The sequence below is a fragment of the Orbicella faveolata genome, unplaced genomic scaffold, assembly GCF_042242905.1.
Source record: "Orbicella faveolata isolate gen_17 unplaced genomic scaffold, um_ofav_v1 contig_46, whole genome shotgun sequence".
NCBI classification, from domain to species: domain Eukaryota; kingdom Metazoa; phylum Cnidaria; class Anthozoa; order Scleractinia; family Merulinidae; genus Orbicella; species Orbicella faveolata.
The window spans coordinates 31,265,074-31,336,575 of NW_028301576.1; the positions used below are offsets into that span (position 1 = coordinate 31,265,074).

Below are 71,502 nucleotides of genomic sequence, written 5' to 3' on the forward strand. Positions count from 1 at the left end.
GATTGACTGATTTGACTTCCTAGCCCTCTAAATTAACTTGGGGGTGAAATATAAACTAACCATGTAGCGCTTTCTCTTGGTATACATTGGAATATCCCACTTGTATTCACTTGGTATATATACCAAGAAAATACAAGCGACAATAGAGAAAGCGCTGCATAAGTGTTGCGTGGGAAAGGATACCCCTTATTCCCTCCCCATTTACACCTGGTATGCAGGATATGAATGAACGAATGAATGAATGCTTTATTTAACGTGGATATACGCTTAGCTTGAGAGCTAGTTTACAGGTGTTCAATCTAATAACTAATGAGAACCTAACAACTAAACAACGATAATATCACAATTCATCAGGTGAAAATCAAATTAAATACTGATTAAAACTATTCAAAACTATTATTACAATATTACCGCCGCAGTCAGCGTTGATCCTAGCAGTATGCAGGACACCTATCATATATGAACGTAGTTAAATGACTTTGCTCTCCATGAGTTCTCATAGTTCAGTGGATAGAGCGCCCGCCCAGTGTTCAGGAGGTCATGGGTTCGATTCCTGTCCAGGACTCAGAATTTTTCTTTGTCCCACGCTCGTGTCATGTTGATTAATTCACCTTCACAATATCAACTTGTTATTACGCTTAACAAATGAACTTAGAATGATTTTCTTTCTAGAACTCTTTCTTGTAATTAAAATAATCAAAGAAAGAACGACAGCTTGAAAAGACATAGCAGTAACACCCGGGGGGAGGGGGGTACTTTAGGAACTTCTGAACTCCAGGTAAATTGCTTCTAATTGGCATTTTCAAATAACGAAATTTCTAAAGTGATGCCTTTCAAAATATTAAAGTTAAAAGTGGTCCATTGTGTTTTTCTTTTTTCAGCCAAATGCTCTAAGATAGCCATCTATGGTTTGTTGGAAACTAATTATGTATACCAGGAAGACCTGAGCTGAATATAAAACCATTGAAAGATTCTCAAGTAGCTGTTTTGCGATGGGCAAAGCAATCAAATTTTCAGAAAATTCAGCACAACCAGAAGTACATTTTGAGCTCAATCGGGGCGAAATTGTTTTTTGCAAATCTCTTCCAAAAAGGCTGCATGGTCAGTTTGTTTTCTAGCTAGGGCCAATCTATGGACAAAAAATGAGCAAAATCGATTTTTCGACTTATGCTGTCGTTTAGTCCATATTTAAGGACAGTGGCTCTTAAGTCCCTGGAAGATGAAATTGAAAATAAGCTACAAGAAGTTAAAAAGTCACTGAAAAGCAACTGGTGATGTTCTGCACTATCTCTATACCCAAAACATAGGTTTTGACACAAACATTTTGCTTGGTTTGAGGTAAATTGTCATCAAACAGTCCTCAAAATTTCTAAGAAGGGTCTTTGAAAGACCTTGAAAAATCCTTGAATTTTTTGCCTGAAAATCTGTATGAACCCTGTGTTATGCTCTATGCAAATGTTATTCTTGCTGAATGTTCATCTTGCAAAATGACTCAACTGCTTTGTTCCCACCCACCGCAAGGCACTTGAAGCTTGGAGATAAAGCAGAAAAAAGTGGAAGCTGTCCTTCTATATAAACATTTTAAACCTGTTTCTAAACATCTTGGAAGTTTTCTGACTTTCTTGACTTGGCAAAGGAAAGTCTACAAATCCACGAAGTAAGGGAGAAAATAGTACTGAACAGACATTCGATATCTGTCCTTGCAAAAAAACCTGTATTAGTTCAGTTATTTACATGATCTATAGCATCATAATACGCTTGCTCTTTTCCCAAACTGTTTGAGTTGAACATGTTATCGTTAATATAAGTGAGAAATGCAAACTTCTGCAAATGACACTGATATCCACCTTGTTTTTTATAGTAAAGGGGGAAAATCTCAACAGAGATTCAGTAAGGGTCATTTGCATAAACCTGTCTTAGTAGTGTATGATTTACTTCATGTTTCCTCTTTGAGCTTGGTTCGTTCATTAGTGTACGTGAAATTTACAATTTAGTCTACAAACACTATCTTAAGATGCTCGTTCTCCCCCCTCCCCAGTTCATTGATTTCAATTTGTTAGTGTTGGTATAAATAATTGCAAATAAATGGACTTGACTGAGCTTAAAGTGCTGCGGTAAATGCTGCTATTTGCACCAGTTCACCAGTCCCTTACTAAGTGAGTATAAATAAGAGCTCCACATCTCATTTCAGCTCAGTTTGCATAAGAATCCTTTGCTTTGTAACCTCATGTGTCATACCCTATACCGGATGGTCAACTTCTCATCTATGCTGCTTGCATGGTTCGACTCCTTCAATTGAACTAACTGCATGCAGCAGTTTATGGAGATCCAAATCCGGCACCCTTACTGGTGCAACTAAACTTTTCGTTGTGATTTATTGGTATCTCATTTTTAAGCCAGCTTGTAGTGGACAAGGACAAGGGAGGCACGGTGGCCTCGTGGTTAATGTACTTGTTTCCTGATCGAGTGGTCTGGGTTAGAGCCCTGCCAGGGACATTGTGTTGTGTTCTTACCCAAAACACTTTACTCTTACAGTACTTCTCTCCACCCAATTGCATAAATGGGTACCAGCAAACTTAATGGTGGGGGTAACCCTGCAATGGACTAGCATCCCATCCAGGGGGGAGTAGAAATACTCCTAGTTGCTTCATGCTACAGAAACCGGAGTAAGCTCTGGCCTGCTGGGCCACTTGGCTCGTATGCAAAATTTTCCTTGTGGTGGAAAAGCAAGATGCAACATAATTCTAGATGAATTTCAAACATATTACAGTGAGTTTGAGAAAACAAAAGCCCTCTGAGAGGACATATGGTTACTGGATAGTGAATAACCACAATGGTACACGTTTTAGTTTTATTGCAAAATATTTATTTTTAAAGGCAAAATACTTGACACATGTTCAATGTGAGGATGGGAAGGCCAGGATGGGAATGGCACTGGACATGGGAAACTTTCGCTAGTCCTGTTGTGTCGCCAAAGCCAAAATGTTTTTTCGTATAGGACAGCCATGTCAATTACTCAAGCTACATGAAAGCTTTTCACAAAACCAATGACATCCTGTGGAGCTGGTAGAACTCTTATCCTATTAAGCTTAAATGATGGTAAACAGGCGACACTGAAATTATCTTTACATAAGCCTATATGAAGCAAAAATTTCTGATCTGTCAGTGTTTTAATAATAAGGAATCCAGAATTTCCATACGAAGAGATTTTGTTGACTTGGTTCAGACGGTTTTTTCCAAGCAGAGCATTTCATAATCCTGTTGAGGAATCCTGACTTGGGTGAATAGTTCAATTTCCATTTGTAATTGAAACAAGTATTTATAATGAAACAAACATTACATCTAATTCAAAGTTGTATGAAAAAATTAAAGAAACGTCAAATTGAGAATGTGCATTTATTTGCTTATACAGCAAGCTTCTTCTGACCATTGACAAATTCCCAACATCCGGCCAGCAACTATGCATTGACATATTTTACTTGCTTTCATCTGTACTCTTAGTACATTATGAACCAATAAAAAGAAATGCTCAAGGCTGAAGAAACTGAAACACCATGCCTTTTGATGTGCATATTCAGAGAGATATGGGAGAGCAAGATGATTCCTGAAGCATGGAAGACTGGACTCATTGTCAAATTACCCCAAAAGGGTGATTCAGGTGACTGCAACAACTGGAGAGGCATCACTCTCCTCCCCATTACCAGCAAGATCTTCAGCAAGATCATCCATACAAGACTAGCTGAAACACTGGATGAGTACATCAGGCAGGAACAGGCAGGTTTCTGTCCTGGACACTTGTGCTCTGACCACATTTTCACCCTGAGGCAAATTCTAGAGCAGAGCAAGGAATGGAATGCTCCCCTGTATGCCAACTTTATTGACTTTGAGAAGGTGTTTGACAGCATTTACCAAGAGTCCCTGTGGAAGATATAAAGTCACTATGGAATTCCATCAAAGCTGGTAAATGTAATCAAGATGCTTCACAGTGGCTCCAAGTCCCAGGTTATTTGCAACACAGCGCTTACAGATGCCTTCAGCGTGACCACGGGTTTGAAAGAAGGATGTATTCTCTCCCCTTTCTGTTTATCTTTGGGATTGACTGGGTTTTGAAACAAGTGACTTGTGGTGGAAGAAGAGGGATTAGACGGACATTGACCAGTGTCTTGGAAGACCTTGATTATGCAGATGATATTGCGCTGTTCGCCCATGTACACCAGGGCATGCAGGCAAACACCAGTGCCTTGGCAACTACAGCAGGGAACTTAGGCCTGAAAATCAATGTTAAGAAGACAAGGCATTTGAGAATGAGTGGCAGAACCAATGAATCCATCATGGTGAGTGGGGAAGTGGTAGATGAGGTTTATCACTTTACCTACCTGGGATCTAAGGTGTCCACCAGCAGAGATGGAGGAGAAGAGATCCTAGTCCCGATTTCACAGGCAAGTCAGGCCTTTCCCTCGCTTCAAGGCATTTGGAGATCCAAGAACATCAGCCAGAAGACAAAGATCCAATTCTTCAAAAGCAATGTCTTAAGCACTCTACTGTATGGTGCAGAATCCTGGAAGATGACCAAAACCATCAGCCACAAGCTAGAAGTCTTCCAGAACAAGTGCCTACGCAGGAACAGGACCAATCACACAGCAAGTCTGGTGAAAGAAATGGAAATGGATTGGTCATGTGCTGCGCATGCCACCAGCAGCACTACCACAAATTGCCCTCAGGTGGACCCCTGATGGCCGTAGAAAGAGAGATTTCTGGTGGGTGGTTTATCTTTGGTAGCAATTTTAAAGCCAAATGTGTCTGAAGTCAGGTGCCACTGTACCCCAAGAGCTCTCTCTGTAAGGGTGTGGTTGAAGTCCAAATCTCCGATGGACGCTGTCCTATCTGACTAAGGGACAGCTTCAACGAACTTGCACTCTTTTGACAGCCACTTGCTTAGCTGGAAACCTCCTCGTTTCCAGAGTTGTGATAGCTCACTTGACAGATGGATAGCATCTCCTTCTGAATCAATGGATTTTAAGCAATTGTCCACATAGAAGTTTTGCTCCACCATTCTTACAGCCTCACTGCTGAAATCTGCTTGATTATCTGCTGTGGTCTTCTTCAATGCAAAGTTGGCACAGATAGGGCAAGATACAGCCCCAAATAGATGGACAGTCATCATGAACTCTTCTGGCTCTAGATCCAAATTTTCATGAGGCCACCAGAGGAAACATAACACCCTGTGGTCTTCGGGGTTCACATGAACCTGGTGGAACATCGCTTCCACGTCTGACATAAATGCTACCGGATCCTGGAGGAATCTTGTCAATACTCAGACAGGGGAATTTGTAAGATCCGGCCCCTGTAAGAGTTCGTTATTGAGAGACTTGCCATGGTACTTGGTGGACCAGTCAAACACAACATGTACCTTTCCTGGTTTGGCTGGATGTTGGACGGCATGGTGGGGGAGATACCATGTCTCTCCTTGTGCTTTGGCTGGCTGGCCTTTAGTTGCATATCCCTTTTTCAAGAGGTCTTCCATGCAATCTTTGTACATGGACCTCAGCTCTGGGTCTCTTGATGGGCACTGTTTTAGCAGCTTAAGGTGATGGTCAACAACTGACCTATTGTTCTCCAAACAACGAGGGTCGTTCTTCTAGGGTAAAGCAAGCTGATAGTGGCCATTCTCCAGATTGATAGAGTCCCCCATTAACTCCATGGTGTGCTCATTGATAGCTGACAGTGATCTAGAATCACTATGCTGAGTCGTTAAATTCCATGTCGCAGTAACTGTGAAACTGTTCTTTTAGCTGCAGGTCGGCCTTTATGAAGTTAGCAGTGCGAGTCTTAGTGTTTGCAACCTTGCCTAGTAGACCATTAACCACCCAACCGAGGGTGGTTCTTGTAGCGTATGGTCCTCTATTCTAACTTGGAATAACATGCTTACGCTCAAAGATTTCTGGAGTGTTGCTGCCAATGAGCAATCTGACATTTGCATCAATATTGGGGATTTTCACTTCTGAGAGATATCGCCACTTTTCAAAAACTTGTTGGTTCGAGACACTTTCAGTAGTAACAGGCAGACTTGGTCTTGTGAATACGACTGGGAATTTGAAGAGATTCTCCTCATCCAAGTCCAGTACTTCTAAACTAACAACACAACAATTAGTTTTGCTGTTCTCCTTTCCCATAGTCTTAATGACAATGTGGTTTTCTTTCCCGACAAGTTCAGTTCCTTTGCTAGCTTCTCTGCACAGAAAGATGCATTAAAGCCATTGTCCAGAAATACGTAGGTTTGAATCATTCAGTCGGAGCCTTTGCTTTCACTTTAACTGGCAAGCTAGTGAGACCGGTTGCAGATGCTTGAATTTGTTCCTTCTGCGGATCTAGAGCTTCATTTCTTCTATCGACAAAGCCGTTGTGAACCTTCTGATTGTCCACTTGCTGTGTAGCCCCTGTACCACTGGCTCTGCTGGCTCCGGAATCGATATTAGCAGTTGGTCCATTATGCTTTGGATGCAAGAAGGAGGAGTGGTTGGTGTGGACATTGCAACCAGTTACGCATCAGAGGCTTTCTTTTGGACAAGAGTTGGAGAAGTGGCCAGGCACAAGGTAGTTATTGTAAATGTTCTTGGAGCCGACGAAATTAAATCTGCCTTTCAAAGATTTCTTCTTAAACTCATCTCAATGGGACAGCCAATGTCAGCCATTACAAAGAGGACATTTCTGGTTGTTAAGATTAACTGGTGTATGGGTTTCCTGCTGTGAGACTGTGTCGATGGCAAAGTTGGAGGCCTTAGGGGGTAGCTTGCCTCTGAACTTTGATCCTCCAGAAGGTACTGGGTTGTCCTTTGTAACATTTCCAAAGATGGTGTGGCAGCACGAGCCTTTGGGGTAACAAAATTATCAGTTTGGTTGATCCTGTCAGCAACACCACGTCACTTCAGTTTCAATCTGTATGGCAGCCTGTTAATGATCATTTTTAGGGTATCTGGATTCTCCACTTTGTTGAGATAGCCCATTTCCTTTAGAGTAATGTTGCAGCCAGTGAGCAGAATCGAGAATCACCGTAGTGCAGAGCTATCCTCTGCTTTTATGGGTGGTCCCTTTGTTAACTTGTTAACATAGGCAGTAGCAATTCGGCAGCTTTGACTGTATTGTTTCTTAAGTAAACTTCTAGCTTTCTGATATCCTTCCTCAGGTTTCATAGACAAGCAGCTGGACACTAACTCTTGTACTTCTCCGGATGCATATTGTATCAGGTAGTACAATCTTGCGCTATCACTGGTGGTTTTGATTTTGATTACGTTTTGGAAGGCTCATATGAATCCCCAGTACTCAATAGGGTCTCCGCTAAAAGTAGGCACCTCTCTAGCTGAGGCAGTGTCCAGGCAAGTGTGCTCTCTTGTTGTCACTGAAGTAACTGTTGCATCATGGAATTCTGCTGGCTTTGAGCAACTAGCAACCTTTCAAGAAACGTGTCAGGCGGGCCATAATCCTCTTTTGCAGGTTCCTCTTTAACAGTAAGCAACAAAGACAGCTTGACTACTGGCTTCAGGTCATCACATGGTCAAGTGTTGGCATTCGGATTGAGAGGTTTGCTAACTTTAGGAACTTCAGTAAAATTCTGGGGCCTATTTTCGGTCGAATCCAATGTCAGCTCGTTTTTTGGCAGTCAGGATTCTGATGAGCAACCGTTTACTACACCTTTGGAGTATATAGGCTGGTTGGCAGCTGGTTCTAAAGGTCTAGGGGCTGCCATATGATCTGCCTCTGCTTCTGTGTAGACCAACTTCTCAGCTTGCGCCTTTCCAAGTTCTGTTTGGAGTTCCAAAGGTCTTCATTGTTGGATGCTTAGGTCTTCCTTTTGGAGGGCGTGGAACCTTTCAAGGCTCACAGCTTCGGCTTGTAAAACTGCTTGTTTAGCGGCGGCCTTCATCTTAGCAGCTGAAATATAACTCGCAAAAGAACTTGCGTGGGAACCAATAGACAAACTTTTTCTCAATTAGTGAGATGACTTTGAATTGGCACAAGAACCGGCGTTGCTAATTGAATCCTCAGAATGTAACTCTTGTTGAGACTGTAGTAACCTTGTTTCAATACATGTTGACAAAATCCAATTACCGACATCGTGTGCCAAATCCGTTCCTAAGAGAACTGAGGCATCATAATAATCATTTGACTCTTTCATTTTCGTTTTGTCACGAAGTTGAGAATGATAAGCGGCATGGGCTTACTTAAACTCTTGTAAGAGTTGTTTGAATTCTTCGATTTTGTCCATTACTAGATCGTAGTTGTTAGAATTCAGCATCAACCCTTTTATTTTGTTTTGGGCCTTAGTAAGAATTCCCTTCTTAGAACTTCTGCTCCTTTTAAGTGGTAGGAGTTTTTCAGGTCAAACTCCGTCCCAGTCGAGAGTAACATTTTTTAGCCTGACTCTAGAAATAGTTGGAGGTGATTCATGTTCACTATCTGTGTTTTGTTCACTTTCTCTGTCGGCCAGAAGTGGTGTAGAATTTCAACGTGCTTGTGGAACGCGATAGCTTATTGCATAAATTGAAGTGAACAACACATGTTTCCACTGTTACATTAGCTAATGCAGCCAAAGTCTTTTTAAAGGTAGAAATCCTACGATAAATGATGAACAACGCTAAACTTTGTGTCAAATTCGAACTGATGTGACTTTCCAGGAGCGAAGCCATATGTAGACTAAGACTTAAGCCCAGGAGCTTGAAACACTCAAACGCACATTGTAATGTAATTCCAAAGAAACCAGGTCACAGTAGAATCAATCGTTATAGTGTTTATTGGAAGGAAGCAATGAATCAACAATATAGGAATCAGGATAACAAAATAGAGATGTACTTGTGATGTGAAGTCGTAGTTATGGTTGTGGTTGTGATTGTGTGGTTCGAACTAAAAGCAAAATGATACAAAAGGCTTATGCAAGCTAATACTAGCTAAGATACAAAACACAAATTAAGGATACTGATGGAACATAGATCTTGAACTATTACGACACATTTATGACTAAAGATATGTAGACTTACTTTGATCTTGCTCCCGCAAGGGTAGCAATTGAAGAAACGATGGCTTAGAACGATAGCAATGACAGCGATAGCATAAAATAGCAAGAACGTAGATGGTGCAACTAAACTGATAAAAACGAGGTGTCTCTAATTACATGATTCCAAAGGTTATATTACGAAACTTGCATTGATCACAGCAATCACAGCATGAATAGCAAAAACTTAAAGAATGTACAAAATCATTAATGAGTAATAGTTATGTCAACAAAACAAAGAACAAAACGAGTTATGAATGTAACATAAAGGTCATTGCATAATAGTTTGGCAAAAGTTGAGGGTCAGGCAAATGAAGTTTAGTAAACTGTAGACGTGGTGATTTACTCAAATATAAACTAAATGTTGAAGTCATTGAAATAATGTTTAATAAAAAGCATGAGTGTTTTGTCACGTTTAAAACTTGAGGTGCAGCTGAGTGTTTTAGACTTAATAAAGCATGAACTGCTAGTTTATTGAACGGCTTCAAAAACTTGATGTAGATCTTTACATTATTATTATTCAATTGATCAGCTCACAGATAACAGACATGACACAAATAATTATTTCAATGCATTGCAATATTTTACTTTCTTAAAATCTTACATTGAACTTCTAGTTTAAGCTGTTGTAGCTGTTTAGTTGGATTTGTTTTATAATAATAAAGTATTCTTAAATGAATTAACAATATACAGGGAAAGAGTACTCTCTTCTGATTTTCAAATTACAGTGTGGCATGAAAAAATCTATTATTTACTGAATGGAGATGAAATCAAAGACGTAAGACAGGTATAAAAAGAAAACACTACATTCCTGCATTGTTATGGAAAAGTACTATACATGAAATACCAGATAGGAATTGAACCAAGGCCTGCCAAAATTTGTTTTTAGCAGTAAATTTTGAAAAAATTCAAATCGGCTGAGTTTGTTCATGTGAAAATGCAAGAAAATGTGACACTGTTATAATATTATATCATAGCTGGGGCAGTGCGGTCACATGTAGATGGAAGTATTTTACAAAGATACTGTAGCTCTGTTTTGGTCCAAATATTCAATTCCATGATGTGACAGTGCCCCTTTAGCAACTTGGAATTAATTTGCAGAAGTCTCATCTAACTTAAAAAAAAATACTTTCTTGTGAAAATTAATTTCATACTGACTTCGAAACTTTCTCTGAGCCTGCAGGCAGCTGAGAGCAGTAAGAGGAGGCTGTATTTCTTACAGTACATTCAACACCTCTGACTGGGACAAGAACTGTACAGTTAATAATACTACAAATCAAGTGTATTTTTTGGGAGTAAGAAGAATGCCATCTTTTGCTGTTTCCATCGTATAAGAAATTGATGTGTCCCACTCAAGCAGATAGTGCAATTTTGAGAACTTCACTCATATTTTTGTACTCAGGCTAGTTTATGTGACTTCCTATACATATACAGTTTGTAGGCAGGGCCCTTGATACATTATTGTCAGTGTGTTTTGGGGTGGACTCTTCATGAATCCCTATTCCTGCACATGAAACAAGCAACTATTGATTCTGTATTGCTACTATATTTATTAGTTGAGGAATATTGGAATTCTGTGGGAGTAATATTTAGAAAAAATGTGGACTATCTAGAGAAAATCTCTGGAATTCTTTGTGGGTAAACAGAAATTGTAGGAAATTCTTCAATAGTAAACACATACATAACATTAAGTGCATTTCTTGGGGGGAACCCATGTCTGACCAGTACATTTTAACGGATTTATTTACAGATACATATGTACAGAAACAGTGAAAAGCCATATGCATCATTCCTTGACCAAGGAGATACACTACAAATGAACACAGACTTGGATACTAAAAATATCTGTCCAAAATCAAAAACAGGCATAGCCTGTTCCAGGTCTCCTGGGCATCATCTGATGCTATTGCACAAAGAGAACAACAGAGGAGGAATAATGGTACAAATGGCAATGACAACCAGGCAAATTCCCCTTCTACTGCAGTGGGAACAGGTATAAGGACATAAACCACCAATTATCATCAGACTTTAGTGAGCACAACTGAGGTTCATGCCACACAAGCCTGAGTTTTGTTGAATGTAGCTCCTGTGACTGTCACTGCTGAGAATGACAATTCCCTTTCTACATATGCATCCCCATGCAATGGCTGCACTGACACTCTTATCGATCCCCAGCTTGCAGATCAGCTCAATCTAGAAGGAACTTTGCAACAAATTGGTATCAAGACTATTAGGAAGAGCAAGGAATTGATCGAAAGTCAACGGGTACTATTTACTCGCAGTCCCGTGGACGGATGTCGCAGAGATATTGAGGCCAATGAAGCCTATGTACTCCAACACTTAAATCAGTCAGGGCAGATTTTACCAGAGACTGTGGATGTTTCGGAGTATCCACACTTGAAAGACCTGACATTCCCAGATGTCAACATTAAGCGAGTATCGATAATCATAGGGAAAAATGTACCTGTTGCACATTAACAAGATGACGTCATGATCCCACCAGACAACAGCGATCCTCTTGGTTATTTGTTTCCGCTTAGCTGGAGTATTGCAGGCCCTTTGACTTGCAATGACAGAGGGCAAATATCAGTCATCTTTCTTTCAGTTGGTATTGAAGATCAAATTGAACCCTTCTAGAAAATTGAGGACTACAGAACCTTAGAGGCAGATGACAAACCACTGTTAATTGAGGACAAGCGAGACACAACAAGATTTGTAGATGGCTATTGTGCAGTTGGTCTCTTGTGGAAGGAAGATCAGCCACAGTTACCCAACAACTGCACTCTGGCTGAAAGATGAGTGGAGCTGCTTAGGCATCAGCTAAGAAAGCCAGGAAATGATGAAATTGCCCCAAAGTACAGAACATATCAAAAGTACATATCAAAAGGCTATGCCTATAAGTTAACCACCGAAGAAGCAGCTAAAGAGAGTTCACATTCCTGGTATTTACCCCACCATCCAGTGATGAATCCCAGCAAACCTGGAAAACTTTGTATTGTCTTTGATGCAGCAGCAGAATATGAAGGCACATTCCTCAACAAAGAGCTTTTTCAAGGCCCGAACATGACCAATAGTCTTGTTGGAGTACTGTGGCCCTTTTGCAGTGGAAAGATTGGACATACAGGTGAAATGAAAAGAGCTTTGTGTGAATGAAGCATATTAAGGATTTTTGATGTACTATGGCAGGAGAAAGTACATGTTTTTTAAATGACATACATGTTGCTATATCACTGATCTTGTAATTTGCTCGTGTAAGGTATTTAAAAAATGCTTTTAGAGGGTTTTCCAACAAAAATAGGAAAAATAGAGACCACTGTTTTTTCAAAAAAAAAGAAATGTAAATGATAAAAATATTTCAAATTTTTGCACAGCCACATGTCTTGATTATTGCATGCAGTACTTTGATACTATCAACTTTTTTCACTAGCAAACAGTCTAGCAAAAATGAGCAGAGGTTGATTGTAAACAATTTTTAGGTTTACAATGCGTTAATTCAAGAGGGTATACAAGAAAGTAGGTATACATTCTGTGGAGCAAATAGAAAAGTCCATTCCTGATAGTTCTGGGAAGAATTGGTAGATTACATTTAACTGATTGACAGTGAGTGCAGCTTTGGAGCCTTTCCCAAAATACATTGAGGTCAATGAAACAAGTTCCATCTGGAATAGCTTCTTCTCTTTCAGTGGCAGCCTGTTATATAACACAAAAATGGATGGTTCTGGTAATTTCACCTCTGTGTATATAAAATTGTAAAGTGCCCATACCTCAGTACTCCTTGTTTCTCATTTAGAGGGCAGTTTGTTTTTGTCAGTACATTTTTCAAACTCCAGTTTCCTTTTAGCGATGTAGTTTCGATATCCACGTCTCATGTGGTCCAGATTTTTTTGAGTTCCTTTTGTCCTGGGTTTCACGAGAAGACAATGACTGACATATGATGAAGACAGTGAATTACCTTTTTCTTTATTTACCAAAACAGGGTCCCATGCAACGAAAAAAGTTGCATTTCGAGCTTCCAGCAATTTTGTGAATTTTTATTGGGACAATGTTATGAAACAGAGAAGCCATGTTTGCTTCTATTTTTTCGCGTGGATGTCGCATGGATTTAAAATCTCCTGCCATACTAGTGCCCAGCTTGCGGGCGGTCTTAAAACTCTAGGGAGCCTCCTTAACAGCTCATCCCTTCTAACCTTCCGTTATGAGCTTACTTCTTTATCTTCAGAAGGAAAGAGGCATGATGCTGCAATGCTTGCTAATTCTAACCTCCTTAACGTCTTGGAGCAGTATGCTGTATCTCCAACCGGACAGACAATGTGCATATATGGGGACCCCACCTATCCTCTAAGAGTAAATCTCATGGCCCCCTTTAGAGGTGCTGCCCTAACAGCACAGCTTCAACAAATCTATGTCCAATGTACAAACGTCTGTTGAGTGGTTGTTTGGAGACACTGTTGAGTATTTCAAGTTTATGGACTTTAAGAAAAACTTTAAAATCAGTCCTAGCTCAATTGGAAAATTATATGTTTTATGTGCCCTGTTCAGGAATGCATCAACTTGCCTTTATGGGAATTTGACATCAAGCTTCTTCAAGCTAGATCCACTACACTTGAGGAATATTTGCTTGAACAAAATTTTATTTACATTTCCATGGAAAGTTCTTAACATTTAAATAATTTCAGGACAAATTTAAGATCAAGTGTAATTTCTTAAACTACCTAGAGGTTGTTTGTGCAATTCCCAAGCATCTACTACATAAGGCAAAATCCTTAGGCAGGCGAGAAAGCCTTGCAGCTGATAAAACAACCTTTCTCCTGACGCCATCATTAAATATTGATCTTTACAAAATGAAGTGCAAAGATTACAATTGGCTCTATATCAATGGTACTACCTGTACTGCCACAGGACCTAAAAAATGGGAAAAAGAACTAAAATCAGGGAATATTGGGAGGAAGGCAAAATTTAATAACATTGGAACAATATGCCATCAAAACAGATTACGAGAATTCTATTTTAAGTTACTCCATAGACTAACTGTTACTAAGAAGGAGCTGTGCATCTATGGTGTAAATGATGAAAACAGTTGCCCATACTGTAAAGAGCCAGACTCTTCTCCATACTACTGCCACTACACTCAAACGTTTTATGTTAAAGGCCCAGTTTCACCCTTAATGCATTGCGCGCCTCTCCCTTCACTAATGAATTTTGTGTAGTTGAAAATTATCTGTGAAGTGAATCACTCCATAATCCATTTCAATCCGTGGTTATTTTTCCATGTCAGTTTCTGTAATTAATGTAAATAGGTTTCTTTGTTATTATATTCTTCCTTTTCATCGATATTTCAGATAAAGTTTTTAAATAAGATGTTCAGTTCGATCATTTTGTGTGAGCATCTAGCTGTGGTGTGACTGAGATCAGTAATGGCGGATAAGGAGAGAACTGCGCACGTTGGAAGGCCCCATTTACCGGGTTCTGCTAAGTATATTCGTCTTCGCCAGTCTGTATTTAATCTTTGGAGAGAGAAGAAAGACATTCTGGGGAAGTTCACGGATAGCGAATTTGCAGAATATCTTCTACATCGAAGGTAAGCTTGCTTTACATAAGCTTTTGACTGCGTATAAAAATAAACGTTCTTGTTGTTTGGGCAATGGAACCTAAGCTTATATTGCTGCTACTGAGGTGGTAACTTATGCAAATTTGTGTTTGCATTTTGCTTTAGAGCTGATGGAGACCCTTCTCCCAGTGGGGATGAGTTACCTTCGTATGATCTTGGTAAGCATACACAACTTGTGGAAATAAGTCTTCACACCGGCGGTTACCTTTGTCTCCCTTTATCTCAGATCATAAAAAGTGTTGAAATTTGTTTTCGTTATTCTCTTCTTGTAGTTGTCTTAGCAGCCCGTATTTTTTCTTTTATAACTTGATTTATTACATTAGAACATGTTAAAAAAGCCTTGGTGTCACTGTCTTTTTCAGGCTCTATTGCACCTCTAAGTTCGACCCCTGTTCGTGTGATGCCTCGTCGGCAGCGTCCTCTTGATTCTCCAAACCTCTCAAACTCATAAGTCCATCTCTTTTTGTATTTAAGGTCATTTTGCTAAAGCTTTTTTTGTGTAAATGTTGTTGTAAAAATATGGACTAAAGAAGACTAGAGTGACTAGTCAAATAGTTTGAAGCATTATTTTTATAAGCTTACTGGTTTACTGTAAAATATGTATGGGTTATCGACCAAGTGTAAGGTCAAGATGGCTGGATACTGGCCAAGTTCTTTTTGTGTGTGTGTGTGTATGGACCAAGACAAAGTCAAGGTCCATAAACTCACAAAAAAATAAATGAGTCCAATAGCGAGCCATCTTGACCAAACAAAGAAAAAAAAAGGATTTATTATTTTGCTTTCGGTGAAATTTTTCTTGCAGGACGCAGCGGGTAGTCCTGAGCAGCCAAAATAGTTCCATCAATATTTTCATGATAGTACACAATAACAAATTTTGTGTTGTCCCTAGGAATGTTGATGGGTGTGACCTCTGTTGGTGAATGCACATCCATGCAGAGTGTTCAGTTGCAGAGAGCAAACATCTCCTTTGGCACAGTTGTTGGAAATCCCTTTTCAGTGTTGCGACAGGACGGAGACATAAATGATGGTGATGATGCTGCCTCAGTTGGTTCTGACAACTCCACAAGTCACTAATTATTTTGGGGTTGCCAAGTGCATTGTCATTGAAATATGAATGATTCATATTTGCTTGATGGTACATTATCAGTTTGGTTTCCAAAAGTTGTTTTGGATTCTGTGTTACCTATTTTCTGTCAAATATATTACATACCAAAATACTTATATTTCTTTGAGATACCGATAAACTATTGTTGTTGATGATGTTGTTTTGCTGAAAATTGTGACTTGATCTATGTTAATGTCCATTCTTACTTTCTTTGGTAGGATGCACTCTGTTATTGATCAGCTGAGATGCAGTGACACCGATTCTGATGACAGTGATGAGCTTGACAGTAGTGATGAAGATGATGGCTGTTTTGATTTAAGGGTTAATGGCGCAATGCAGAGGTGAGTACCATTATTTCTTTCTAGTTTGCTCTCTATTCAGTAGCTGTAATGAATGAGGTGCTGCTCAAAGGTACAGTAGCACAATGAGGATTCAATATTATTGTAGAAAAGTGTAGTTGCTATTCTGCTGAACTCTGTCTTATACCTAGTGTCAGTATTTTAAATTGTAAAAGAAGTTTTCATTTTTTGGGTAGTAATTAAGAGCAAATCAAAACAGCAACTGAAAATTATGAATGTAGGAATAAGGAAGGGTTTCTACATACAAGTTGCACAAGTTGATTTTTTCTTCATTTGCTTATAGTCATGAATTGGAACTTGACAATGATGATGACACCAAGTTGGTTTGTGAAGATATGGAGATAAGTGTTGAAGATGATGTGCGTACAATCACCATGGTGGAAGATGTGGTCAGTGTGTCACAGATGTCCTTACCAACTTTACAACCTGTACCTGCTGAGGAGGAAGCTGTTATTATGGATGATGTTGTACAAGCTCCCCAAGATTGTGGTATAGCCATTGAGTCAGCACCAAATGAAGAGCCATCTACTTCTAGGAAAGTTATTGACAACAGGGAGAAGCTGTTACTTGACTTAGAAAATTCATTGGCCAAACTGACTTACATCAGTAATGAATTAAAAGAATTTGCAGTTCTTCATGAAAGAAGTCGCTTCATTGTTTCAGCGGAAAAACTACTGGAGCTGGCTGGGTCTAACTGCACAGTGGAGACTGATGGGCATGTGTGCAGTGGCCCAATGACCCATGAGACCAAGACTGGGAGTGGGAATCTGGAGTTGCTCTCAAAATGTACCAATGGCCACAGCAAAAAGTGGGTGTCCTCCGAGGTGCTTACCCAAAAAAGGAATCAATCTATTTATCTAAATGATTCCTTGTCGCCTGCAGTGATTATCATCTCAGGCAACAACTACGAGAAATTCAGCCTGCTTTGTAAAGCCCTTGGCCTAAATGTGGTGGGACGAAACACATTTATGCGTTTCCAGAAGCATTGTGCTGCGCCAGTGGTGGAGGAGGTATGGATGGAAATGAATGAGATAGTGAAGAAGCTATTTGAAGAGTATGAGGATGTGTGCCTATGTGGAGATGGTCGAAATGACTCTCCAGGTCACAGTGCCCGCTACTGCGTTTACACCCTCATGGAGCAATTCACCAACATTGTAGTCAACTTTGAAGTCATAGACAAAAGAGAGACTGGAGGCAACTCCACTGGAATGGAAAAAGAGGCACTGAGAAGGTTACTGAAGAGAATGGCAACCATATTTCCATTTGACGAAACAATGACAGATGCCTCCCCAACAATCATCAAACTTGTCGGGGATTTAAAAGGTGTGTAAATCAATGATAAAATTTTGTTTGCCAAAACCTAAGTGGTTGTCTCTAGAGGAGGTCCATTTGCTGGCCTCAATTTTTCATATATACAAGTGGGATCCATAAAACCCTACCTGAGGGAAAAAAAAAAAGAAATTGTCACAAATTCTCAAAAACAATGCAACATGATTTTAGTGTATTCTTATTTGGTATATGACCCTTTTCTTCCACTAGTTAGCTTTTGCAACAGTTGATGACAACAAATCTTTATTTTGTACTCTCTCAGATTTACAAATATAAGAAGAAAAAACAAATACCAATAAATCGATTAATTAATGTCAGGTTTAATATTTTTAGATGTATGGTGAGCATGACCACTTAGACATAGCAAGAGTTATTCATGGTTTATGTAGTTTGTTCTAATGTTTATTTTTCTTTTGATGTTAACAGAAAAGTTTCCCCAACTGATGGAGCTATTCCATTCGCTTGATATATGGCACAAGGCCAAGAAGCTGAACAAAGCTCTTCATCAGCTAAGTCCAGGGAGTAGTTTTAAGAATGTTCTATTATTTCAGTTTCCATCCTTCACTTACATAGCAAGCAAACCTGGTCATACAGGACTTTGAACAGCCTCTTTTGCAAATTAAATCTGTATAGAATTGCAGGATCATGAAATGTGCTATGTATCAATTAATAATTTCAAATTTTTGCTGCATTAGGCTGCCAAGATTAAAGGCTGTGGTGAGCTGCAGGATTGGATTGACTGTATTGTAAATCATTTTTGGTTTTGCAGTCAAGATTGTAGTGGAAGTGTTGAAGAGCTGAAGGTGCTGCACTATTTCTTTTTCCTTTAGGAGTAATTGTATCTAAACTACTTTCTCTTCCATGGAGTGTCTTGAGAGGGAGAAGAGAATTGAGATTGTATTGTACATGTACATTGTAATAATTGATATCAACATCCGAATACAATGTTTGACTTAAGGCATTGAACTGCTCTCAACGACTGCTATCATAGATTGTGCAAGTTCTGTTTGTAGCATACAATTTTGTACTACATTGTTGTAATTATTCTTAATACTTTCACTTCCAAAAAAGGAAACTTGGCATGATGTACTCCATCATGTCTGTGGAGAGCACACATGGGCCACAGGGCAGTGCAAGCATGATCCTATCAATGACATGGAAAGCAACAAGAAGTACTTGGAAAAGGGGTCCAAAGCCATGACTGCACTACGCAAGATAGTGCTTGATCCAAAATGACTCAATACACTTCACTACTACGTGAGATTCAGGTACTTGCCAGGGGCTAGTGGGGGAATATGTTGAAACAGTTAGGTACGATTATCTTGGATTGTTTCCTAAATGATTGATTGGATCAGAGCAGTTTCTTGTCCATTTCAGACATACCAGCGTGTTGGAGTCATATAACAGCATGATGACAAAATATGTTCCAAAAAGAATGGCATTTGAGTAAGTAACAAAGTTAACATATTAAGATTAAATATTTCGAATTCCCTATTACATGCAAGGCTCTGCTTGTTGAGTCCCCGCGGGGTTAAACAGTGTGAGTAATGAACAAAGAAATTTGAGCAACAACTAAATAATATTGTGGTCCTTTGTTAGTTTCCCAATACAGACTTTATATTCATCTTAATTTAGTGTAGTGTGGTCTGCAAGTGTAGTCATGATTACACTGGAACCATTAACAACTTTGAGCTTGTCTGGAAATAAAATTGTTGAAAAGAAGCTGATTATTTTGCTGCACAATGTTGCTTTTATAACATTGGAGTTGTTCACTTCATTGAAGCGGTTTTCAGTTGGGTGTTGAGAGTAATCAGGCAGTTACTTTTGTTTTGGTTTCACTAGAATGGCTTATAAGTCTACTGGTAATTGTTAAGTAATTGGTTTGGTTTTGGTTTTACAACACTCAATTTAAAACCACTATAGATTCAAGTGAAACCAATTTATTGATTTAATTTGTGTGTTACAGGTAATAACTATGTCTTATCTGATCACCTTCTACTAGGTATCCTTACTTCATCATGAGAGTGACTTTGGCTGCAATTGACCACAACATGCACTTGTCAAGAAAATCAAAACTAACCAAAGCAGGAAAAGAGCAAGGCCACAGAAAATATTCAAAAAGGTTTCAAAAATTTCTTGCCAAAATTGTGAAAGAAGAAAAGTCTTTCAGTTATTTCCCGTTCCTTGTAGCAAAAATGCTGCACAGGTGCTCCATGTATGAGGGCAGTTTCACATTGCCTTCTCATAGAATAAATTAATTTGATCCAAAGCAAATTGCCCCCACTATTTGAATGAAGGAGCCCCCACCAACTGAAGAGTTGATGAAAGGACCTTCTCATTTTGAAAAGAAGGTAAAATGAGAGCATTGGAACTATGTCACAGCATGCTAAATCTTTCTACATCAGAAACTGTTTCTAAAATGTTCATGTATTTATTAAAATTTTGTACAAATGAACTAAGGGCTTTCCCTTTTACATGGAAAAGTTTGAACAAAACAATATTTCGTATTCATGGTAAGTCCTAGCAGGTGCACAAGCAGGGAAAAAGTCCCATTTCAAATGGGATTTGTTATTTTAGACATCTACAGCAAGCTGATGGACTGAATTTCTTTTAGTAATAACAAAGGAAAGCTAGCAATAGTTTTTAATTACATCAGTGTTTAACAAAAATTAATATAAATCCAGTACTTATGTGCAGAAAAAAGTAGGTTTCTTTGAATGTATAGAAATAGCAACATCAGAATAAAAATTGTCTTGATGAAGTTCATTTTCTGTTCAAGACTTTTGTGTTAATCTCCCTACTAAACAAAATGGCCATTTAAACTGTTAACAATGATATTGATGACCACAGGTATCAGGTGTCCAGTGTCCATTTTTAGTAATGCTTGGCCAGACTACCTAATTAATGATCCAGACCCAGGTAAAATTGGGCACAGAAGGGAATATGTGTTGCTGATCAGGCTGATAATATGCAGTACGCATGAGTGACAGCTGTTCACATGTCAGTTATTTCTAAATCCCATGTATCTCCCATCAGGAGAAGGGTATGCTTGTCGAATCATCCTTACTGCACAGGCAGGTAGGACGCGTCTGTTCCCTCTACCCAATTTCCCATATTTCCAGAGAGCGAACTGGCGATAGGCTGCTTTGCGGAAGCTTTCCATGGAAAAATTGAATTCATCAGCTGATATCACAACGTGCCTTTATGCACACTTCAAGAATGTCTCTATCCAAGCAAATGTTATTAAAGGTTCTATAAGAAGTGATGCACTGGCATTTCTTGCAACAGACATTTTCTTGCTCTGTTTCCATTGGTACACAAATGCGACACTGGCACCATGGAAGGTCAGTTAGAGGTGTAGGCTCTTTGGGTATGTTGTCTGCAACTAGTTGTTTAGCAAAGTCCAAACTGCCCCTGCCCATACTCAGTAATTTAACCAGCAAGTCATCCTTTGTAGGGTTGTCCAGGGATTGAATGAATTCCTAGCAAGAAATTTTAAAAATATTCTAATAAAGATAATTGAATCTACCATACAGTGAATGCCAGCCCAGTGGCTGAAATGAGTACATATATCAATTTAATTTTTTACTAGTACTTAGATAGTTTTGAGATGCATTTGTGATTCAAAGGCAATCAAGTTATTTTCACTTGCACATCATGACCCCAACAGGGCAAACAGTTCTTTGAAGTGTGGAAATATACAAAATCCCAGTGGTTTATCTGAACAAGCATTTTCTTTTCTTCCTTTTGCGCAGTTAATTTTTTTACAATAACTATCAATACCAGGTGCATTGAAAGTAATTAGTGTGATCAATTGTGTAAACGAACTTGAAATTTACAGATAGATGCCACCATTACATATCTGAGCATCGGCTGTGTAATGAAAATTTACCTGGATTTGTGCGGTGGACTGCTGAACTTCGGCCTCCAAACGTTCGGCACCATCAGGAATTATATTTTCCTGGCCTCTTTGTGCGACTGCTGCTGTTGATACCTGTCCGTAGATGAAATTACAAATAAATTAGTGCTAGAAGAATAGTTAAATTATTGTGACAGAAAATTCATTTGTAAGCTTTTGTATCATACGGCAGTCTCGTACCTGATTTTTGCACTTGGACTTGACACATTTACAAGAGTCAGCACAATTGAGGTCGGCTGCTTTGCACAGACACGTTCCTTTTCCTCTCTTCCGTGCACATTGCCTAGAACAAATACAGGTTACTCTTTCGTTTTCTCCACCCTGATAAAGAAACAATTTAGGACCTGTGATGAAATAATTATAACGTAAATACAGCGGCCACGTGAAATGGCCATTTTGAAATATCTCACCTCTGCAGTTACGCCTACATCTTCCTCGTTGTCCTCTTCATTTGAGTCCGATGCTGAGCTATAAAAATTTACAAGTGTGCTTGCGGCATCTTTTGGAAAGCTATCCATGAACCACAGATCCGGCAAACTATTGGAATACTAGTTATCAGCCAACAAAGTGAAAGATATGATCTTACAGTGGCGCGCTTCGAACCGACAAGAAACAGAGGAAACCCGCGATAAGCAAAGAGCCAATCAGAAATCATTTCGTCATTTGAAAACAATAACAAACGGCTGCAATGCCGAATGGGTGAAACTGGGCCTTTAAAGTTGTTGATTGGTTTAATGCACTCCCTTCATAAATTACAGAACGCTCTCCGAATTCCAAAATCATTCAGTAATCCACACCCCCTTTTTTCCCCAGATTTCCACTTTTCACATGTAGTTCAGCCATCTACATTGCAAACCTCTCCACTTCTTCCAACAAAGGAGATTTCATACCTCAACATTCTCGAAGAATTTTTTTCTGATAATTTTCAGGGACACAACTGTCTACAGGGCTCGAAACTGCATCTGATACGATCACATGCATTTTTCACTAAATGTTCCACAAAAAATTCTCCTCTTCAGTCACAATTTTGCATCCTCCACATAATCTGAGCTTTTTTCTGCATAAAATAGAAATACTGTTTCATATTAGCGATAAATCAGCTGCTTCCCATCCCTACAAGTACAAATTCCAAAGAGATTGATTATTCTGAGGTAGTTTTTCTCCAAATACAGCGACAAAAACACGCCATTTCAGTCATGATGAATTTTAACCTCCAGGCGTTCCAACCTACTTTAGGAGAAGAGCCTAGACACTAGTTTTTCATCATGCCATGTAATGCCTCCTTACTAAGTTACGCAAGTCCCATGAACTGGAGCGCACGCTCCGCAATCCATCAGAAGGAGGTCATTTCGAGACAACTTCCGATGATGAAATCCGATGTCGCCTGAGGTCGCCATTGTATTGCAAGCCTGTAATTGGCATTTTAGACATCCAAACCAGGACAGGAAGATAAAACCACCTTCATTTAGAAATTCATTGAAATACTGAAAGAAATGTAACATTTTCTTTTGTTCCGCAAAACTGACAAACCTCCTTTTCATGGATGGTTGATCACAGCTACAACGTTGCGAAATCACACGGCAATCTCTGAAAAGGAGGCTATTGAATCACCGGAAATGGAAAGGTTCTGGTTGATTAAATGTCAGACAAATAAAGGCGGAAAAATCGTAGTGACCCGTTTCAAAAATTCAATGTCTTTCCCCTCGTAGAGTCTCGGGACATTTTTCTATTGCATTCATTACAACAGTTATTAAGTGGTTTCGAGGACAAAATTGTTGTTTCACAAATGGCAAGGAAACTTAATCTCCAGGCAGTGAGTTTTTTGTTTCCAGTTCAGTTTTCCGAAAGGTCAGGTTTGGTAAAGGACATCAAAGCAGCAGAGTCCATTCTCAGGGAGTATGAAACCACTACAACAACCAGATTCTCCTGGTTTAAAGCGAACAAGGGGTTTGGAAACACAGGTGAGAGGTTTTCCATTTACAAAAATTGGAACACTTTCGGCAACGAAAAATGTCTTTCGGTTCGCTTTGTTTTGAATTATTTTTGCTCAACAAAACAATGGCATAGGCCTTGAGAGGATACACATGGCATGTACTGTAAGTATCCCAGACAGCTCCATACAATTCCTTATACTTTTAGCATAAGATCTAGATTGAGTGTCATCAATTAGTTATCTAGGCCAAATACTCCTAACAGCATTTTTGCGTTCCGTATGAAGAAATTGAGGTTACTGTGAAGAAAACCTCACACAATCACATAGCAGAAGGTAAAGTAAGGGCCCAGGGTGAGGATAACTTTGTACATGAAGCAATTTAGGTGACCATGCATGGTTACCAATGACTTTAAAGTGTTCTCACGCACTGCAAAAACAGAGCTTAAAATTTCGAAAGCAACGACCACTGCGAGTGGTGAACCCACACCCCATCTCTGGAAAATAATGAAACCAAGGATCAATAGTATATTTATCAGGCTAATGCATTCCTTTTTTTAATGCGGACATGGCAGCTAAGAAACACAAGGTTTTATGGGAGTATAGTGGCTTGCCTTTTGACAAGGTGCCATTTGTTGTTGTAAATCACAAGGTTTACTACTGTCAGCATGGTGTAGATAGACATCTCAGCGAGAAAAAGAGAAATCAAGCGGTGTGGGTTTTACTGACGCATTTTCATTTCATGAAAGAGAAACACCTGCTTTCTTGTTTTGGAACACTACAAAAACCTGTAGAAAGATGAGAAGACAAGTTCCATACAATCATTGCACTGAGTTCTCACAAACTTGTACGAGTGTTATAGCATTATGAACGCATGATGGAAGATTTCTGTTTAGTATCTTTTTCTCTCAACCTTTAGGGTGGTGACCACACCTATCGAAAAAATGGGGCCAGTAAACTGCTTCAAGAGTCTAGGAAACTTAATTGTCCGGCTCAAGTGCATATGAAGGAAATCATCAAATTCCCAGAGTTCAAGGTAGACAAACATAAGTTATAAAATGAAAGGAAAGAAATGAAATGAAAATCAACACCACATCCGTTCGTTTAAAACTGGTAAAAACTGAGTATTTTTTATTATTCATCAGATTTTGGAAAAGACGGAGTGGCATTGGAGGGCTCTAGAAGACAACGGTACAGCAAAGAGTGAAAGGTCGATTCATGTGCATTTCCCGTCTGTCGATGAACACGTCATGCACCCAACTGGTGACATAAGTTTTGACATTTTATTAGTTGTGATTAAACAGCCGATGCTGACGCATTTTGCCCCGGTGTCCTACAAATGGTTCTGTTGCTAGCATTCGATCTTTTTTTAATTATTTAATTATTTCTTAATTTTCTCTCTGTAGGCTGGTGGCCTTTTCCAGCACATAGGCAACAGGCTAGCGACAAAAATCCAGGAGCTGGTGTGTGCAGGGGTACGATCAGAGAGAGATATGCAGACATCTAAAGATCTTTGTCGAGCAAGAATTGTATCGGGGGAAACAAGCACCCCAGAAAATGGACCGACGCTTTTACCGTTCCAGAGGGACCATAAGAAGCCCTATTTATAAGTCAGTAATTAAAGAAAGGTACTCTAAAATTAATCAGGAAGATCTGCGAAAAAGTGGGGATTTGGAAGGTGGGATTGTGCGATGATAATTTTGAATTTCATCCATGTGCAACTTACAGCAAAGAAGAAAAGAGACCTGAGAATGGTGATGAGGGTTTTGACACTGACAGTATGGACCTTTAGCACCGAGAGTTTTCAGGACAGCGACGGCACCCGGAAGTGAAGTTTTATTTCCGTTTGATGTCGTACATTTGGCGTGAAGTTGTCTAGGCTCGGCGCTGACCTCGAAAGGCTTGTTTTCACAGTGTGTAGAAAATGTGAGTAGAACGAGTCTTTTGTCTGCTTATACTCATTTTTTTTCCTGGCCTTTTAGTTTTCGTAACTTAGGAGAGCATCTTCTCGTAATTTACTTGAAAGGCATAAAATGCATTTTATGCATCACATTTCAAAAGGACAGCTGTAGACGCAGACTGGATACGGCGGCATCTGATGATCAAGTGCAAAAATCCAAGTGAGTAAATTAAGCCACTTGGCCAAGGTTTTAGCTGCTTTGATTCTTTATTCTTATCAAAATTATGCATTATGTTTTACCTCTCGTTTCCCATTATTTCACTCTAGGCTGATGGAGTGGAGCGAACATGATGTGCTTTTTCTGAGAGAAATGCTAGCAAAAAATATTTTTGGAGCAAAGAAAGGAAGTCCCGCTTGTGGACTGGCTTGGGAAGCAATAGTTGACAGTGTGAATGAAATCCACTCTCCAAAATTCCAACTGAAGAATTAAAAAGCTGTATGAGAACAGTGGAACCTCCGAAAAAAGTTCAGCAAAAAGATGAGCGAGGAAGAGAAAGCAGGTGGGGTTTCTGTGGAAGAGTTGACAGAGAAGGAATCACTGATTGAGGAGTTAGTCAAGAGAAGATACCATACAAGCAAAGGCTAAATCGGCATCGAATCAGCAACTCAAGGACGAGACTGCAGAAGATATCAGGAAAAAAGCAATGGAGAGCCTTAAAGAGACCAAGAAACGAAATTCAGATGAAGGCGGAGCTCCTCTAAAACGTCGTAAGTTGAGACGTGCATAACCACTGGTCGACTTTTTGCGAGAGAAAGCAGCGGCTGACTGCGAAATTACACAACAGGAGTTACGTGCAAAACAACAGGAACAGGAAAGTCAACAGCAAATGATGAAAGCTATGATCCTTCAGCAGCAACAAATGAATACTGCATTTTTGAGTGTTGTGGAAAGGCTACTAAATAAGTAATCAGCTATCAGTGTCTTTATTTAACACATGTTGCTGTTGTTGTATAAGATTTAAGCTTAATGTTTACATGTATTAAAGATTGCATCTTGGACTAAATTGGAAGCCCCATGTTAACAAGTATACATACTTTGAAGAACAAATGTTTTCAATGTTTATTTTTTTTGCTTTTAAATTGATTACTGGAAATATCCCTCTAGAGTTGGCGGCTCAAGATCGAAAAACTCAGACGTCTGATTACCATATAAACAAGTTATAGCATTTCGCAGCAAAGCCCATACAAGATACATTTTTCCTACGCTGCTTAAACCTATCTTTAGACTTTTCTTGTGGTCCAAAAATTTAAAGGAATTAATTATGTCCCCGAAAAGCCATTCCATGGACACTCGCACTGCTCTCATTGCTTTATTATAATCTTCCATTTGTTGGGTTAGACTTCCCTGGCGATATGGCGCCTGAAGATGAATCCAGAGGGGATAAGCCGGATCGCCATAAATGCACACAGGTTGGCCAGCTGGGGAAAAGGCGAAGTTCCCCAGGTCGTTCAGAAGCCCAGAGTCAGCGAGCATACCCACGTCTTCTTTTCCTTCCTCTGAAACAAAAGCTCATAAAAATATCTTAGATTTCGGAAACCCATATGAATAACATGGTAATTAACCTTATTAATATTCAGTGAAAATATTTAAGTTCTTACTTACTGGCTGAAAGATGTTTCCTATAAGTCCATTCGGTAAGGCAGTGGACTGAAATTTTAGTCTATGAACCCGTTTGTGTCCATTATACAAAATCCTCCATCCCTTCCCAGGTCTAGAGATTGGTCGAGCTGTCCCATCCATGAACTGAAGCAGTTATTTAGAGGAGATCCTTTCCTTGAGATGGCTTCAGCATACTGTTGAAGAGCAAGTGAGCTTAGTACATCTCTATTCCACTCTGTTACGAGATGACAGTGGTTGTCATAAATAAAATCCATGACTTCATTTGTAGTCAAACTCAAAACAGAAACTGGTCTTAGAAAACGTTGAATCATATCGCTGAATCTGCAGGGATAACTTGTTTGTCTCAGCAGCACACACAGTCCCTCCAAACCATCACAAATGCTGCCCTGTTTGCAATGGAACACTGTGGGAATATGTAAGGCATCTGCAAGGAGAGGAAGGTCTCCCTTTTCAACTCGAAATTCGGCTTTGCAGCCAGCTGAAGTCATGTTTTCTAGATTGAAAACATCATACGATTAATAGCCAAAATCTGGATTTTTTTGAATGATAAGTCTTATAATGAAACAAATTCTTCGTCTGAAATGTTGTTGTCTGCATAGCTAAGCAAAAGTATCTCTCGACAAGTCTTGACTTGTATGTTATCTATTCTGATTGAAGAGTTCCTTCCTGACAAATATCTCAAGTAAGACTCAGTTTCTCTCACAGTAATAAACAAATGGTGGAGGCAGCGTGGCTGAGTGGTTTAGGTTCCTGGTGTTGTAATCCGAAGGTCCCGTGTTCAAGGCCTGCACCCTGCCACTAGCGGGATTTTTTCTCGGTAGTCCTGAGTTCAAATCCTCAGTAACACTTTCTAAATAGCCCACTGGTCTGCCTCCTACTAGTTGGGATTTTTAACTATGTTACATCAATTTGAAATACTTGTTTCCTTTCTTTCAGTGGCACGCCTGTAAACTAGCTAAGCTTAGTGCATGTATAGCTAAGTGTACGACCACTATAAATAAGATTTGCATAAAATTTTACATTTACATGCATGAAAGAATGACAAAATAGAGAAAGGCAGTAATGAGAACAGAAGATCTAAAGATCAACAACCACAAATCGATCGATGAGTGAAGGAAGGAAGGAAAGCATGGATGAATGATGATTGATCGATTGATTGATTGAATGAATGATTGAATGAATGAATGATTCAATCATTCATGCATGCATGCATTCATTCATTAATTCATTCAGAATCATTCAAAATCATTCAATAATTCAATCCTTTCAATCTTCTTTCAATTGATTGATTAAATTAACTGAGTTTTTTCTCTTTTAGGTACGTGGAATTGAACACAAAACTGCAAGCAGGCTATTGAAGTTATAATCCAGGCATCCCGTCCTATTCGATAGAGCAGCCACACCATATCATCAACCATTGCCTGGATAGACAATATCATGCAGAGACAATTCCAAGAAGTCATGTCCATGTTATCGACATAACGAATGGCATATTCTCGGTAAGAAGGCAGAGTAGCACTGAAGAAAAAGATAGCTACAAAGTGATGTTTGGAACGACCCAACAAACTTGTGACTGTCACGACTGGGAAAGGCATAGATTGCCATGCAATTATTTTTTCGCCGTTTTTCTTCATGTCCCAGTGTGGTCATTTGACAAGCTTCCAGATGCATATAAAGATTCACCTTTCTTCACTTTGGATGAAGAATTATTTACACCTGATAATCCAAAGGCAAGCGACTACATTGAGAAAGGAAGTGTGGATGACCTGCTTTCCATGATAGGAGCAGAAGCTGTAGAGGTTAACGATGGAAAGGAGTCACTGAGATTTGAAGAATTACCACGCACAGTTCCGCAGCCCCGAAATACTGCTGCAAAATGTCGTGAAGTCTTAGGACAGATAAAAAATATGACTTACATTGTAGAGGCCTGGGAAAATGCAGACATCTCAGAGGGACTAAGGGAAAAGCTTGAGGAATGCCTTCATCTTCTTCACAAGACAGCTCCAAAGGAAAATGGTGTCATTTTTGAAGCTCCTGGAGCTCCAAAGTTCTAATGCAACAAGAAAAAGGAAACTTGGGAAGAAGCAAACGAAACTGGACTTCAAGAATTTCCCAGTAGCCCAAAAGAAAAACCTGTACACAGGATGATCCGGGGAGAGAGCGCACCAAATGAAAAGAAGTTTTAATGTCAGTTTGCTTCACATGGAAGGCTGGCCAGCCAAACAGGCTAAGCTGAGTAAAGGCGATGAGGACTTGCCCAAGATCCTAATATGAAGACAGACGCTACCAAGGACCCTTATGTCACGTCAGCCAGAACCAATCACTCTGACAAGGCAGCCACACCCAAGACCCCTGATAACAAGGCGGCCACACCCAATACCCCTGACCTCAACGTGGCCACAAGCAAGACCCCTGATGTCAAGGCAGCCACAACCAACATCCTTGGTGTCAAAGCAGCCACAACCAAGACCCCTGATGTCAAGGTGGCTATGACCAAGACCCCTGATCTCAAAGCGGCCACAACCAAGACCCCTAATGACAAGGTGGCCACACCTAAGACCCCTGATGACAAGGCGGCCACAACCAACATCCCTGGTGTCAAGGCAGCCACAACCAAGACCCCTAATGTTGAGATGGGTACAACCAAGACCCCTGATGTTAAAGTGGCCACAGCCAACATCTCTGGTGTCAAAGTGGCCACAACTTAGACCCCTGATGACAAAGTGGCCACAAACAAGACCCCTGATGTCAGAGCTGCCACAATCCACCTCCCTGATGACAAGGCGGCCATACCCAAGAATCCTGATGTCAAGGCCCAAGCTACCACAAGCACCAACATCTCAATGACGGAATCTGATTGCGAGGTAACTTTTGTCGGGAGTATGACTGGCAGCGCCCCTAAGAATAGCCGTTTCCTGCTTGCAGAACAAGACATTAAAATAATCACATCTGGAGAGTGGCTCACTGATCACATTGTAGGAGCAGCTCATTCTGTAGTCTGAAGTCATTTTCCTCACACCAACGGATCGGAAAATACAACATTGGGACCAATTTACAATTTTTCTGTACAAAAGGGTGAATTTGCTCAAATCCTCCACACAGGAAGTCATCACTGGATTTTGGTCTCCAATATTGGATGTTCAAATCAATCGGAGGTCAAACTCTTTGACAGCTTGTTTAGAGGGAGGATCCCCATCTTTGTAAAAAGGCAAATTGCCTCTCTACTCCATGAAGAAAGTCAAAGTTTCAAGTTCATAGTGCCAGAGGTACAACGACAGAATAATGATGATTGTGGAGTTTCTGCTGTTGCTTTTCTTGTCTCTATACCGCATGGCTTCAATCCTTCAGGTTTGACATTTGACAGTGCAGCAATGAGACTACATCTTCTCGACAGCCTCAACACGGGCTTTTTTTACCCATTCCCTCTCTCTAAAGTTCAGGAGAAGCGAAACAGAGAGCCGAAACTTGTTCAAGAGGTCCCTGTAATCTGTGAATGCAGAATACCATGGGATAATTCAGACAAAAAATTTCCTTCTCTCTGGTGCGCTGAATGCGATTCCTGCAGAGTGGTACCACAGAAAATGCGCTCCTGCAATTCCGCATACGATTTTCAAAGGTTCAAATGCGGCTTGGTGGTGCCCAAAGTGTGAACAAGCGCTGAAACAAGCGGAAGTCATTTGATTTAATTTCGTATGTCAAACTGCGAACTTGATCATTACTAGTTCCCTGTGAAGGCTTTTTTTCTTCTTTGTTAGATAGTCCAGCTGGGTACAAAATCGTACAGTTTCAATGGTTTTGCAAGTACAGTCAGAATAGAATGGGTAACTTTATGCTGGTTAACACTTAAGGAACGTTCAATGTTATTTCTCGTACTTGACAAGTTTATCATCGTCATAGCTCCAGACAAAATATGTTAAATCGAAGATAGAGATTCTCTTTCTTTGAAGACTAATATCCAAATACTTAATCCCAGTTAGGAAAATGCTTACGCGTAGCACGAATACCCTAGTAGCCTACGTAAGTCCCCCCTCCCCCTCCCCTCTCTCTCAGGTTGATTAGAGAATGAGAAAAGGTTCCCAGTGTATAAAATTAAGGTTTCAGTACAGTTGCATTTTGTACACATTCTTATCACTAATTACAGTTCGTATCTATTTTAATTTACTGGGATTGTAATAAAGTTTCAAGGTTTGGCTGTCAGGTGGAAGATCGTTCACTTTTGTTGTAACAAATGATTATATTTAACAAATCGCATGTGGTTTAGCGTTGTCTGTAGTCTTATCAACAATGATATGCGTCATCACAGTAGTCAAAATGTTGTGGACTCACAAGCCACAGCCGAGTGAGACCAAGGCATTGTGTGACACATAGATGTCAGCAGCATTGTCTGGACTCCTATCAACAATGGCAAATTAACCAATCAGATTACGAGATTAGTAATAATCGTGGTAAAATTCAATTTTCATGCATGCCAACTGTCAAACTTAAAAATTAAAAAAACATGTAATCCTTTAGTGATCATATAGACCTATGATTATACTTTTTCCAAATTGGAAAGTTCTTTATCTGCAAGTGTTACTCTTATGTAACTGGGTCAATGCTATGATTAAACCTTGGACTAATGTTTACACAGAGCAGGAAAAAAAACAAGTCTGATTGCCCAGGGCAAGTAAATTTTGCTCTTGGGCAAGTGAAAATAGAAGTTCAGTGGCCCAGTGTGCAAGCGAAATTAGCCTCAGCAGTCTTGTGAGTCTGACTTAAAATGTCAGCTTGATGAATAATAAATTCCAGTCAGAAGCTATTTCAAAACTTAAGACTGCAAGATTAGTTAAACATTGAGTTGAAAGCATGGATTAGTTAAGAATCCAAGCATACTTTGTTTGCATTAGTCTTCTGATTGCCATACTGGCCACCACGTGGGCAAGTAGGATTTTAGTTGGAGCAAGTGAAACTGAAATTTACTAGCCCACTGGGCAAGTGAATTTCAGTCTTTTTCCTACCCTGTGACACATGTTGACACCATTCTGATAACACATGTTAACACCATTCTGACACTTCTGAACTGATTTCCTGTCAAATTTTGTACAATTTTGCTGAGTACTTCTTGAGAAATAGGCACATTTCCATTAAAAAACCCACTAAATCATAGACTCTCAATTTTTGGACATGCATGATTGCTACATTTAACTGGGTTATCATGGTAACAATGAAAAACCTGCCAACAGTCATTCTGCAAATATGCATGGTGACTTTTTATGAAAAAGATAGCACAGATAGAAACGGCATAAATCAAATAATGACTAGCTTATCACTTTATCACTGTCATGTTAGTTAAAAGTGCTCAGGCTTTGTCACATAAGTAATAAAAGATTCCAGAGTGCAAGCAAAAACTATGTTTGACAACCTTAAATTGCTAAGCTGTCACAGTATACATGACATGTGTACCTGTATTAGTAACTGCTCTTGCAATGGGAACAAGGGTTTTGATTTCCAACATCATTTTCTGCAGCGACATGGTCATGAGCATGACATTCTACAAAGAAAATTCGTTGGCAATTACATTGCAACTGTAAACCGAATCCCTCAGGGAAGTAAGTCAAAAGCATAAACGTAAAAATGCTCAAAGAAGTTTGTTGTACATTGTATGTGTATGCTTTTAAAGTGACAAGGTGAGTGATGGGCTCTGACAAAACTAGATTGCATGATGCTATAACCAGTCAGAGACATCTATTTTCATATATCTTGGCTTGAAATGTCATATAGAAAGTAAAGCTTAATGTTGTTTAGTGGTTGGTGAGTCACACACAAAAAAAGTACAGAATATTAAGCAGCAAATCAATGGCAGTAAACCTATGAAATAAAATATAATTTACAGTATTTTAAATTCCCCCAGGAAACTAATATTGAAAAATTCCAAACAATATTTGGCCAAAATTCCAAAGGTAGGGATATAAAAATGGGTGTAATCAAATCAAATAATAATTATCCTTCTTTAAGCAAGCTGTACCCTTTTAGGTACTGCATTTGTTTAAAAGCTGTTTACAATTAAAACTAGAAAGGTTTTTTCTTTTTTTTTTAATTCAGTCGAACCTCCCATAAGGGACCACCCAAAATGTCAACCCTAGGTGGCTGCTTATGGGAGGTGGTTGCTCACAAGAGCTTAAGAGTGTGTCCATGGGTGCACCAGGCAAGTCTGCTACATGCCATCTCACTGATTTCAATGAAATTTAGCCAGTATAAAGGGTCTACCCCAAAACTCAGAAAGACACATTGGTGTCGGTTTTGCATCTTTCAGGGGGGAGTAGGTCACCCACCCTTGTTTTACTAGATTTTTGCCAAGAAAGTTGCCTCAATATAGGCTAAATGTCTAATGTCTAACCCAGATATATAAGTTTCAATTTATAAATAATCTACCAATCTACTAATCTAGTAGATCAACAGCATCGAAAGCTTTCTTAAGGTTGAGAAAGAGAACTCCATTAAGTAAGCCATTATCCATATTTGAAAACCAATCATCAGTTATATCAAGAAGGGCAGTTAAAGTGGAGTGACAAGGTCGAAAACCCGACTAAGCATCCGCAAGTAAATCATGCCTCATTAAGAAACCATATTACTAGTTGAAGACTGCTCTTTCAATAAGTTTGCTGACAATCCGCAAGACAGATATAGATCTGTAGTTATTTGGATTAGTTTTGATATCATCCTTGTCAATAGGAGAGACTGGCTACCTTCCAATCATCAGGAAAAATGCCGGTAGTTAATGACAGATTTATGATGTAGGTAAAGAATGCAGAGATGATAGGCCCCACCTCCTTTATCAGTTTAGCTGAAATACCATCAAGACCGCTAGCCTTGTTTAGTGGTAATGACTGAATCAATTTAAGTACGATATCGTTAGACATTTTAGTTAAGGAGAAGACATGTGGCAGAGGAGGAATATAGTCAGTAAACTTTGAGTCTGTAAGAGGACTCTCATTTGCTAAAATTAGCCCCATGCTACAGAAATGGTGATTTAGCCCGTTACTGATTTCATCAGCAGTAGTGTAAATGGTGTTGTCAATTTTTAAAGTATGTCATTTGGTGGGTTGCGGTGTTTCACCAAAAATGGTATTTATCCCTTTCCGTGTGTTCTTAATGTTACAACGGTTGTTCTTGAAAAACGAATTATAACATGAGACTTTTGCCTTGTCTCAAACATTAACTTTTTGAGATCAGTGGTAAGCCAGGAAAAGTTTGAAACTCCAACCTTCTTACGGTGATATGGTGCATGTGAATCACATATGTTAAAAAAACATATTCTGCCAGGCATTCCAGGCTACATTTGGATCTGTTATATTGTCTACAGACTGCCATGGAACTAGGGTCAAGTCTCTTTGGAACATGGTAGGTCAAAGTTTCTTAGTAGTCCGCTGTTAATAATAGTAGGAGCACCTGTAGGGATGAAACATTTTCTGATGGTGTAGATGAGAGAATGGTAACTCCCTGATTTTGTGTCCAAAGAAGTGCAAAATGGCAAGCTATAAATCTCTCTCCATTCTAGATCGTCATTGAAGCACACCCAAGTTTCATTTTACTTTGCCCTAGCTGTGAGTTTTTTTGCTTTATCTCTATCAAACATTTTGCCTGTAGAATCCTTAGTGGGTCAAAGAAATACGATCATGTTACTCCCATACTCAGACAACTCAACTGGCTCCCCGTGAAACAACATATGTATTATCGCGATTCAATTATGGCATTTAAATGCATGAATGGCCTTGCTCCAGGGTATCTATTTCATCAGTTTATTAAGCATTCATCAATATCAACACACAAAACTAGAAACTCGCAGCTGTTAAATATTCTGTTATTTAAAACCGCAACTGGTCAAAGAACTTTTTGCTATTGTATGGTATCTCTCTGGAACGCTCTGCCTCAAAATATTAAGTTAAGTCAATCATTAGCTCATTTTAAGACCTTGATGAGGAAAAGACTCTTAATGGATAGCTCACTGAATTTATCTAGTACAGAATACTTTAAAACTTCTAATTCTTTAGCTTCTATTAGATTTGAAGTTCTTAGTGCATTTTAAATTTTATTCACAAAGAATTAATTTTATTGTATTTTATTGTTGTTTGTTACATATTTCACTGAAAGCCCCTTGGGGACATGGAATAAACATATGTATGTATGTAAAAACAAACGTAACGAAACTGTGTCTTCTTGCCGCCACAGAAACAAAGCATTACTACGTAACAACTAAACATTTAAACATTTATATTTTCTGCAACAGTAATTATGTAACCTTTATAGTATTTGACCGATGGTTTTGAATATTCTTGTCATTAAAATCCCCTGAAGAGTGAGCGATCACGAAACAGGCTTGTCAGGATGAAAGTGTAGTTTTTTTCTGTTTTCAATATATAGCATGTTAGTGCCCTCTACGAATTTGAAGACAACATGCTTAATATGATCCAATGAGTGGAGTTTAAAACCAACTGCACTGCAACAAATAACCTCCAAGCAAAACTTGACAAAGACATACAAGAAATCTGACAAGATAAGAACATCTATGTAAAAGTCGACAAAACTACCAACCACTACAAGGCTCAACCTCAAGACTATTTAAACCTCCTACAGAAAAACGTGACTAAGGCTTACAAGAAAACTAACAAAAGTATCCCAGATTCAATTACCTCTGTTGACAAAAAGATTGCCCAAGACCTTAAACTTGATGACTGCATTGAAGTTTCTGCGAGCAGAGATGCATTCATAACATCAAAAGATCACAAGCCTGATTTCACAAACAACCCAACATGCAGACTCATAAATCCCACAAAATCAGAGATCGGCATAATCAGCAAGCAATTTTAGACAACATAAACAAAGAGATAATCAAAGTAACAAAAGCAAATCTATGGATAAGTACCTCAAATGAAAGGCCGTGTGAGAGAACGTCCCCTAGATTTTTCGGCCATTTTTGAAAGTGCTTAACACTAGCTGAATTTTGTCATGTGGGCTTTGTTTCACCTGAGAAACATTGCTCTGAAGTTTTTTTCGCTGGGTTGCTTTTCGTTCTCGAGAAATAACGTATGCAAAAAACGCACACAGGTTGGAAAAACCGAGTGGTTTATTGCATACGCAATATCTTGAGAACGAAGCGAACTTTAGCGTGAAAACTATGGCACATTGCTTAACATACCTGAACGAAACTGCATGCGAAATTTGGAGTGTTTTCGACAAAGTTCACCTTTGATTAAAATACCTGACGCCCTTTTCCCGCCGAGTCCTTCAAATAAACGAAGCTGGGCCTTTGTTATGATAAACAGAGCCGATCCTTTGTTATAATAGCCAAGCCAAGCCTTTGTTATAAGTCGAAGTCTTGCCTCGGCTTATTATAACAAAGGATCGGCCTGCCGGGACCGCAAGGACTTTGATTTCACTTAGAAACCAGCAAAATGTCAATTTCATGCAACTTATATAAGCTCAAATTTGTTGATTTCAGGTCAAAAGTGCTTAAAATGTTGATTCATGTTACGCGCGACGGCAAGGATGTTGATTTCTCTTAGAAAGCAGTGAAATGTCAATTTTATGCAACGTAAAAGCTCAAAAATGTCGATTTTAGGTCAAAAAAGGTTTAAATGTTGATTTCATGTTAACCCGTGATGGTAGGGATGTTGATTTCACTTAGAAAACAGCAAAATGTTAATTTTACGCAACGTATAAACTGAAAAAATGTTGATTTCAGCTCTAAATAGGTAAAAATACTGATTTCACGTTAATGTGTGACGACAAGGATGTTGATTTCACTTACAAAACAGCAAAGTGTTAATTTCATGCAACGTATAAGCTCAAAAATGTTAATTTCAGGTCTACATAGGTAAAAATGCTGATTTCACGTTAATGCGTGACGCCAAGGATGTTGATTACACTTAGAAAACAGCAAAGTGTTAATTTCACACAGCGTATAAGCTCAAAAATGTTAATTTCAGGTCTAAATAGGTAAAAATGCTCATTTCACGTTAACGCGTTACGGCAAGGATGTTGATTTCACTTAGAAAACAGCAAAATGTTAATTTCACGCAACTTATAAGTTAAAAATTGTTGATCTCAGGTCTAAATAGGTAAAAATGCTGATTTCACGTCAACGCGTGACGGCAAAGGTGTTGATTTCACTTAGAAAACAGCAAAATGTCAATTTCACGCAACTTATAAGCTAAAAATTGTTAATTTCAGGTCTAAATAGGTAAAAATGTTGATTTCACGTTAACGTGTGACGGCAAGCATGTTGATTTCACTTACAAAACAGCAAAATGTTAATTTCACGCAACTTATAAGTTAAAAATTGTTGATCTCAGGTCTAAATAGGTAAAAATGCTGATTTCACGTCAACGCGTGACGGCAAAGGTGTTGATTTCACTTAGAAAACAGCAAAATGTCAATTTCACGCAACTTATAAGCTAAAAATTGTTAATTTCATATCTAAATAGGTAAAAATGTTGATTTCACGTTAACGTGTGACGGCAAGCGTGTTGATTTCACTTACAAAACAGCAAAATGTTAATTTCACGCAACTTATAAGCGAAAAATTGTTAATTTCACGTCTAACTAGGTAAAAATGTTGATTTCACGTAACGCGTGACGGAAAGGATGTTGATTTCACTTAGAAAACAGCAAAATGTTAATTTCACGCAACTTATAAGCTAAAAATTGTTGATCTCAGGTCTAAATAGGTAAAAATGCTGATTTCACGTCAACGCGTGACGGCAAACGTGTTCATTTCACTTAGAAAACAGCAAAATGTTAATTTCACACAGCGTATAAGCTCAAAAATGTTGATTTTAGGTCTAAATAGGTAAAAATGCTGATTTCACGTTAACACATGACGGCAAGGATGTTGATTTCACTTAGAAAACAGCAAAATGTTAATTTCACGCAACTTATAAGCTAAAAATTGTTAATTTCATGTCTAAATAGGTAAAAATGTTGATTTCACGTAACGTGTGACGGAAAGGATGTTGATTTCACTTAGAAAACAGCAGAATGTTAATTTCACGCAACATATAAGCTCAAAAATGTTGATTTCAGGTTTAAATAGGTAAAATATGGCGGCCGGAAAATAGTGTCAACATCTGGAACTTACTTTGGTTATCTGGGACAATGATTATCTGCACTGAATAAACATCAAATAAGCACTTTTCCAAATACAGCAACATCTTAAATGGCTAAAAATCACAAGATAAATACATATTTTTCGACAAACACGACTGTAGCTTTATGTCACGCACCGCCTAACAGATTAACAAATTAACCCTTCTGCGCAACGTACGGGTCTCCATACATCTGCATGTCCGCTGATCCCAGAAATTCAAAACACTACAAATCATGCCGATATGAAATAAAATCAACGCAACCTGGATCACAGATCTGTTACAATCGATCGCTACTTGTTGGCCATTATTATCTTTAAATGAAAAAAGCCGAAACAATCTAGTTACCAGTTTGAGAAACGTGAGCAGAATGTGATCGCAATGCATGCCGAGAAGGGTCTTTACACCTCGTGCGTGGGAAAACATGGTGGTCGATACAAGACAAATTTTATAAGTCAAAAACCAGTTCTCGCTTTCCAAACTTTGACACTAGGAACACTTGGCAAATGGGCCACAACTCACGAGAGGGTATTTTTCTTGGGCAAGAACTGCTCTTGGACTTTGCTGCCTGGCTCAATTTGACTTTGAACACTGATAACATGATTACGGTATATCAGCTACCTTCGAAGTTTCAGAACACATTTTGATTCTTTAAAACGTGCTGATGACTTACGGGTTTATCGAGGCTTTATGATACCTCTCAACCACCAGGCAGGCACACAAGGTACTTTAACACAATGCTTAAGATATTAGTTGACAGAGCTCTAATGCGGCACATCTCTTTTTCGTTCGATGGTATTTCGTTTGCCGCTTGATCGATTCATGTGTTGTGTTTACATCACAATAACCGATGTAAACAATCTGTTCCCAGATTTCCGCTCTATATACTATTTTCCTTTGACTTTAAGACAGCTAAGATTCAGTGGAATACACTATAAACAGTCTGCCTGTTTGCTGTTCAACAAAATAATGTTTCTTTTGTTTTTTGTTCAACAAAAGATCTCCAAAAGATGCCGCTTGGAAAACTGAGCCTTTTGCATACGTTATTTCTCAAGAACGAAGAGTGCCCCAGCCAAAAAAAATTCAGAGCAATGTTTCTCAGGTACAACGAAGCCTGCATGCCAAAATTCAGCTATTTTTGAACACTTTCAAAATGGCCAAAAAATCTAAGGGACGTTCTTGCATGCAGCCTGTCAAATGTCATTGAATGGTTTCAGGCAATCCCAAACAAGTCCCAACACGCATTCATAACTTTCGATGTATGTGACTTCTACCCATCCATTTCCGAGCAGCTTCTGACAAAGGCACTTGACTATGCATCCCAATTCACGCACATCACTCTGCAAGACTGCCACATTATCACACACGCAAAAAAATCACTGTTGTATCACCAGAACATGCCATGGGAAAAGAAAAACACCAGCAACTTATTTGATGTGACGATGGGCTCGTATGATGGAGCCAAGACATGCGAACCCATTGGCACCTACTTGTTGTCCCTCATCAAACTGAAATGTAAAGGCCAAGTTGGTCTCTACCGTGAAGATGGTCTGGCAATATGCAAAGCAACACCTAAACAAATCGAGAAAAAGAAACAAGAAGTCAGTGAAATTTTCTAGTCAAATGGCCTCAAAATCACCATCCAAGCAAACAAAAAACCATAAATGTCCTAGACATAACCCTGGACCTTACAAGTGGATTTCACAAACCCTTCATGAAACCCAACAACGAAATCCTCTATGTCCACCAACAAAGCAATCACCCACCTGCACTACTGAAGAACATCCCTGGAAAACATCAACAAACGACTGACAAGCATCTCATCTAGCCAGAAAGTTTTTGATGACGCGATTCCACCATACCAGAAAGCGCTTGATGAGAGTGGCTACAATCACAAGCTCACATATAAACCACAGCCAAAGCGCAAAAGAAATCACCAAAGAAAAATCGTATGGTACAACCCCCATGGAAAGCTAATGTGAAAACTAACCTGGGAAGGAAGTTCCTAAACATCATTGACAGATGCTTCCCAAATGGACACCTCCTACACAAGATCTTCAATAAGCACACACTGAAGCTCAGCTACTCCTGCATGCCTAACATGAAGAGTATCATCTCGTCACACAACAAAGCACTACTATCAGATTACCACCAGTCGCAAACAGAAACAAACATCAAAGAATGCAACTGCAGAAAAAAGGATCAATGCCCGCTGGACAGAAAATGCCTCACACAAAATGTAGTTTACCAAGCCACAATCACAACACAAGCATCATCAGACTCATACGTGTGGCTTGCCACAAATTTTAAAGAGCCCTACTGAAATCACACAGTATCCTTTCAACACCAAAGAGAAATGAAACTGAGCTATCTAAACACATTTGGACACTCAAAGACAACAACAAATCTTTTACCATCAAGTGGAGAATCATTAAGAAGTGCAGACCTTATAGCAACATTAGTAACAAATCTAATTTATGTCTTTTTGAGAAATTTGTGATCATCTGTAAGAAGAGTTTGTGTACTCTAAACAAGCAAAATGAACTGGCAAGTGCGTGCCTCCACAGAAACAGATACCTACTCAAGAACTTTGTGACCAAGTAACGCAACCTTTAAGTAACACGTGATTTCAGATTTTGAATCCCATAGCAACTGCCTTTTATTGCCAGTTTTTCAATGCTATATAGCATCTGTTTTTCCATATCATAGCAACTGTTTTTATATCTCATAGCAACCTAAAGTTAGCTTTTAATTACCAGTTCGTGAAATTTAACGGTCATTCGCAGATATTGCCTGATGAGTGTGGTCATTCTTTGACCATACGAAACAGCGTTGTTGCAATAAAACAATGAACTGAAGTCTTGCTACCATTGTTCATTATCTACAATGTTCCTCTCAGATTTGAGCGCTCTATAAATTTATTCTGTTCAAGTTCAAGAAGTATGTATTTATGTATGTATGTATGCATGTATGTATGCGTGTATGTATGTATGTATGTATTGATAAAAAGGTATTAAAATTCAGTTGGGCAGTTGGTGGAGTGATGATTCTATTTCAAAGTTCCTTATAGACAGTCTTTGAAACCACAGTACCTATTAAAACATTTTTCCCATCAAAACTTAACTTAATTTCATTATGTAAATTGAAAGGCTCATCACTGACTATAGAAGCAGACATGGTTAATGATTCATGCTATTCAGCTGGTAAAGCATCATTTACAGAAAGAAGTCTAAAGATACCTAATGGCGAGATGTTTAGTTTCAACTTGTGATTACTTTTAACTATAAACTCATTATTATCAGAGATTAGAATTCATTCTAAGAATTCCTTTTTCTGCAAGATTTCTAGAATACACAGATTTGCCTCCAATACATCATATTATCGTTCCACACAATAGCTTTTGAAAGATCTTGTCTATTTTCATCCTGTTAACTTATGTAATTTGCTGTGGAGCATTTTGCAAAACTTTTGAAACATTCCTCGTAAAATGCTGGAGTTTTATAGGCAATTTGTTCAAATGAAAATCACAACATAAGTTAAATTTAGCCCCAACAGGTTCAAGATAATGCAGAAGAATTTTTTTCCAGTTGCTCGGTTGATCACTTGCTAATTTCTGGCAACAAAGAACTCTCTGAGTTTGTATCATAGAATCTAAATGTGGAACCTTAAGCCCCCATCCTCAATGTCGCTGATAGAAGGGGAACATTTGACTTTATCCTTCCCCTTCCAGATAAAATTGAAGATAATTTTGTTCGCGTCTTATTTACTTATATCAAGCTTGCACAATATAGGAAAATAGGAATGATAAAGGTTTTGACAATTTGAATTTTTCCCATAATGGTCAGATTTCTCCACCTCCAGATTCGTAGTCTTTGTTGAATTGAACTAATTTATTAATCAACATTTAATTTTTGTTTAGCTTAAAGGTCATAGGTTAATTACACTCCCAAGATTTTAACAGCTTTTTTAATTTTAAGTTCCCTGTAGTGGCATTGTCTTGTTGTAGAGTATAGGTGCAATTTCTAATAGCATTATTTTTGATTTTTTGTGGTTAATCTTCAAGCCTGAACAACTTCTGTAATCTTCCATAAGGTTAAGAAAGTTTCTAAGTGAAAGATTGTCTTTCAAAAACCAGTTAGGTCATCTGCAAAAAGACTTAATCTGAGCTCTTCACTGTCTACCTTAATACCACAGATATCTTTACTATTGTGCATAAAAATACAGAGAATTTCTAGCACTATTATGAACAAGTAGGCAGAGTGATGTCACCTTGTCTCACTCCCCTTTCAACTGCAAAGGGCCGAGTAGAAAAACCATTGTTTACAATACAACTTGAGATATTGTTGTAAAATGCATAAATCCATTGCAGAAATGGATCAAAACCAAAGGAGGATATAGTGCACTATAGAAAATCTCTGCTTACAGTATCATAGGCTTTTTTGAAATCTATACAAATCATTCTCCCCACAAGATTATACCTTTCTGAGAATTCCATAACATCTTCAATCGTTCTGAGTCAAAAATGGTTCTTTCCTTCACATACCGGTAAGCACATTGATTAGAATGTATGATATTTGATAAAACATTCTCTAATCTTTTGACAATAGCTTTTGACCCTATTTTAACGTCCACATTGATAAGTGAGATTGGTCTCCAGTTCGACAAGTCCTGCTTGTCTTTATCCCTTGTCTCAATCAATGTGATAATAGCTTCCTTCTGAGAATTTGACAACTCGCCAAAATCATCAGGGTAGTTTAAGCTGTCTACCATCAGATTTCCTTAAATGTGCCGAAAAGCTCTATAGAATTTGGCTGTTAATCCATCATTGCCTGGTGACTTGTTGCTTTCAAATAGCTGAAGACTCTTGTAACACTTGTCAACTGTTAATTTTCCATCACAGGTTCGAGCCTCATTATTAGTGAGTTTCGGGATTCCAGAATTGTTCAAAAAAAAGAGTTTATCATTTCCTCTGATGGTCTGACAGGATCATGTTTACAGAGACTCGAATAAAAATTGTCAATCTCCTACAGAATTTTTTTTAGGATTTGTGATTATCACTCCTTCATTGTTAAAAACCTTGCAAACAGAGCTTTTAGCTTATGTGTTTCTAGGTTTAAAAAAATACTTGCTTTTTTTTGCCTTTTTTTGTACCAAGTGGCTTTTGATGGGATAATGGCACCTTTTGCGATCTGCTCGTAGATAGAATCATATTCCATTTTCAAAAACTTTCTTTTCAGATCCTTAGAGAGGTCTCAATATCAGATATTTCTTTTCTTGTTTATGCACTTATTCTTTGCTGTATTTTATTGAAACTTGTCTAATCCTGTACTTGATTAAATCCCACAAGTCTTTTATCTGTAACTTTGTTGAATTCATTTAACCACAGAGGTACACTTTTATTTATCAATGTAACAAAATTGTCATCGGTTAGACTAGAATACATTCAAACTTCTTAACATAAAATTCCAATCAAGACTATCAAAAGCTTTCTCAAAATCAATAAATAGTAATATCCCTGGTATATTTTGCTTTTTTGTGTAATCCATGACATCGAAGATCAATCTTGCTGCTTCCCCAATAAGTCTAGCTTTGACATACCCTGTTTGGGTGTAGTTGATTATTTTAGGTAAAACTGGGATAATTCTAGCTGCACTTACTTTAGATGCTATCTTTGCGTCTACATTAGTTAAAGATGTTGGTCTCCAATTTTCTAAAAAACTCCTGTCTTTCCCTTTCTTGTCGATAAGAGTGATAATGGCTTGCTTTTGCAAAGAAAACATCCTTTTGTTATCATACGCCTCATTGAACGAATCAATCATAAAAACTCCGATGAGTGGCCAAAATATTTTGTAAAATTCTATTGGAATATCGTCATTGCCTGGAGTTTCACCTGTTTGAAAAGACCCTAGAATTTTGTGCATTCATCAATAGTGATATTACCTTCACAACTTGCCCTCAATTCTTCAGGAAGTTTCAAAACACTAGGATTTTCCAGAAAGTGCTTAGCCTCAACACTGTTCTGATTTGTTTGTTGTCTTTCATACAGTTTACTGTAAAACGATTTTTGAGTGTTCATTATTTGAAAAGGATATGTTGAAATCGTTCCACTAATATACAGCTTACGCATGTCCTTTTTGATATGATTACACTTTTCTAAGTTAATACCTGCTGTTCTTCTCACTATGCTCATGCCAACGTGCTCTAGAGAGAACAATTATCCCCTCCACTTTCTCGTCTTGCAGTGATTCAATTTCACTTTTAAGTTTAACAATTTCCAGTTTTCCAAATTTGAAGGGTTTTGCTGAAATTTATTTAATGCCTCTTAATATTTGAAATTGAGTTCCTTCTCCCACTTTTGACGATCCCGGGTCATTTTCTTTCAAAAAGTAATTGGACTTATCTTAATTTTAAATTTTAACCAGTCCCATTTTATCCTGTTATTTGACAGATCTTTCCCGTCTTCCATCCAATTAGGGAATGATTTGTAATCATCTCCACATTTTCTGGTCTAGTTAGTAGAGGTATTTAATTTCCAGAAACCTGGTCCTTTGCAACTCACTTCAATTTCCTTAAGCTCCAGCATTATGGCGGAGTGATCAGTTTTTATCAAAGCTGAAATGTGACCGTGAAAGGGAAAATGTACCTTAATGCTTATCCATTAAACAGTCGCTAACAGACGGATAGTTAACAGATAGTTAGCAGCCTTCACAGCATTCTAACGTTTTGTCCTAACATTGCAATGGTTATCTAATTGTGCCTAACAGATGATCAAAGTGTTCTAACGCTTTCTCCTAACATTCTAACGGCTAACGAAGTATGCCTAACAGATGAAGAAAATGTTCTAATGGTTGCTTAATTTGTTCTAATGGATGACTGGAGCCGTTTAACAGTTGTCTAACAGTCTACATCCGAGGACATTTAACGGTTGTCTCATGGTTTGCATCTAAGGCCTTTTAACGAATGAATGGCATACCTTCCAGTTTGATGTTATAAACACATAATCGTGCCAAAGCATTATTAGTCTTACATTCATGATTTAACAAAGAAACAAATCACAAACTGCCAATTTCGTCAGTCGTCAATGAGACGAACATTAAAAGAATTATTTCCACAGTGAGCATTGACAGCATGAACTATCACTTCCTCATCAAGACAGATAAACTCAGAATTCGAGTCCTTTATTATCGTGCGGGCTGCGAACCTAATGTTGTTAAACCTGCGTGTCAGGGTGAACATTTTTTATTGTTTTACTCAAATTGATTTGTCGCTAGCACTTATTTTTGCACAATGACTTTGTCTAGGTTTTTCTCAAAAGTAACTGTGTTATCCAGCTGTGGATTTGTGAAAGATTACGCTTTCTTGACAGAGCATGCGAAGTGGTACCTTTTGAAGTCACGACGCTAGTCTCAAAGCGACGGGCATTTTGTTGCCGCTGGTTTCATCAGATAAAGTTGTTTTTGTCACATACATGTAGTTTAAAATTTGTTTCTTCTGATTCAGAGTCAGACAACAGTCTATCAAAATATTCACCAAACTTTCTGCTGGAATATGGCCGTTTCTCACATCTTGGAAGATGTAAACAACTCTATGCAAATTTTTGAACCCTCACTTTGTGAATTGAAGTTGTTGACATGTGATCACTGTGTACTTTGCAGAACATCTTTATTCATTGCATGGCCATTTTGATTGAGTTTTCTCTGTGTTTGTTTCGTCCGTTCATGGCAGTTGTAAGGTATTTTTAACTTTCGTTGGTTCACGAATTACAGTAAAAGGTTACAAGCTCTTGAAAGAACCAGACTTTGCCGAATAACTTAAACAGTTCGTATAATGACAATTGTTGTTATGGTTTTACATGTCGTTTCTGTTTTCAAAAGCTGCAAACAGGTTTTGTTTTGGATCGTATATAATAATTATAGTATGAAAGCTTTATTGAATTTCATTCGAGTTGTATTTATCAATCATCAGGGCATCAAAAAAAATAATCCCCAAGAGCTGCTCTCATTTCACACTGTGTTAGGCTACCACATTCTACTTCAACGTGTGTCATGCCATTCTAACGGAATCGTTACCTGTTTAGTGGATGCTAGTTTATTCTAACGGATCCTAACGACTTCTCCAGCCATGCTAACAGATGCTCTCGGTTAAAGTCATCCTAACAACTATCAGATACATGTCTCTTGCTAACGGTTGCACTCTCCATTCTAATGGCCTGATGCTAACATCTAACCGCTGAGCTAATGCCTCTACTGTTTTTAAAAAAACTTTCTAAAAGATGACTAACATATGGCTTTTGCCCATCCAACGGATAAGCACGAAGGTATGTTTTTCAGTGTGAAGCTTTGGAGCCGAATGGCTCATAACCCCTGGAGCTTATCTTGGTTTCTGTAGCATGAAGCAGCTAGGAGTATTTCTACTCCCCCTGGACAAGATGCTAGTCCATCCAGGTCAGTCCCCTACAATTTGTTAGGTTTCCCCAACAATTCGCCATTACCCATTTATACTCCTGGGTGGAGAGAGGCACTATGAGAGTTAAGTGTCTTGCCCAAGAACACAACACCATGTCCCCGGCCAGGGTTTGAGCCCAGACCACTTGCTCTGGGGACGAGCACACTAACCATGAGGCCACCGCACCTCCCACGATGTTTTCCCATACACGGTCACAAATGTCAACCTGTGAGACTAAATCAGGTAAATTATCTAAGATCAACCAGTAATCAAGCCTACAAAATATTAAAGGGGAGCTTTTGCTCCAAGTGAAACTGAGAGTAGTAGGGTTTTTAATACATCAAATGTCATGGAGACCGAATTCATTTTGAATATTTTCAATTGAGTTAACCAGTTGACACCTGTGCCTGCCGTAACCGGCCGTGTGAAAACCACCCCCCAAATGCATGTGCCAGCCGTAACTGGCCATAAAAAAGCACATGAGGACAATTGCCTTTCCTACCCTCCCTGAAGACTGTTTGGTTCTCCTATTGTTGTTAAGGACAAATAAACCAATGAGAGTCGACTTTCTGAGCACATTTTTAGAGGAGTTTAGGGGTCCTAGAAAGAAGGTTTTCTGTCTTAAAATGATGCGCTCGAAAAGTGCAGGTAATCATGCCAAATCTAAAAACTTCCAGGGTCTTGTTTTTGTTGCTAAAGCTGGGAAATTAATTCTTTGGGACTTAAAATGGAAAGGAAAAAACAAATAAATGTTTAGGTGGCCTCATAATGGAAGATCAAGGTGTACAGAGTCATCAAACCTTTCTGGTGAAGAATTTTTCTTTCCTTCAGCCTCTGCAAAAACATGACAATTGGTGCACTTTCAAGTGAGTTTTGAATACAGATCATGGATTTAAAGCAGCTTTCTGGACTTTAGAACATTACTTTTGGAACGACTGATAAAGTCACAAGTGATAATATAACTGCAAAACTCATCGGCAAAAACTAAAGCTTTCACTTTCGCATGAAGAATTAATTTGAACATGCTGTCGTGCAGCAAAGCACGTCTGTGAAATTTTGAACATTTTCTTGCTTTCAGGTTTTTTTTGCCCTATCTTAAGTGAAAATTTATTGTTATCGAAGTTCCTGTCAAGTTTCTTTCATTTGGCTGCTTTTATTTGGGAATTTTAGGTTTTAAAAGTGAATAGTATTTTTGCACGCTGGATTTCTGCATATTTAATTCATGGTGACCTCCACGGTTTGTTTGTTCAGTTTATTTGCTTCTTTCAAATATGTGTTTTAGTCTTATTCAGCTACTACAGAACTCCTGAGAAAAGATCTCAGTGGGCACTAATTTAATTCAATTGAAATACGATTTATCTCAAAATAATTGGCTTTTTTGTCCTCTTTTTGACCTACAACTTTCATTTTTCTTTTGCAGCGCTGTAATATTCCGTTGCGCAGCGAAGAATTTATTTATTTCTTGGTTTCAGATTGATTTTAACATGTGTCTTTTGCTTTTATTTTTTGTCATTTTTGCAAATGTTAGCTGTTATAGAGAAAGAATACAAATTTTGTTGTATTTGGTTTCGTTTTGTCCTCCAAAGTCAATAATAAACTCATTTTTGCATATTCAATTTTCTCGGCTTCTGTGGAACATTTCGTTGTGCAGTAAAGAAATAATGTAATTTCTTGTTTTCACATCAGTTTTACACATCAAATTGAGTTCTCTTTGTTGATATCTTTTAATATTTTGTGTGGCTGCAGTTCAGCCAGATTGTGTATCAGCAGACATTCTTCAAGTGCTAGGTAACCGCTCACTAGTCATGCTTTCTGCCATTTTGTGTTTTTGCATCACGTGGTGCTTAGATGTAAACAAAATCGTTTTCCATCGGATCGTATCATGTGTTACCGAAGACCTAAACAGTGAGAAACAGTTTTTTGTATCTTTTGCGAATTGTTGTTAGTCTTTTTCTTGGCGATGTGTTAGTATATAAGTTTATTTCTTTTCATTTTTGTCATCCAGATTGTTATCTCGGGTAAATCGTACATCCATGTAATTCAGTGTTAAGGAAGCAAATTGTATGCCGAGCAGTACTCACTACCTGTGAATAAACGTCGTTTTGGGTTTGAAACTCCTCTGGTGAAGTTACCTAGAAGCAGCCACAATAACAATCGTTAACACTGCCGAAATGTCCGGCAGGGATAATACGAGTTTCGGAGGAGATCCACACATACCACCAGCAAGTAACAACGAGAAAGTTCTCGATGGTCCACATGAAGAAGATGTAAGGAGGCGTCCCATGACGACGAAAGGTTGCCATTACGTAATGGATGTGAAGAAAGGTAATTTGAAGGCAAAGAGAAGTGAGCTGGTGAAGCGAATGAGAGCTACACTACTGCAAAGAGGTCAGTCAGTTGAACTTTCTAAATTTAAGAAAGGGTTAAGCGAGGCGCAAGTTATCTATGCCGAATTTAAAGATATTGTTGGTGGAATTAAGGAGTTTGTTATTCCTGGTGAAAGTTTGGACGAGATTGAAGGAGTCATACAAGAAACCGAACAAGAGTGGTCAAGCTTTGAAGCAGACATCAAAGCAGAAATTAAACATCTAGAAATTGTTGAGCATCAGAAAATCGAGTCTAGATCTGTTGCATGGAGCTCCAAGAGCTCAAGTCGTGTCTCTTCAAAAGATAAAGACAGCCTCGAATCTAAACGCAGTTCCACCAGCAGTGTCAAGACTGAAAAGTTTAAATTGCGAAAAGAAGAAGCTGCCTTAAAGGCCAAGTTGGCTTTTGCAGAGGAAGAGCGAAAGTTGAAGGTTGAACAAAAGAGGGTTGAGTTAATGAAATTAGAACAAGAGCAAAAGTTGGAGGAACTGAGATTGAAAAGTGAACTTGCTCAAAATCAAGCTAAGCTTAATGTTTGCCTAACGGAAGAAAGGGAAGAAATGATTGACCTTGAACAGAACCTGGACTTAGTTGCTCCAGTCGATAAAGATAAGGATATGGAAAATTTCCTCAAATCTATTCCAGTTGTTGGTGACATTGGACAGACTCCTGTTCATCAGGATCCAATTTACACTGTGTCTCAAGTAGATGGGGCTCAGACAACACCAAGTCCCCAAAGGTGTAGTGCACTATGCCCCCAAGCAGCAACCTTCACACCAGGCAGTAGTATCTTAGAGAAATGCATGGATAAACTAGTGGAAACGAGTAGCAAATTAGTGGCCGCCACTGTAGAACAGAACCAAGTGAACAGGCAATTAGCTATCTCAGGTCAGCTGCCTAAGATTTCAATTCCAGTCTTTAATGGAGATCCCCTTCAGTATCCTGCCTGGAACAGTTCCTTTAGTACCCTTATTGATTGTAAACCCATGGATGCTCAAGCAAAATTGAACTTCCTAAATCAATACCTCTCAGGAAAACCCAAACAAGTTGTTGACCAGTACCTGTTGATTGGAACTGATGAGGCTTATCAGTCTGCTAGGAAATTGCTGAAAGAAAGATATGGTAATTGCAATGTTGTTGGCTCAGCTTTCCTAAACAAGTTACAAAATTGGCCAAAAGTTGGTATCAAGGATGCAGAGACTCTAAGGGATCTTTCTGACTTCCTTGAAAAAATAAAAGCTGCCAGAGAAACTACTCCTAGTCTTGAAGTGTTAGACTTTGCCAGAGAAAATGTTAAGATTCTGTCAAAGCTGCCTGTCCAACTCCAAAGTAAATGGCGAGGAATTGTGAAGAAGTGTAGAGCAGAGAAGGGAGATGGAGCCTATCCACCTTTCACTGAGTTTGCGGCATTTGTGAAAGATTGTGCTGAGAAAGCAAACATACCTGAGCTTGAAGACCTGACTAAAACAAGGGACACTGTGAAACCCACTGACAACACAAAAAGGTCTACCAAGGGCAGAGAAGTAAATTCCTTCGCAACTCAAGGAACTGATCAAAACAAGATCTTAAACGTCCAGAATCAGGGCAAGAAAGAACAAGCCCGTCTGTTTTGCAAGGAACATCATCATTTAGACAAATATAAGAAGTTTGCTGAGATGCCCCTCAGAGAAAGGAAGGACTTTTTCTTTGAGAAGTTTCTGTGTTTTGGTTGTGCTTCTAGCAGACAACACCAAGCAGCATCCTGTAAGAACAAACTTGTGTCGTGTTTGTTCTGCAATACATCCAACGTGTCTTCACCAAACGAAAGGTAATGCTGAGGTTATTTCAAACTGTACAAATGTTTGTACCATCCCAGAGCAAGAGAAACGTTCAGATCATGCCATGATTGTGCCAGTGTGGGTTCGTCACATAAGTAAACCCAGTCAAGAAGTTTTGCAGTATGCAGTACTGGATGACCAGTCTAATGTGAGTTTTGTGTTGCAGAGTTTATGTGAGCAGCTGGACTTACAAGGATCACCTACGGACTTGTTGCTGACAACAGTCCAGGAGCGAAATGTACACACACCAAGTAGCCGAATATGTGGACTTGAAGTGTTGGACTTTAACCGGGAGCATGCTGTGAAGTTGCCTATGTTATTCACACGAGATTCCATCCCAGCAAGTAGGTCGCAGATTCCAAAGGCCAGTGTTGCCCAGGAGTGGGAACATCTACACCCTATTGCCGATAAGCTAATGCAGTATGAACCTGATGTTGAGATCTCTCTGCTTATTGGAAACAATTGCCCAAGTATTGTGAGGCCCCGAGAACTTGTCGTTGGAAAAGATGATGATCCATATGGTCAAAGATCCGTCATGGGATGGGGAATAGTCGGCAAGGTTTGCAAGTCTACAAATGAAAGTGACAAGAGTGAAGCAGTGTGCAATAAAATAGTTATCAGTGAAGCCCATGAACACTTTGCCTTTTCAACCAAGGTAAAGGAAATTATCAACCCACAAAGGATTATCAAGGTTCTGGAGTCGGACTTTGTAGGTTCTACAAGGAGCAAATCTTATTCAGTGGAAGACAAAAGGTTTCTCTCAATTCTGGAGAACAGTATTGTAAAGAGAGCAGATGGTCACTATGAAATGCCTCTACCCTTGAAGATGGAAAGACTGTCTTTATCATACAATCATCAGCTTGCTGTTAAGAGATGGCACCAGTTGTTAGCGAGGTTCAAGAAAAATCCCAAGTTTCTTGAAGATTACCGAGTGTTCATGAAGGATGTGATTGACCTGTGTGCAGAGAAAGTACCACCAGACCGTCTGAAAGTTCAAGATGGAAGGATTAACTACGTGCCCCACACTAGAGTCTATCATCCAAGAAAGAAGGACCAAATCAGAGTGGTCTTTGATTGTTCTGCACAGTTTGATGGTTTGCCTTAATGACCACTTATTACAAGGTCCTGACCAATTGAACACTTTGCTAGGAATCGTGTAGATTTAGACAAGAAAGACTGGCATTTATGACTGACATCAAGAGTATGTTTCATCAGTTCATGGTGTCAGAAGAACATTGGGATCTATTAAGGTTCCTGTGGTGGGAAGATGGAGATCCAAAGAAGGAAGTTGTTGAATACAAAATGAAGGTACATCAGCTCCCCTGGCTGTGCCAACTTTGGGCTGAAGAAAGCCGCAGATGATGGTGAAGCTGAGTATGGCAAAGAGGCCGCGGAGTTTATACGAAGAGACTTCTATGTGGATGATGGTCTCAAGTCAGTTCGCACGGTTGAGGAAGCAGTTGCCTTAATAAAAGCAAGTCAAGGCACCTGCGCCAGGGCAGGACTTAAACTGCACAAGATCATATCAAACAAGAGAGAAGTTTTTTGAAGCATTCCCAATTGAAGAACGTGCTCAGAGTGTTAGAGTCAGATCTAAAGGTCGACCCACTCCCCTTGGAGTGTGCCTTAGGAGTGATACGGTGTGTGGAAAATGACAGTTTCCAATTTCGTATTGAAATGCACGATCGTCCCTTTACACGTCGGGGCATACTTTCAACAGTTAACTCCATTTATGATCCCAGTGGTTACGTAGCACCTGTGACATTAAAGGGAAAACAAATTCTTCAGCAAATGTGTCAAGACAAGCTTGATTGGGATAGCCCAGTTCCAGAAAATCTGCGTTCCGAGTGGGAGAAGTGGCGTCATGATGTCGTGAGCTTAGAACAGTTGGAAATTCAAAGATGCTTTAAGCGAGAGAACTTTGGAGAGATTCAGGTGTGAGAGTTGTATCATTTTTCCGATGTGAGCCTTGAGGGTTATGGACAGTGTTCATTGCTATGCCTCGTTAATGAAAAAGATCAAGCTTAGTGTTCATTTGTCATTGGCAAAGCTAGAGTTGCCCCGCTGAAGCAGCTTACAGTTCCAAGGCTAGAGTTGGCCGCAGCCACCGTTTCAGCCAAGATGAACGAATTTCTCCATCAAGAACTTCCCTACAGAGATGTCAAAGAGTACTTTTGGACGGATAGTAAAATTGCCCTTGGCTATGTCAACAATGACGCTAGGAGGTTTCACCTGTATGTTGCTAATCTTGTATAGCAGATCAGAGACCTCACAAACCCTAGTTCATGGATGTATGTTGACACAGAAAGCAATCCTGCGGATCATGCATCTCATGGTCTTACCGCTTCACAGTTGCTGCAGGGTTCCACGTGGTTATTCAGGCCAGAGTTTCTTTGGAAAGAAGGTGTCTTCAAACCCCTAAAGGAGGAAGAGGTTCAAGTGAAAGAAGATGATCCTGAAGTGAAGAAAGGAAACGTCTTCATGTCTCGTGTGGATAGTGCAGCTACTCACTAACCTGATCCATTCAAGTTGGACCGTTTAGCCCACATATCAAGCTGGTGGCATCTTCTGAAGGTAGTTGCCTTGTGTCTGCAACTCAAGTCCAAACTGAAAAGCAGAAAGGTTAAGTTGAGCGAACAAGAGAATGCAAAGTGCGTTAGACCATTGCCAAAGGCATCAGTTACGTTTACAGAGTTTCAGTTTGCCGAAAAGGAAGTCCTCAAGATTGTTCAATGAGAACATTTCTATGAAGAAATCCAAGTTCTAGTGAAGCTTAAAGTGGTTGGAGAAGCATCAACTAGAGAATTATCAAAACAGAGAAATCAAACTATCAAGATGTCCAGTTGTTTGTACCATCTGGATCCCTTCTTGGATAAAGATGGCCTCATGCGTGTCGGTGGTCGCATCAAACGAGCCAATCTTCCGGTTGTAACAAAGCATCCAGTAATGCTTCCACGGAAGAGTCCAATTACGGATTTGTTAATCAAATTCTGCCATGCTAAGGTGAACCGCATGGGAAGAGGAATCACTCAAAACGAGTTACGACAGAGAGGTTACTGGATAGTCGGTGGTTCTTCAGCCATGTCAAACTGCATATCACAGGGTGTGATTTGCAGAAAATTGCGTCGTCCCCTGGAGACTCAGAAGATGTCAGACCTACCTATAGATCAAGTTGAACCGTCGCCACCATTCTCATACTGTGCTGTTGACTCCTTCAGGCCCTTTCTAATCAGAGAGAAGCGAAGTAAAACGTTACGGGGTCATATTTACCTGTATGGCAAGCAGAAGTGTACACTTGGAGACAGCCAACTCCCTAAACACCTCTTCCTTTATGAATGCGTTAAGCCGTTTTCTCAGCCGACGTGGCCCGGTGAGACAACTACGGTGCGACCAAGGGACAAATTTCGTTGGAGCATGAAATGAGTTAAAGGCAGCCTGGAAATGGATCAAGTGCAGTTGCAGGAGTACCTTGTGGAGAATGGCTGCAAATGGATACCATTTCAGATGAACGTACTTCATTCAAGTCACATGGGTGGGGTATGGGAACGTCTTATACGAACAGTTCATTGCGCATTGGAAACTCTACTTGTCACAGTGGTACCCAATTGGACAATGAGGCGTTCAGAACCCTCATGACGGAAGTTGAGAGTATAGTTAATTCCAGACCACTCTCTGTCAATGACCTGAATGATCCAGAGGCACTGGAACCTCTAACTCCAAACCATTTGCTCACTCTAAAACAGAAACTTGTGCTTCCGCCCCCTGGTAAGTTCCAGCGAGCAGATCTATACTGCCGTAAATGGTGGCGTAGAGTACAGTACATGGCCAACCAGTTTTGGTTTAGGTGGCGTCGAGAGTTTCTCCAGAACCTGCAGTCACGTTGCAAGTGGATGCAACCAAGGCGGAACATAGCTGTAGGAGATATAGTGATATCCAAAGAAGACAATGGACCACGTAACCAGTGGCTGCTTGTCAAGATCATCGACGTCTACCCAAGTCAAGATGGTTGTGTCAGGAAAGTCAAAATCTTGAAGGCTGACGGAGAGCTTGATAACCAAGGAAGACATCAAAAGCCTCCAACAACGTTGGAAAGACCAATTCACAAGTTGGTTTTACTGTTACTTTGTGATGAGTCAAGATGATTTCCTCTGACAACAGTGCAGTGACCGGGGAATTCCCCATCACGGAGCCAGATGTTAAACGAAACTGTGCAAGAGAACAATATAAGTGAATGTTATCCTTGTTTAGTTTACAAGTGACTGTTGAAGAACTTTGTTAAGGTTTAAGTAATTGTCAAAAAACAATTAGGGGAGCCATGTGGCTGCAGTTCAGCCAGATTGTGTATCAGCGGACATTCTTCAAGTGCTAGGTAACAGCTCACTAGTCGTGCTTTCCGCCATTTTGTGTTTTCACATCGCATGGTGCTTAGATGTAAACAAAATCGTTTTCCATCGGATCGTGTCATGTGTTACCGAAGACCTAAACGGTGAGAAACAGTTTTTTGTATCTTTTGCAAATTGTTGTTAGTCCTTTTCTTGGCTATGTGTTAGTATATAAGTTTATTTCTTTTCATTTATGTCATCCAGATTGTTATCTTGGGTAAATCGTTCATCTGTGTAATTCAGTGTTAAGGAAGCAAATTGAACGCCAAGCATTACTCGCTACCTGTGAATAAACATCGTTTTGGGTTTGAAACTCTTCTGGTGAAGTTACCTAGAAGCAGCCACATTTTGTCTCTTCATTTATTCAACTTTGAATAAACGATGTCTTGAAACCTGATCTCGTGTCTGTGGTTATTGCACATATGATTTATTTTTGAACTTTCACTTGCTCTGAAATATTCCAAAAAACGCCGGGAAATTAGGGGTGGGTTGCAGGCAATTTCATGCAGGCATCTATGGGTTAACTAGATGTCAATGTGGAATTTTATCCTTTATTGGGTCTAGCGGACATTTAAAATCCCCACCTAGATGACGTTATTGTCACTTTTGAGCTCCACCTCACATAAACTTGACAGATACTGAAAAAATTTAACTGCATCAGCATCTTTGTTTGGGCTGTAAACATTAACCAGAAAATAGTTTGTGTCATAAATTAATGCTTTTAACAGTAACATTCTTTCATTTAAATCTCGAAGCTCATGTTGAATAACGATATCTAATCCATCTATAATTAGCACAGCAACACCTCTGGCATTAGCACTTCCATTTGAGAAAATAATTTGTAAACCCCATTCTTTCTTTCATCTACTTTTGGTAGTTGTTAATGAGTGTGTCTCCTGGAGGAAGATTGAGTTAACTTTTTGTTTGCGGCACCAAGTATAAATTGCTCTACATTTTTGGAAGTTGCTAGGGCCTCTCACATTGAATGAAAGCAATTTCAGGCTGGACAGCTTAAATGTGAGATTTGTCATCTTTTGGGCACATGTTTTGGTGTTATCAAAAGTTGAAAAACGAAATTTACATATATGAACTTCTTAAACAGAATCTGGAAACTACAGGAAAAGTGAAATTTTGTAAACACAAAACAAAAACAAAACATACACCTACACGGAAGTGTACTTACCACAACCTCTGTACCCAGGTTGCCTGCACACTTTCACCACGATCGCCCTCTCTTCTCCCTTTATAACATTATTTAAATACAGATTAAGCTAAGCTAACTTTGAAAGTAAACAAAAAGTACTAGATTCTCAAAACAATATAATACCAATGCCTGAAATTGTTCTTTTGATTGGATGAAGGACTTCAACTTCTCTGTACCATCTTCTTTGTAAACAAGACACACTAGATTTACAAGACAATATAATGGCAATGTCTGGAATTATTCTTTTGGTAGCATAAAGGACTTCAACTTCTCTGTACTGTCTTCTATGTACAAAATCTGAACTGGGACGCTTTATGGCATGAACACAAACTGGACATGTCTTCTGGCGTTAACTGCAGGAAGGTAGTCTCTCCTCAGCTTTGCTCGCTCCTTACCTATGGTCTTTGACACATCTCAAATGAACAGCTGTGAATTCTTGTATTTCTTATCTTTAAGCTTGCTTAATGCCGGCTTAAGAATAAACACTTTATCAGTATGTCTTATAAGAGGGTCAATGGCATTCTGTTTATGTTTGTTATATGTACTCTCACGACTTCAACTTGTCTTTCAAAAGTCATTAGACCTTGAAATATGGCAACCCTGATATATCCTTCCATTCAGGTGTGAGCTCTCTCACTGCCTTCTTCCATGCCCAAATAACAATGTTGTTACATTTCGTCCAATTCTCCAGGTCTTCAATCAACCCTTTTAAAAAGGCAGTCTCCATACGGTCCACTTTCTCCTCAATTTTTAGCTGTGAATCTTGTAGACTTTGTTTTACACTGATGACATCTTCAACAATTGTGCCTTGAATTTCTTCCAGCTTATTCAACTTCAGCAATATGTTGTTCTTCGCCTTGAGAAGGGTGTCCATCTTGGTTAACAGGTCATCAAGTTTCTGAGAGTCTGAACTGGCTGACATTGCTCTGGTTGTAACATTCATAAAACCAAATTGTTTGCTAGCAAAGCTTCATGTACACTGTTCAAGAGCAAAAAAAGGAGGAAAGAAGACAGAGCTTGGAAAAAGCTGCTTAACCTTGTGGAGACGTGCACTCCCCAGAAAAATGATATCGTACTTTCATTCATTAAACCAGGTGCCACCTCGCCAATTCAATGAGCTCTTTGGAATGCGATATTCTCTACGTTTTCCAAATCCTGCTCTTCTTTGAGAAAGGTGTGCATCACACCAAATGTATTCTCAACACCAGTAGTAGATTTGGGGATTCCAAAGAAACACAAGTTTTTTCTTCTATTATGTACCTCTTGATACAGCAATTTATCCTCAAGTTCTTTAATTTTATTTTCATTCTCCTTGTCTCTTTTCTTTAGCCCCTTGATTTCTGAGTTTTCAAACTCCGTTCCCTTTCAAATTCTTTTGTCTTCTCTTCAATCATTCTTGATTTCTCACTAATCGTGTTCAATTCAGGTTGAAGGCTGTTAACCAACCTCTCAAAACAAGAGAAACACTCAAATATACCTTCGGGTCTGTAGTCTGTTCTCCACGCTTGCAAGTGTTTGGCAGATCATTTCCAGTTGTGAGGCAATCCTTTCTGTCATATTAAGTGCTTCCAGCACTCAGTCATCTTTGCCTTTGTCACTTGCTGTGTTTATATTTGGGCCCAAATGTAGGCTCTCACAGATCTTTTTCCCCTCTGGAGGGGAAATATCACTATCAAAACTCAATCTCATTTTCCATTTATAGCATTGGGCCATAGACTAAGCATGTGGACATGAAATTTTGTAATTTCGACCAAAACAGTACAGGAGTGAAACACGTACATCGTCACTTGCACATGTTTGCCCCACGTTCTTCTTCTTGCCACTATTCCAAACTAGCTTGAAGTGATTCTTTTTTCATTTATGTAGTTTATTCGCTTTGTTCAAATATTTTTTGGAGTCTTATTCAGCTACTACAGAACCGCTGAGAAAAGAACTAAATGGCCACTGATTTAACACAGTTGAAATATGACTGATCTCAAAATAATTTGCTTGTTTTTGTCGTCTTTTTGATTTACGACTTTCATCTTTCTTTCGCAGCGCCGTAATATGTTTGTCGCGCGGCGAAGAAATTACTTCATTTCTTGTTTTCAGATTGATTTTTACATGAGTTCTTCCCTTTATTTTTCGTTTTGTTTGGCTCAAATATTAGCCGTCATAGTACAAAAAATTCAATTCTGTTGTATTTGGTTTCGTTTTTCTCCTCCAGAGTCAATAATTAACTCATTTTCGCAAGGTCAATTTTCTCAGCTTTTGTGGGACATTTTGTCACGCGGTAAAGAAATAATATAATTTCTTGTTTTCTCATCTTTTTGCTGATATTTAATATTTTGACCCTTCATTTATTCAACTCTAAATGATGTCTTGAAACCTGATCTTGAGTCTGTGGTTACTGCGCATATAGTTTATTTTTGTGCTTTCACTCGCTCAGAAATATTCCAAAAAACGCCAGGGAATTGGGGGTGGATCGCGGGCAATTTCATTCAGGCGTCAATGGATTAACTGTAGGTTAAATGCTGTTTCACTTTTGCCAATGTATTGAAGTTTGCAAATGTTGCACTCGATTATGTAAATGATCCATGACGAATGGCAGTCCACTGCATGAAATATGGTAAAATTCTTCTTGTTGTTGGGACTAGTGAAAGTTGTGGCCTGGTTGATCTTATTGCACCAACTACACTTCGTTCTTTCACATGCTCTACACCCCTTTGGTATCAGATTTTGAGGTGTTTAACTTACAAATGTTGAATGCACAAGTCTGTCTCGTAGACTTTTCATTCGTCGGTAGGCAACTAAAGGTGGTTTGTTGAATATGAGCGATAGTCTTTCTTCTGATTGGAGAAAGTTCCAATTTTGTTTAGCAATTTCTGCAATGAATGTGGTGACCAGAGGGAGTTGGTCTGTTGCTTCACGTTCTTTGGTCTGCAAGCATTCCTCTTGAGTCAATGTAAGCACTTTCTGCATTTAGTGGAGAACTTTGCGTTGTGCATAACCACACGCTACAAAGAAATCTGCATATTCTGATTCGTTTCTTCAATGTACTCGTTGAAGAGCATATTTGCCTCAACCTCAAGGCTTGACTGTATGGGATGCTCTGTTTCAGATGAAGTGGATGTGCCAATGTCCAATGAAGGTATGGATGTGTGTCAGTTGGTTTCTGATAAACATCTGTACTGATAAAAATAGATGAGTAACCAGGATAAGACATTTGGAAAAATAGAAAAATGATCTCTGGTTAAAAATTTGTTTAAAACGAGTTTTTGACTACCAGTCTGTAGTCTTTAACGAGTAATAGATAGAAAGCATGAACGTTAAAATATATACTAAGAAAAGTGTGAAAAAACAAAATTATAATACAAACAATAAAAATGCTTGTGTGCGAGTAAAAATGCTAATGTGAAGTTCAAAATGAAATTGAATATTGTCTCAGTAATTGTTTCGCATTATTGTCAGCATGGTTCGTAATTGCTGTGTGCCAGGATTCCAAAGTTTTTCTAACACGGAAATTTCCCCTGTCAATCACATGTGCATTGTCAAAGTCGATGGAATGGTCGTTCAACCAGGCATGTGAAGCAATGTTGGAACCTTTTTTGAAGGTTTTTGTGTTTCTAATATGTTCTTTCTTCCTTGTTTGTAAACATCTACCAGTCTCGCCAATATAACTCCACGGACAATCGGCGCATGGGATCTTGTAAACGACATTTGTTTGTAGTTCCACGGGTGGTCTCGATTTCGGAGAAACAAACTCTTGTTGTAATGTCTTAAGGGGTCTGCTTGTAGTTTGTATTCCATTGTTTCTTAGAAGTCTTCAGAGAGGTTCAGTTAGGCCTTTGATGTAAGGTAAAACTGTGAAGCCAACGTGTAAGTCAGAAGGATCAGCCCATCCAAAGAACATTCCTACCAATTTTTCTGGAGATGGTGTGATTACCGGGGGTGGTTTCTTCTAACTGAACCTCTCTCACAAGCATTTTTATTGTTTTTATTATAATTTTGTTTTTTCACACTTTTTACACTTTTTCACACTTCTTATTTTAATGTTTGCACTTTCTAACTATTACTCATTAAAGACTACAGACTGGTAGTCGAAAGCTTGTTTTAAACAAATTTTTAACCAGAGATTGTTTTTCTATTTTTCCAAATCTGTACTGATGTTGCCTTGATTGTCCTTTGGGACGGTAGTATCAAGGAAATTCACTGAATGTGCCGAGATCTCGTGTGTAAACTTTATTGAGGGTACTACATTGTTGAGGTAATTTATGAAATTAATCAAAGAGTCTTGATCACTTTTCCAGATAAGAAATATATCATCTATAAAGCGTACCCAGATTATGATATGGTTTGCCCACTCTGTTTGGTACACGAATCTTTCTTCAAGTCTTCCCACGTATATGTTTGCAAAGTTGGGTGCGACTCTAGTTCCCATAGCTGTTCCTTTGATTTGAATGTAATGTTCATTACCAAAGGTGAAATTGTTGAGTTTGAGAACTTTCTCGAGGAGACATGTTTTCGATGATGGCTTATTCTGGTTTGTTTTGCCTAGCTCTTCCTCCACAATAGTGAGCCCTTCGTCTGTGTCTATATTCGTGTATAGGCTTGATATGTCCAGTGTTGTTAAATGACACTTTTCGGGTAGCTTGCCCAAAGCCCGTATTCATTTAATGAAGTGTGTGGTGTCTTGTATGTATGATGGTAGCTTTTCTGCTATAGGTCTCAAAAATTTGTCCACATACGCTGATAACTTCTCTGTGTGGCTGTTTACGGAGGATACTACTGGTCTACCTGGATTGTTAACTTTGTGGATTTTGGGGAGCATATAGAATACAGGAGTTCTCAATTGTGCTGGCCTTAAGAGTTTAGCTACTTCTTCTAATTCTCCATGATCTATGAGTGTATCTACGCACTGGTTTATGAGCTGTTCATGTTCAGGAGTAAAATCTCTCTCTATTCTCTTGTAATATACTTCATTGTCTAGTTGGTGTTTAGCCTCCTTTACATATTTCTTTGTATTCATGATGACTGTAGCACCGCCTTTGTCTGCGGGCTTGATGATTATGTCAGTGTTATTGCTTAGTCTCACGTTTGGTTAGGTTGTTACGTTGAAATCGTAGATTGTGCAAAGTCTCGTCAGTGATTTCTTGCCTTAATCTGTCAATATATGTATTAAGGTATGGTTCCCTTGAAGGTCTAGTATATATCTTGCGCTCCTTTTGGTTCAATTTTTGAAGAATCGATGGTTGGTGTCCAGGGCCGTCTATTATTTCTTCTATGTTCTCAGGAGTGTGACATTCTTTAAGGGTTAGTCTATGGGCAAAGGCATCAATGTCCTTATATATGTCATATTTTCCTGGTTGCGGTCGTGTTGGGCAAAAGTTAAGTCCCTTACATAGAAGATTTGTTTTTGACTGCATGAGTTGAATGTCAGATAAGTTTACTGTTCACCCATTTAAGATATTCTCTATCTGTGTGGAATTATCACATGTTAGTACTTTGGTTTGTCTTTACTCATTGTCCATTTCCGTTCCAATATCCGTTTTCTGATGATATCCTTTCGATTCAATTTCAATGTCAGTCTTTGTATCTGCTCCTGGCGGGTGGGCGTCCGCCTAAAAAATACCACCGTTCCTGTGGGTGCTTACCTCCTTCATGCTGGTTGTAATCTCTTAACTGTTGTTGGTACTGTCTATAACCCCGTTCTCTGTCCTGTCGTGAAGTTTCGTAGGATCTTCTTTGGCCGCGTTCTTCAAACCACCTTTTGCTTCCTGTGAGGTCTGACTTGTTTGGGTTCAGTTTCTGACGAATGTGTTTCTTTACTGCTTCTGCATATGTTTCACTACCCTGATTAAGTAGTTGTGCCTCTTGTACCGGTTGTTTGTTCTTTTGGGCCATTTCTAGCTCAGGGTGTCTCATGACAAAGTTGCTCAAAAAATAGGAAAATAGGAATTTCAGGATTGAACAAATAAAAAATAGGAGAAAAATAGGAGAATCAATAGTACCTTGATGGACAAAGATAGCCTGCCTTCACCCCATCAGCTATCCCAATCCACCACTTTAGTCCACAACAATGATAAACATATGAAATACAACAAAAGGAGTATTTCAATATTAAATGTGTCTCTCATACTGGTCTAAACATAAACAAATCAGTTGTTTTTAATATCAGATTATTTGATGGTACAGAAATTCAGGGGCAAGCGATGCCTTTACAGAGTTTTCATAGAAACATGAAGAACACTTGTGATTCTGTAAACCATCGATGCAATTTCCTAGTCTTAACAGTAACAGCTTCACTCAGTTAAGAAACAAAGTTCTCTTTTCATAACTTCAGAATTAAACAAGCAGAAAATGGTAAACACAACAAATCGTTAGTGAACACATGCTGTTCTAAAACGACAGTTCACAGTATGTTCCCTTAATTAGGCTTTCTTTTCTTTGATGGCGGAGCAGAAACACTAGTTGGGAGTGCCTTCTCTAGCAATTTCTGATTCTTCTTGTTAACCTCCTTTTGTTTTTCTCTGACTGCCTCAAGTTTGCTCTTTCGCTTTGCTTGATTTGCTTTTGCTGTTTCTATCATGAGACATGCAACTTTTGCAGCTTGTGAATCAACCTTGGAACCTGAAGACAGGGTAGTCTGTAGCTTTACGGTACCATCTGACAGCAGCTAGCCAAATCACTTCTGCTTGCAAGCTAGCATTCTTGTAATTGATAATGGACAGCTGTCTTGACGAACTTCCACTCTGTTCTGGCAAATGCAAGTCACTGGGACTTGAGACGCCTGCACCTGGTTGATGCTGTACAAACAACTTTCCTTGAGATTCATCAAGGGCCCATTAACTGATTCATGCGCGCACTCGCGTGCATTGCTAAAGAGGTGAAATTTCACTTCTGGTTGCCTACATCAGCCTGAGCACGGAAAATAAAAACTACCAAAAAACTTGCAAATTCACACAAATTTTAGATGCTTTTCTTTGCGTTTCCCAAAATGCAAAGTAAAAAAAAGTACAAGCAAAGACAAAATAAGAGAAAGACAGAAAAACAAGAGCAATAGAAAGAGAAAAACTAACTCTGTGTGGCTTTGTTTGATCTTACCGAAGTGTGCGGGTAGTGTAAATTGCGCACGCGCTGATAGGGTAACTTCCAATAGATATCGGGCGCACTTCTGGTTTCTTTAAATGTAAAGGAAACGTGGTTTTTGATTAAATCCAGCTTTTTTCGACAAATTTCAATTAAAGCCAATGTTGGCAACATAGCTATACATTCCTTTTTCGAAATCATGCATTTTTTCAATGTTTTGAAATGCTCTCAAATTATGACCTTTTAGAAATGAAACAAAATTGATGCATAGTGTAATGAGGAGTTAAATTAAAGTATTAAATCAATGAAAAAAATCCTGAGAAAATAATTTGCCTGGGAGCCTTTGCATTTTTTCTGTATTAGTCACATGACCATGGGCGTGGCCTGATGACTTCATCACTAGTGTTACTGATCATGAAAAAGTTGAAACACATGAAATAACTCTGAACTAACTAAAAATGATGAGGTTATATGAGACTAAATTTTCCTTAGCAACGGCTCGAAAAGATCAGTTAATGGGCCCTTAACAGCTTTGCTTTCTTGGCATGTTGCAATACTTGGGTTCACATTAGACCACTAAGTCTGACTTAGTAAGCTCTTAAGTTGACTTAGTGAAAATGACAGGTGTGAACCACTAAGTCACAGAAGTGTGATTTCTGTCTTAGTGTCGGCAAACTCAAATGATCTAAGCCGTTCTTAAGTCTGTTTCAAATGACTAAAGGCTGACTTAAGAAACCTGATAGCAAAAAAATTTCAAAATCGTGGGTTTTATCAGATAGAGATTCCCGCGTTAGGCACGAAAACCAAAGAAATCACGACACGGCTTCTTCTCAGAAACAAAATTAACTGAAGATGCATTGCTGAGGGGACGAAACGTTAGAAGGCAATTACGTACGGACTTTTCACCTTATGCGACGTAAGTTGCGTGCCTTGATCACTTTTTAATTGGCCTACACAAGTGTCATTTTCTTTTATGATATTCCTTGCCGATTTCCCAACAGATCTGAAGCACAAATGCCTCATGTGTTTCATGCGGCTTCACCGCATCAGTTTAGTCGGTCTCCTTCTCCATTTATGCCACCATTTGGAGCTTACTATCCACCCATGATGGCTCCCATACCAGTGCCTCCAGGTCCTTCAGAGCTGAGCAGCGACCCAAGTCTGAATTCACAAGGGTCCAAGCGCACAAGGGCCGACTGGACCAGAGATGAAACTAGTGTATTACTGGAGATTTAGGGTGTCCTTTACGATTCCCTGAAATCTGCTTCGACCCCTCAAAAAAAGAGTCTGTGGAGTCAAATTTTAAAAAAATTTCAAGACAAGTGCTGCGATCTGGGGATGTCATCAAACAAAAACCTGGATCAACTCAAGAAAAGAATAAAGAACCTGGATTATGAATACCGCCAGGTGAGAACGAAAATGGCTTCCACTGGAGAAGAGGTCGCTAAGAAACTTCAAAGTAACTGCGCGTTCTACGAAGAACTAGATGATATTCTAGGGACGCGGGATGCTATTAACCCCGATCGCATGACTATAAGTTCTTCAAAGGTCATTCCAAAGAGGAAGTCTCCCTCAGCAGGACCAGTCACGAAAGAGGGGGAAAACTCATCATCATTCACGAGTTCTGATTCTCAGCAGCCTAGCACAAGTTCGGCCTCAGATGAATCACCACCGAAGTCGCAGCAAGTCCCACAAAAGACAAAAGGGAAAGCACCCAAGCGCAAAAGAAAGGAGCCAAATGACCAAGATGAAGACCCCTGAATGAAGGGAATATGTGACATGTGGCGTCTTTCCATGGAAAAGCAAGGCAAACGCTTCAACCGCAGCATGGAACTTCAGCAGGCTGCGATACAAAGCCAGACATAAGCAGACCAAGGCTCTTGTGTCAGGCCTAAAAGACATTTTAAAAGACTGTTTAAAAAGTGACTAAAAAGATGTTGCGTGCATTGCCGATTAATTTGAACATTTAAATGATCTGTTGTTGTTAACTAGCTGACTTCGCAGAAGTTTCATTTTTTATTTGTGTTATGAATAATAGAGTAACAGGCATTCAATCTTTTTGAGCATTTTATTGATTGTAACACAGCTTCTGGGAAAAAGAAATGTAAAATTTTAAAAAATCAAGCTCAATAAATGCGTGTTTTATAAAGAAAAACATTGTCATGCCATTGAATTACAGTGCGTCCTATGGTGCGATGAGGAAGGTGGCTGAATTAAAGTACACCCTGAGAAAGTAGATAATCTAGCATAGTTTGGCGTGTAGCTGATCTGTCTTGTGCTTCATCATCTTCGTGTGCATCATTTTCATCGTCTGGTGGTGGGCGATCGTCGTCATCATCAAATGAATCCCCTTGCATTATACAAAAATTATGTAAAACACGTGCTGCTGTCACGCTTCGCGGTACGGAAGTGTGACTTTGTTCAATCTTTTTCAGTAAAAGCCTCCAACGTCCTTTCAACAAGCCGAACGTCCTCTCGATCACTGATCTCATTGCACTTAATTTTTCATTTAAGCGTCTTTTCTGAGGCGAAAGGTGCCCTCTGTTTGAAAAGGGCCTTATTAGCCAGTTTTTCAAAGGATAAGCACTGTCACCTACTAGCATTGGCCTCAACAGTCCCCCATAAACCATTCTTGTAGGTGCTGATAAAATTTCTTCGTTTTCTGCAAGGTCAAAAATTCCACTCAGTCGTAGCACTCTTGCATTGTGAATACCACCGGGATAGCCCACTGCTACATGTTGAAAGAGCAGCTGCAAGTTCACTGTCCTTTGCAGGTTGATGCTATAATACTGTTTTCTGTTAAAGTAATCTTCCTTGTTCTCCAGTGCTGCGTTGATTTCTATGTGGCAGCTGTCAATTGCTCCTACAATTTGTGGAAACTTGTATTCTTCTTCAAAGGTGTCCATCGCTTCTTGCACTTCATCTTCAGTGTAAGGGAATCGAATGAATAAGTCCTTTTTTCGACACAAAGCCTCCTCGAACTCTCGACATATCACTTTAGCTGTAGATTTTCCCAGGCCAAACTGCAGTCCACATGACCTATAACTGTTTCCAGTGGAAAGTCTCCAAACACCAACAGCAGCACACTTCTCTACAGACACAGGCTTTCTCAATCTTGTTTCCTGTCTCGTCAGATCACCACGAAGAATTCGGCAAGGCTCGTCAAACGTTTCACGTTCCATTCGAAAGTTTGGTTTCCAAAGAACATTCAGCCAAGGTGATGCTAGCATTACATCAAACCAGTTCTGCAGTCTTGGCTAGGCCCACGCTCTTCTTATGTGCCGAAAATTACCTCATGTTCGGTGAACACTCAAAAGTACGGCAGTCAGAAAAAGCAGGCTTTCACTCTCTTGGACAAAATCTTCCATCATTCTTTCACGAAGGAACATAAGATTTTGTAAGGTTATTTGGCTGATCAACCTTTGTAAATTGAATAAACAGACAACAGTCGCAATTACAGCGATTTTATGGCTTCTCGGTCTCATTTTGATCTCAACTTCTTCGCTAAGATGGATCGTGACTACCTCACCACATTTGAGACATTACTTACCTTATCTGTTATTTTTATCATTAATGATGACGGCTAAGACAGACTTAGTGCCTAGTGTGAACCCAACAAATATCTGTGATTTTCCAGAGTTGTCACAAAGAAACTCACTATCACGAAACCGGCAGTACACGTGAAAGTCATCAAGTCCTTTACAACACCAGGAGCTCAGTTTTTGACCACTGGAATCAATAGCAGAAAGCCACACATTGCTGAACTTTGTTCTGCCACCAGGCATTTTTCAAACAAAGCAGTTATAATTCAGCAATTTTTTCACTTATGTGGAGTAATCCTGCAGTTTTTGATTAAAAAAAAAATGATGTGTCATCCATGGGAACACAATACCTATCTAAAATTTATATATTTGGTACCAAATTACTTAAAATACTAACTAAAACAAAAATGCTAAGGTAAAGAATATTTGTAGGAGTGGCAAATGCAACCATTTTGAGTCTTGCACCCTCAGCCACCTCTCTGCAGACAGAATTGGCAGCACATAAATAAGGAGTTAGGTAGAAATAAATCAATGTGCATATGTAGAATATTTAAAGACACTTACCATTTATGTAAAACATCAACTTGATGATGTGAGCATCTCCAAGTTTCAAAGATGATCATTCAGGTGTGTACAACTTCTAAGCCAACCTCAATGCATTTTCAATAGGTTTATACAGAATAGTATTATGTTGGGCGCCACATGCACTATTTTACTAGATTTGATAGAATGTATGCAGTAGAAAACCATGTAACAGTTAATCAAAGAAATAATATTTCAAAATATTTAAAAGAAGCTCAACAAGCAATAGAGGTCAAAAAAAAAAAAAACTTTTTATATCTATTTTTGTTAATTTAGAACATCCAAGTCATTCTGATGCCAGCTTTGCACCAAATCTCTTTCTAAAAGCATATAAAAAGTATGATTCCATTTTTAATTTTGTAACACATTTTGGCTTCACCAGCAAAAAATAGGAAAAATAGGAAAAATAGGTTTCATCTAAAAAATAGCAGAAAATAGGAGAAAATAGGAATATGCTCAAAAAATAGCAAACAATAGGAAAAAATAGGAACTGGACACCCTGCACTAGCTTGTTTTCTTTTTGTTCCTTTAGACATTTTTCTTTGGTGTCGATAATTGACTGTATTTCTTGTTCTACTTGTTTGTCCCTATCCGTCCAGTCCTCTATCTTCTCGAGTGACTTGAAAGTGTCAGCTATCACAGCAACGTTTTGTGCCACCTGCCTCTCTTAGTGTTCCACGACACATTCCATGAGCTGCTGTAAGCAATTGCCTAAAATATCGTTTCATTTGGTTTTGAAGGTTTTGTCTTGTTGGCCTGTCATTGATCGCAAGTCAATGGTTTATCCTTTCGGAATAATATTCTCCTCCATGCATGTCTTCAGGAATTCAATGTGTAATTTCATCCTCATGTTTTTTTCTTTTAGGGAATACACTTTCCATCCAAGCTCTGTTGGTTTTTCGTCGTGTGAGGGTTCCTCGCTGGATTTGCTGTTTCAATGAAACTAGTGGATGGTGTAGCATCATCCTCGCTGCTTTGCTCGTGCTCATCTGTGTGCGAATCTATTCCTTTGTTATGTGTCTGGTTTCTCTTTGTATTTCTCGTTTGTCTTGTTGAAGCCATTCTATAAAATTACATAACTCGCACAATGGAGAATGGGCTTCCATTTTCAATGCTTTATTATATATATTCTGTCACATACTCCAAAAGGTATCGAAATCCCTGTAAACAGGACATAGAAAGTGTATTCATTTTTACAAAAAAGGATCAAGGCTGCACTGCAGTGAAAATAGCAGACTACTATGGGGTGCTCATTATTTGAGGAATGTCACAACATTCTTCCCACCTGCCTGAAGAAAGATGTTTTACTCCTGTCCATCACCAGTTCAACTTATAGCTGTCAATGTTAAACATAACTTTGCATTCATTAAAAAAAGACCCATTGATGCTAAGATACAGGGTGTTGCTAAAAGGAGGCCTTCGGTAACCCAGCAGCCCAGTCCTGATTCCACCAATTTTTTGTCTTGTTCAAAACAGTACCTATCATTGCTTGAGAATCGTCCTTTCTCGGGTCATCTGAAGAATTAAATGACATGCTGCAAATGGCAAACAGATTCAAAATAAGGGTCATCCATTTTTCATGTTGAGCAACATCTACAGGATGTGTCATGCATGTGAATTTAAAACTTGGAAAAAAACTGGAAAATCAGGACCAGAAGCTGCAGCATTTGGCCCACTTTTAGTAAAATGCAAGAAAAGAGGGTGTATTTCCATTAACAAACTTTTCATTATAATTTTTGCAGTCTTGTTTATAAATTCCTCCCTCAGAGAACAATCCAGTTAAACCTAAAAAAGGCATATTACAACTGAAAACCGGTAGAAACCCTAATTTGGTGCATGAAGTGTTGAATTGCCCACCTTGTGGATCCAACTTTTCAAAGTGTCATGAGTCACTCAAAAATTTACTTGTGTCACACAACTTTGAACGAAGAAGCGTGACTTGGTAAAGGAAAATCTTTAAGAGATATACTTGTCAGAACAAAACTATAACAAAAGGGCACTATAACTAGAGGTCACTCTTCACACCAGGAGCTTATGAGTTGTCTGGCCTGTCAACACTTTACTTCACTTCGGCTAAAAAAACATGTACATGTATGTCTCAATGGATATGATGGCTTTCCTTGCTGATGAATACTAGCCTCAGAAATTGTGATGTCATCCACATACACAGGGGTTCCATTAAGATTTGCAGCAGGAGGGCATCAGGATTTGGCAGCCAGGCATATGGTTAAATGTCTTCTTTATTAATAAAGTTGCCTGGTGCCTGGCTCTTAATGAATCCCCTGAGTTCATTTTTCCTTGGTTTCAGCCCACCTGAGGTAAACCCAGTTAAGTGTATACAATGTAGATATTGGTTGGGGAAAGAACTAGATAAGGGCTTTGAATGCATACCACAATCTGTATATTTACAGGGGATGTGCATAAGCTTCATCATTCTACTGTTTATTTTTTTGTTTCCAGTGGTGTCCTTTTTAAACTTCTGGATACGCGAAGCGTAGAAATGTGTTTCTTGCGGGGACTCAGATATGCAAATGTGTCACTCACTCACTCACTCAGGTGTAGACACTGTTCGTAATTAGTCGGCCCGAACGAGAGCGCCCGAGGCCGACGCCATATTGGAATAGCAACCGTGCAGTCAGGGCGAGCCTTGCTATCATGTTTGCACGGTTACTAGTCAAAGGATGTATCGCACTAGCCCGAATTGATGATTTTGTAGCTTTTACACAACCAGTAATGTTAGGTGTTTCGCTAAACTGAAGTGGAGTTGACTATGAATGTTCGAATTAGCACTATGGCCAACTTGAGCACTGAATTTCATGAGCATTTGACTCATCCAGGCGTTCAAAATGACCAGGAGATGAGCATTTGTTTGCTGGAAAGTGACCTACTGATGTGGTAAGCTTTGATGAGAATGTGTATTATTCGAGGACCTTAATGAACTTATATGAGCGAAACGAAAACTTCTCAATGAACGAAACCAGGACAAACATCGGCACCATTATGTGAAGAAGCTAGTCATAAAAGGGGATAAGTGACGATTTTGGTTGCTTTTCTTTTTTCTTGCTCCAAATTAGCTGAATTTTTGCATGTGGTCTTCAATGTAATAGAAAAACGTGGTTCTGTATTTTTGTCGCTGGTTTTTGCTTTGTTTTCGAGTTAAAACGTATGCAAAAAACTTGGCTTTTCCTAGCCATGTCTTTAGGAGTTTATTTGTTGAACAGCAAACAGACAGACTGTTTATAGTGTATGAAGTCAAAACCAAATCCCACAGCATATAGAGCGGAAATCTAGGAACGGATTGTTTACACCGGTTATTGTGACGTGAACACAACACGTGAATCGATCGAGCATCAAACGAAATGCCATCAAACAAAAAAGAGATGTGCCACATTAGAGCTCTGTCAACTAATATCTTAAGCATTGTTTTAAAGTACCTTGTATGCCTGCCTGGTGGTTGAGAGGCATCATAAAACGTCAATAGACCCGTAAGTCATCAGCACGTTTTAAAGAATCAAAATGTGTTCTGAAACTTCGAAGGCAGCTGATATACCGTAATCGTGTTATCGGCGTTCGAAGTCAGATTGAGCCAGGTAGCAAAGTCCAAGAGCAGTTCTTGCCCAAAAAAATACCCTCTGGTGAGTTGTGGCCCATTTGCCAAGCGTTGCTAGCGTCAAAGTTTGGAAAGCGAGAACTGGTTTTAGACTTATAAAATTTGTCTTGTATCGACCGCCATGTTTTCCCGCGCACGAGGTGTACAGACCCTTCCCGGCATGCATTGCGATTACGTTCTGCGGACGTTTCTCAAACTGGTAACTAGATTTAAACATAATAATGGCCAGCAAGTGGCGATCGATTGTAACAGATCTGTGATCCAGTTTGCGTTGATTTTATTTCAAATCGGCATCATTTGTAGTGTTTTGAACTTCTGGGATCAGGGGACATGCAGATGTATGGAGACCCATACGTTGCATAGAAGGGTTAATCTGTTAATCTGTCAGCCCTATTTATAGAGCGTTTTCACGTGGAGTGATCAAATTCTTAAATCCAAAACTAAACAGCCACCAAAGTTGTTATCCTCTCCAGGCATAAGAAGTA

The 71,502-nt window shown here is 39.0% G+C and overlaps 5 protein-coding genes and 5 pseudogenes across 7 annotated transcripts; 5 read left to right on the plus strand and 5 right to left on the minus strand.

The window, feature by feature from the left end:
- Window positions 1–4,888: 4,888 nt before the first annotated feature.
- LOC149099706 (uncharacterized) lies at window positions 4,889–5,524 on the minus strand. Its single transcript, XM_089276895.1, has 2 exons — window positions 5,411–5,524; window positions 4,889–5,293 (listed from the first exon to the last, which is right to left on the minus strand). The coding sequence occupies exons 1-2, from the start codon at window positions 5,522–5,524 to the stop codon at window positions 4,889–4,891; spliced, it is 519 nt and encodes a 172-aa protein (XP_089133021.1).
- Window positions 5,525–14,233: 8,709 nt separating this feature from the next.
- Window positions 14,234–15,783, plus strand: LOC149099707 (uncharacterized). The gene is made up of 2 exons (XM_089277808.1): window positions 14,234–14,624; window positions 14,760–15,783. Exons 1-2 carry the CDS (start codon window positions 14,461–14,463, stop codon window positions 14,962–14,964), a joined length of 369 nt encoding a protein of 122 aa, XP_089133934.1. The 5' UTR covers window positions 14,234–14,460; the 3' UTR covers window positions 14,965–15,783.
- Window positions 15,784–15,826: 43 nt separating this feature from the next.
- Window positions 15,827–20,213, plus strand: LOC149099708 (uncharacterized; annotated as a pseudogene). Its single transcript, XR_016203724.1, has 7 exons — window positions 15,827–16,100; window positions 16,402–17,441; window positions 17,874–17,983; window positions 18,143–18,250; window positions 18,519–18,715; window positions 18,825–18,893; window positions 19,450–20,213. The product of XR_016203724.1 is annotated as an uncharacterized LOC149099708 (transcript).
- LOC149099709 (uncharacterized) lies at window positions 19,857–21,802 on the minus strand (annotated as a pseudogene). Its single transcript, XR_016203723.1, has 3 exons — window positions 21,547–21,802; window positions 21,340–21,441; window positions 19,857–20,929 (listed from the first exon to the last, which is right to left on the minus strand). The product of XR_016203723.1 is annotated as an uncharacterized LOC149099709 (transcript).
- A 3,509-nt stretch (window positions 21,803–25,311) lies between these two features.
- Window positions 25,312–26,948, plus strand: LOC149099710 (uncharacterized; annotated as a pseudogene).
- Window positions 26,949–28,186: 1,238 nt separating this feature from the next.
- Window positions 28,187–28,931, plus strand: LOC110055492 (uncharacterized). The gene has a single exon (XM_020761882.2). It carries the CDS (start codon window positions 28,422–28,424, stop codon window positions 28,929–28,931), a length of 510 nt encoding a protein of 169 aa, XP_020617541.2. The 5' UTR covers window positions 28,187–28,421.
- Window positions 28,932–50,693: 21,762 nt separating this feature from the next.
- On the plus strand, window positions 50,694–51,734 carry LOC110055481 (uncharacterized). The gene has a single exon (XM_020761873.2). It carries the CDS (start codon window positions 50,694–50,696, stop codon window positions 51,732–51,734), a length of 1,041 nt encoding a protein of 346 aa, XP_020617532.2.
- Window positions 51,735–56,452: 4,718 nt separating this feature from the next.
- Window positions 56,453–57,361, minus strand: LOC149099711 (uncharacterized; annotated as a pseudogene).
- A 166-nt stretch (window positions 57,362–57,527) lies between these two features.
- On the minus strand, window positions 57,528–59,542 carry LOC149099712 (uncharacterized; annotated as a pseudogene).
- A 5,954-nt stretch (window positions 59,543–65,496) lies between these two features.
- LOC149099713 (uncharacterized) lies at window positions 65,497–66,513 on the minus strand. Its single transcript, XM_089276897.1, has one exon. The coding sequence runs from the start codon at window positions 66,511–66,513 to the stop codon at window positions 65,497–65,499; it is 1,017 nt and encodes a 338-aa protein (XP_089133023.1).
- Between the last annotated feature and the right edge of the window lie 4,989 nt (window positions 66,514–71,502).

Excerpts from the sequence above, each read along its gene's own strand:
- LOC149099706 (XM_089276895.1), bottom strand. The coding sequence starts at position 5,524 with ATGGAAGACCTCTTGAAAAAGGGATATGCAACTAAAGGCCAGCCAGCC. Across the intron at positions 5,294-5,410 it reads ATCCAGCCAAACCAGGAAAG|GATCCGGTAGCATTTATGTC; the intron begins GTACATGTTGTG and ends AGATTCCTCCAG.
- LOC149099707 (XM_089277808.1), top strand. The coding sequence starts at position 14,461 with ATGGCGGATAAGGAGAGAACTGCGCACGTTGGAAGGCCCCATTTACCG. Across the intron at positions 14,625-14,759 it reads GAATATCTTCTACATCGAAG|AGCTGATGGAGACCCTTCTC; the intron begins GTAAGCTTGCTT and ends ATTTTGCTTTAG.
- LOC110055492 (XM_020761882.2), top strand. The coding sequence starts at position 28,422 with ATGTTTGGAACGACCCAACAAACTTGTGACTGTCACGACTGGGAAAGG.
- LOC110055481 (XM_020761873.2), top strand. The coding sequence starts at position 50,694 with ATGATTGTGCCAGTGTGGGTTCGTCACATAAGTAAACCCAGTCAAGAA.
- LOC149099713 (XM_089276897.1), bottom strand. The coding sequence starts at position 66,513 with ATGCTAGCATCACCTTGGCTGAATGTTCTTTGGAAACCAAACTTTCGA.